The sequence below is a fragment of the Monodelphis domestica genome, chromosome 1, assembly GCF_027887165.1.
Source record: "Monodelphis domestica isolate mMonDom1 chromosome 1, mMonDom1.pri, whole genome shotgun sequence".
Taxonomy (NCBI): Eukaryota; Metazoa; Chordata; class Mammalia; order Didelphimorphia; family Didelphidae; genus Monodelphis; species Monodelphis domestica.
In genome coordinates, this window is record NC_077227.1 from 43,856,599 (window position 1) to 43,928,687 (window position 72,089).

Genomic DNA, 72,089 nt, shown 5'->3' on the forward strand with positions numbered 1-72,089 from the left:
TTGGTGTGTCACATGCTTGACCCTCCTGAATTGTTCAGAGAGGAAGTTTTCACTTTAGAGGGATCTTTCCCTACCAAAAAAAAAAAGGGAGAAGAATCTTACAGAGATCAGTATTTTTACATAGATATCAGTATTTCTATTTTAGAGGACACTTTTTGAGTAACTTTTGATTAATCAATCTTGATTTTTCTTTTGCACAATTATTGCCAGAATTTTAAGTACAAGGAAAGTATTGTTGATGCTCTGATCCAGAATCACAAAGGTGCAAGTATTTTTGCAGTTACAGCCACCCGAAAGTCTGCAACCATGAGAACATGACAGCATCTGTTAATTTTCAGATGACTATTCTGGAGAGTGATGTCTGATTGCATGAAAAGGGAATCATAATGAATCTTTCATTTTGGACCAGACAGCCTCAGTCACACTTATGCATTTTCCATATGAAATGGATGTTTGAGTTTGGGGATACAGAGACATGGCGCACTGAAGCTCTCAGTCACTGGATGTCCTGGCATTGAACTACCAACCAGTTTCCTATGTGGCGGGCATCTGGCAGTGAGCACGAATAGATCCCTAAGATGCAGAATCAGTACAAGAGAAGGAAAGCATTTATCCTTCATGTCCAGAGATGGTCAGTTCTGCTAATGATAATGAGATCTGATAGCTTCTCATGGTTCTGACTGGTGAGGGGTGACATGTTTAACTTTGGCACCTATCTTGTGAGCCAGAGAACTTCTACCTCATTAAACCAGGATCAGTAGCATGGAAATTATTTTCTTAGCATTTTTACATTTTATAAGACTGTTACATTTATTTTGATAAGCAGATAGGTAGAAAGGAAGTTCAATTTTAAATTTGTCACTGAATCAGTTTATGCTGATGATCACACTTGATTTTTATATTTGGGTTTTATAATCTGTTTTGGTTTTTCACCTTTGGATCATGTTATGATTATGCACCAGTGTGTTTGTATTTGTTAAGGTGTGTTTTGTTACATTTTGATATTGCACTACTCATTAAAAAGGGGGAGATGTAGCAGTCCAGCCCATATGTATAATTAAGAGGCAAGGATTGTGTGTGGGCACATGGCCATTCTGCACATGGCAATAAACTCTGTTCCCAGCATGGCTAAGGTTAGGGTGCAAAACCTTGCTTCCCTTTGTCTTACTCACCTGAGGATAAAATCTCCACCTTCACCTTGTAGTAATTTGCAATTATCCAATGGCAATACACTATGTAACTCATCAATATGTATTGAGACACTATGTAACTCATCAATATGTATTGAGTACATTTGTGTATCAAAGAAATTAAATAGGGAGCCGTGGCCATCTCTCTCTCTCTTGGACGATCTCACAGGATTACTGAGCACTGTCTTTCCACCTTTCTCTCTCCTCTCTATCTCTACCTGAAACCTGGCCTTTGGCCAGGTGTCTCTTTCTTTTCCAATGCTAATACCTAGCATTCTCTAATTCTTCCTATCATTCTCTATTCATTTTCTTAGCTGAGCTATATCATCCTCTGACCAGTGCAGTGTTAAACTGGGGTCTTTGGATGGGAAATAGCCTTCTAGTGACATCCATTGATTGGAGCTTGGCTGCAGCTCCTAGATATTATTCATAACTGATCTCTGACTCATTTTTGACATCTCGAACTTGGCTCCCTCACACCCTTTGCGGCATCCAGAACTTCTATCCTTTTCCTATCTTCCTACCTTGGGGCTTCCCGCCACTTCAGAAAGACTCATGACCTGTCTGCCCATCAGGGAAAGCAGTCACTGGACACCCTTCACATCTCCAAGCAGATTCCCAGCTACCTAGGACCCAGGCATTCACTGAAGACATGCCCACAGCCTTTCCTTCCCTGTTATCTTCAACCCCTTTTACTTTAGCTCTTAACTACCTGACCATAACTATTTCTTTCCTTAAATCTTGGGTCTTCTATGTTTTAAATCATGCACACCCAGCCAGCTGGACATATAATTCTCTGACTCAGCTTGGTAAGCAGTAAGCCAAAGTGTGTCCCTCTAACTGTTGGGTTTGTATGAAACATCCCCAAAGGAGAGAGAACCCCAGGCCTCTAGCCCAAGATCTCAGTGTCTCTGAGGTGTATCCAAGACCTGAGGTTGTACTTGTAACCTTGTCATCTCTCTAGTTGCTTCTAGGGTAAAAGCACTCATGGGAGTCACCCAGATGCCAGATTCCACCATAACCTCAGAAACCATCCCAGCCTGATGCTAATTCATGTTCTGTTGCTAAACAAATAGGTAGTTTATGTGAATTCATGTAGTTACTCTAGGCTTAATTTTCTCCTAGGTAAAATGAAGGATGGGGAGTCGTTTTAATTCCATTGAAAATATTTTAACCAAACACTATCGGTGTAAAAAAGCCTACATTAAAACACAATAGAGATAACTCATCACTGCATGGTGGTGATCCTGGTTTCTTGAAAGTGATACCAGTAGAAGGGAAGAATGAAGGAAATAGGCATTTATATAGTGGCTACTATATGAAAGGCACTCAGTGCTTTTTTATAAATGTTTTCTCATTAAATACACACAACATTATTAGGCATATTATTACAATTATTTTACATGTGATAAAACTGTAACAAACTGAGATTCAGTGACTTAATCAGGATCATATATCTAGTAAATAGCTAAGGCTGAATTTGAACTCTGTTCATTGAATCATAGCTGTGATTGCTTCAATAAAATTTTCTCAGGTGTAATCCTGCTTAAGTTCTGGTTTGGACATTTTTGAAGCAACTCCCTCTTCAGAACACATTCTCCTCTTTTGGCTTCCTTGGCACTGCTCTCCTTGAGTTAGCCTGATTTTTCTCACTATTCTGGGCCATCCTCTACCAGTCATCTATGAAGTGTGTTTCTCAAGTCCTTTCTCCTGGGCTTTCTTCTCTTCTCTCTATATGCTTTCCCTGAACAATTTTAACAGTTTCCAAAGAGTCAGTTATTGTTATTTCTATGTATAGGACTTAAAAATAGATACATATTCATCATTAGTTTTCTCCTAAACTCTAATCTCATATTTCTAGCTCCTTGGCGAATGCTTATTCCATGATATCCTGTAGTCATCTCAAATTCAACATGTTCTAAAATAAAATTCACATTTGCCCAAAGAATCATGGAATTTGAGAGTTGGAAGGAACTCACGTCCACCCAATTCACCCTCTACTCTAAAGGTTTTTCCACTATAACATACCCTATATGTAGCTATCTAATCCTAATTGTAGCCCTCTTCCAACTTTTTTTCCTGTTGGTTACAGAATTCTCCCAGGCCTCAGTTCACAACCTTGGAACCATCCTTGACTTTTTCTTCCATTATTCTCATTACTTCTCACCTGTATTATTGCAAAAACCTCCTTGTTAGTCTAATTAATTCAAAAATCTTTCCTTTCTAATCCATCTTCCTCACAAGAGCTATGATAATATTTTTGAATTTTATTCTCTCTCATTAATTAATTTTATTAATTATCTAAAATAGTACCTTACACAGAGTAGATGCTTACTAATTGTAAACTGAACTGAAATATTAACTCATTGGAACCAGGCCTTCATTTTACTTTTGAAACTATGCCACATGAACTTTGATCATCCTCCTGGAATTCATCAGCAACACTTCCAAACAAAAAACTTCCCCCCAAACATAAAGTCACGGTCTAATATCATTGTGTCTTCAACAAGGTCCTTTGCAGAAATTTTGTATTACTAGGCTCTAGAAATAGTCATATTGTACTTAAAATTATAAACATTTTAGGTGAAGGTAACTTTTAGCAAAGAAGCTGAAATTCCCACTAACATTGATGCTGATTGTTGGTGTTGGTGAAAAGATAATATCACGTTCATATAGCAGTTTAAGAGTTATAAACCAAATTATTTATTTATTTTTATCTTTAAATAATATTTTATTTTCCTCAATTACATGTCAAAACAGTTTTTTACATTCATTTTTAAAGTTTTGAGTGCCAAATTCTCTCTCTCTTTCCCACCCTTCTCTCCCTTCTCTCCCTAAAACAGTAAGTAATCTGATTTATATTTTACATGTAGAATCATGTAAAACATTTTCACCTTAATTATTTTGTGGAAAAGATCTCAAACAAAAAAATTGAAAGTGAAATATAGTATTTTTCATTCTGCATTGTTATATTTATTGGGAAAGGAAATGGGGAATTGGAAAACAGGGGATAAAGGGAAGGTTTGTATGGGGGTATGAAGGAGTTGAAGAGAGAGTGGGAATATTGCTCGGTGAGGCAAAGGAGAGAGATGCCCCCTGCTGAGAGGAAGCAGCAGGGGTTGATAAAGACTGTTTGTTGTTGAATGACTGAACTGGAGTTCAACTCCCTCTATGCCCAGAAAAGATAGTCCACTTATCTGACTGTGGATTCAAATAATATAAAGTTTAATATACTAATTGGGAAGCTGAGTTTTTCTCAGCTTCAGAGTTGAGGCCAGGCCCCAAAGGCTGGCAGAGGGTTTCTCCCACTCCCATCTACTCTATATCAGTCCTTCTTTGTCTAATTCAGAATCTTAGCAGTACACAGAAAGCAACAAGAACATTTCTGACTTTCAGAAGTGATTGGGCCTAAATCTTCGGGCTGGACCAAAAAGAGGCACACCACACCAGACTGGGCTGAATGATCTCCTCTCTCCTCCAACACCAGGAAGGAACCCCCACACGGTCGGAAGGAAGTACAAGACCCAACTGCCACTCCCAGATGTCCCTTCCCCCGCCAACTATCAGTCTAGTTTCCTTTCCACAGCATTCAAGCTCTATCAGTTCCTTCTCAGTGGGCAGAGGGCATTTTTTCATCATGAGTCTCTGGGATTGTCTTAGATCACTGCATTGCAGAGAATAACTGTGTCATTCACAGTTGTTCATCAAAAAATATTGCTATAACCATATACCATTTTCTTCTGGTTCTGCTCATTTCATTTCGCATCAGTTCATGTAAGTTAAAGCAGATTATTTAAACAAAACTATGTTGTAGGCAATGTAAGTATAACTACACATCAAACACCTGGGATCCCCATCTATCCCATTTGAGAAATTCCTCTATCCCCTTCACCCCCCAAAAAAAACTCTGCTAGGGTAAGACGATATTCCCTGCTTTTGCATCTACTTTAATGTCCTAGCATATGAGTCACCAACAACATATTGAAATTGACTGTTTCTCCTGAGAACATAATTAATTCAAAACAAATTTTATAACATAGTTTGGTCATACAGCCAGTAGTGGAACATTCTTTGAATAAACCCAAGGCATACTCATGTACAAAAACACATATCAGTGGAAAGAGTGCATGAATAGCAAATGTGCCTTGGGCACAATTTTAGAGGGTTCATATATATGGAACACAGACAATCAGGAAACATGTAGATAACAAGTTTTTCATACTTCAGAACCATTTATGTTTGCTGGCAGTTATCTAAGTGTTTTTAGTGGTCATATTACTCAATGGATGCACATTTGATTGAATCTGGGTACATAGTCCAATACAAAACATACATCTACTGAATGATTTTATTGTGTAATATTTGCTTTTATTAAATTTGCTAAATTGACTAGAAAAATCTCTCTTTGGATTAACAATATATACCTCTTTTATTACATAATCAAGGAAAAGAAACATTACAGCCAAATAGGGACTTAAAAAATTCAAATCAGAGAACTTCCCACCTCAATTTTGTATTTTTCTCTGCCTAGACCAGGAATTAGAGCCTGATGTTGACTTATAACACCTAAGGTTAACAGTTCCCTAGACCTTTGAATTTGAGCTATAAGAAAAGTAAAAGAAAAAGCCATTGTTTTCCAGCCGTGTCTTTCCTTTATTATGTTTGTTGAATTTTGTGTTTGGTTTGCTTGTGTGTGCATGTGTGTATGTGTTTATACAGCTGGGAAAACTTTGGCATCTCCCTATATACACATTTTCCTGATAAGGAATTTGAAACTGAGAGGTTAAGTGATTTACCAAAGGTTACCCATATAAGAGTTGACTAGAGGGTTCCAGATTTCTAGCTTAGTGATTTTCCATTATACCATACTTCATCAAAATGTCCCATTGTATTTATCACTTTGGTAAATTTTTCTCAAAGTAGAGCACTGCTCCCAGCATATTCTAGGGTACAATTGGGCAGCTGCTAACGGGAAACAAATATTTATTTTGTTTTCAAATTGTCCAGTACATGAAGAAGGTGAAGAAAAAGCTACTTCAAAGGGACACACCTTCCCTTCCCCAAAAGATAAAACTCATCCTCTTTATGTAGTACGAAATTGTCAGGACTAGAACTTGCTTTTAAGGTAAGATGAGCTGAGAGTGAATCTTGCCACTCAGTGTCTCTGTGACCTTGAACAAAACAGAACAGCTCATGGCTTAACTGTGGATCATAAGAGCAGTCCTTTTCAAAGAAGGTATAAGACCATTATGTTAGACTAGATCAAAGCCTATCTGATCAGAGCCTAGACAAGAATACTTCTGGACATGACACTAAATCTATTCTTCCAGATAAGCCAGATCCACCAGGAAGGGGCTCCAGTGAGTTTCCTTCCAATTGTGTTCAAACCCTGGTAATCCCACCTGAAAGTACAATGTCAGGGATATAGCAGGATAAAAACAACCACAAAATCTATCCTTTCATTGGTATGGGCAGCTCCTAGATAAGGAAATAGCTTCCATCAAAGCTGTTGTTCCCTAAATTTGACAATGTCTATAATTCAGACTTGCAGCCATTAAAAACAATCTCAACCAAAGAGAAAATTTAGAGCAAAAGCAAAGGACAAGGACGAATTAAATTTTTATAAGACCTCTGCATTCTCCCATTCTCTACTCCATTAATTCCTGGCCCTTTTAAGTAGCATTCAGGGGATTACAGAGTGCAGGTTCAAGAATGGTTGTGAGAGCAGTGAAACTGGCTATTTCTTCATAAATTCCATCACTCAAGTCAAGCTGAGTTATTGAAAAGTGTGCCTAGTTTAGGACAAGAAACTCTATTGGCTGTTTAGCCCCACCTCCACTTTAGAAAAAAAAAATCAGATATTTTAAGCTTGGGTTTTTGAACTGACACTTGTTTCAGCTTTCCAGAGATTGCTGCAATGGATCCCTGGGGATTAACAACTCCCATTCTTGTATTTTTTGTTTCTTTTTTAGTCTTTTTGTCCTTATGGAAAAAAGACTACAAAGGAAGGAATCTGCCTCCTGGCCCAGTTCCTCTCCCTATTATTGGAAATATACTACAGATAGATCAAAAGAACTTCTTCATGTCTCTCAACAAGGTAAGGGGACTGAATCTTGTGACTGGACTCCATTGAGTAAAGTATTGTTTTTAAAAAAAGATAAATGAGAGGGAAGTTTATGGCCTAAGGGAAACTTGGACTTTTGGTATAGAGAGGGGGAAAGAGGGGATAACCCCCTTCTCAAAGCGGGATTCAGGGGAGACAGCAGATGTAACAGGTTTTATCTGAGAGAGGAGAGGGGGTTTGAAGATTTTACCCCTTCTGCCTTCCTTCCTTAGCTAAAGCTGCGCTCCCCAATTTGCTCTTGTCCCTCTTGTCCTCCCTCCACTACTTGAGACCAAAAGGTTTCCCCTTGATCTGTTCACTCACACTCAACTTGGGGAAGAGATAACTTTTAATGTTAACTCAATCAGGTAATACAAAAGGAATAACGGACAGGGAAGAATGGGAAAAGAAAAGTGGGGAAAGGGGTCCCTGTCTCTATCTAAACCATTTTCCTTCCCTCCTCGAGTTTGGGGTGAACTCGGGCTTTGGCAGCCTGAGTCCCTTGAGAGAAAGTCAGGTTGACTCACCCCTGGGCAACAGGAGCTGAGGTAAAATCTGCTCAGGTTTCTTTTCAGAAAGCTCCTTCAATTGGGAAGTATTGGAAGGAAAGATTTCCAATCACAAGCAGGAAAAAGTGGATAACCCTCAGGAGAGAGTCTTAATCCACCTTCTCTCTTCGGCTTCCTAAAACTAAGAGACCCTCACTGCTCTCCCAGCCAGAGTCTTCTCTTCATCTCGATTCCATTCCTGGGGCCCCTTCCCATGTCGAGGTGATCAATTTCACATACTCTTCAGTCTTGTACTTTTTCTCTAGTGCCAGCCTCTGTCACATTATCCATTACAAAGCCCATTAGTAATGTCATTACAAGATGATTCTGGAATGACTTGGTATTAGAAACAAGGACTCCATAAACATTTTTATGGCAAAATGAAAAATAGTGGTGTTGTGATGACTTGAACAACAGATCAAGAGTTAGAAATCAAGGTGGTGTTTCCTAAAGTATCAAATGAGACAGTTCTTAAAGATTATAAGTTGTAGACCAAACTGAATACTGATTCTGTGTATGTGCATGTCTCTGCCTCTCAGAAAATATATTTCTATTTATGTATATATATACATATGTGTTTATATGTATGATATATAATATGTATTCTACTCTGACTAGTCCCCAAATATAGAATACTCTCTTTCCTCCTTTCTAACTTTATGACTTTCCTGGCTTCCTTTAAGACCCACCTAAAACGTATCTTCTCTGAGAAGCCTTTCTTAAAACACTCCTTTAATACAAGTACCATCTATTTATTATCTCTGGTTTATGATATGTATGTCATATGTATATATGTGATATATATGCACATCCTTTGTGGGAGAGCTAGAGATTAACTTGGGCCAGGAAGAAAGGATGCTCCCTCAAGAATGACAGGCTCCAGTGATTATCTTTAAAATAGAGAAATTTATTAAGTTGAATGCAAGTTGAATGCCTATGAGGCAGGTGCAGGTAAAGATACTGCCTCCATGAAGAGATGGGGTTTAGGATTCTTATACCCTTTTGACAACAGGGACCATGTGATCATAGATGGGGTGCTGGGGTGATATGCTATGCCTCAAAGACAAAGGGGAGTAAACTGCACAGTTTAGGGGATGATTAGATATGTGAGGTACAAAGGGATGCTTGTCAGCAGAAAACTGGAGGTGCATATCTTTGCTTATCAAAAAGCTAGAAGAAAGGTCAAAGAGAGTGTTTCCCATAGAAATCCCTTCTTATCCTCTGGTTTCTGCTGTTCAAGGTCACCTTCCTTCAGCCTGTGCTGAAGGGGTGCAAAGAAAAGGAATTTTTATGTACTCTTTTTCCTGGAATACCTCTGGGGTTTTGGGGTGTCCAGGGGAAACCCATACCCCCATATCACATCTTGTTTTTATATCCTAGTTTTCATGTTGTCCTCCTCTTTATTAAAATGTGAGTTCCTTGATTGTCATTTGCCTTTCTTTTGAATTCACAGCATGTGTCGAATTGATTAGTAAACAGTAACAAAATATTTATTGCTTGATTTATGAGATATTATATTCTGGGTCCTTCTCCCTGTCCATGGGCAGAACTTCTCCAAGACATTTCTAGCAATGTAATAAATTTGTGGATTACACTTTGAACCACAAATCTTCATCTGGACAATAAGTATTGACCATTCATTTAAGTTTTCCTCTTTGAATCATTAGGTTGATCTCTTGAATAACCATGTGACATACAAAGGTGGTTTTCTAGGGTTCTAGTTTGATTAGAAATATTGTTGAACCTCCAATGAAGAGGAAATTAAGGCAATCATGAAAAACTACTTTGCCCAACTATATGGCAATAAATATACCAACCTAGGTGATATGGATGAATATTTACAAAAATATAAATTGCCTAGCCTAACAGAAGAAGAAATAGTTTTCTTAAATAATCCCATATCAGAAAAAGAAATCCAACAGGCCATCACAGAACTTCCTAAGAAAAAATCCCCAGGGCCTGATGGATTCACCAGCGAATTCTATCAAACATTCAGAGAACAGTTAATCCCAATACTATACAAACTATTTGACATAATAAGCAAAGAGGGAGTTCTACCAAACTCCTTTTATGACACAAACATGGTACTAATTCCAAAACCAGGCAGGCCAAAAACAGAGAAAGAAAATTATAGACCAATCTCCCTAATGAATATAGATGCAAAAATCTTAAATGGGATACTAGCAAAAAGACCCCAGCAAGTCATCACAAGGGTCATTCACTACGATCAAGTAGGATTTATACCAGGGATGCAGGGCTGGTTCAACATTAGGAAAACTATCCACATAATTGACCACATCAACAAGCAAACCAACAAGAACCACATGATTATCTCAATAGATGCAGAAAAAGCATTTGATAAAATACAACACCCATTCCTACTAAAAACACTAGAAAGCATAGGAATAGAAGGGTCATTCCTAAAAATAATAAACAGTATATATCTAAAACCATCAGCTAATATCATCTGCAATGGGGATAAACTAGATGCATTCCCATTAAGATCAGGAGACAATCACCTCTATTATTTGACATTGTATTAGAAACACTAGCAGTAGCAATTAGAGAAGAAAAAGAAATTGAAGGCATCAAAATAGGCAAGGAGGAGACCAAATTATCGCTCTTTGCAGATGACATGATGGTCTACTTAAAGAATCCGAGAGACTCAACCAAAAAGCTAATCGAAATAATCAACAACTTTAACAAAGTTGCAGGATACAAAATAAACCCACATAAGTCATCAGCATTTCTATATAATTCCAACACAGCTCAGCAGCAAGAACTAGAAAGAGAAATCCCATTCAAAATTACCCAAGACAAAATAAAATACTTAGGAATCTATTTCCCGAGACAAACACAGGATCTATATGAACACAACTACAAAACACTTTCCACACAACTAAAACTAGACTTGAACAATTGGAAGAACATTAACTGCTCATGGGTAGGACGAGCCAATATAATAAAAATGACCATCCTACCCAAATTCATCTATCTATTTAGTGCCATACCCATGGAACTTCCAAAAATTTTTTTTACTGATTTAGAAAAAAACATAACAAAGTTCATTTGGAAGAACAAAAGATCAAGGATATCCAGGGAAATAATGAAAAAAAATACAAAGGAAGGGGGTCTTGCAGTCCCAGATCTCAGACTATATTACAAAGCAGCGGTCATCAAAACAATTTGGTACTGGCTAAGAGACAGAAAGGAGGATCAGTGGAATAGACTGGGGGCAAGCAACCTCAGCAAGACAGCATATGACAAACCCAAAGATCCCAGCTTTTGGGACAAAAATCCACTATTTCATAAAAACTGCTGGGAAAATTGGAGGACAGTATGGGAAAGATTAGGCTTAGATCAACACCTCACACCCTACACCAAGATAAATTCAAAATGGATGAATGACTTGAACATAAAGAAGGAAACTATAAGAAAATTAGGCGAACACAGAATAGTATACATGTCAGACCTTTGGGAAGGGAAATACTTCAAAACCAAGCAAGAATTAGAAAGAGTTACAAAATGCAAAATAAATAATCTGGATTACATCAAATTAAAAAGTTTTTGTACAAACAAAACCAATGTAACCAAAATCAGAAGGGTAGCAACAAATTGGGAAACAATCTTCATAAAAATCTCTGACAAAGAATTAATTACTCAAATTTATAAAGAACTAAATCAATTGTACAAAAAATCAAGCCATTCTCCAATTGACAAATGGGCAAGGGACATGAACAGGCAATTCTCAGCCAAAGAAATCAAAACTATTAATAAGCACATGAAAAAGTGCTCTACATCTCTTATAATCAGAGAGATGCAAATCAAAACAACTCTGAGGTATCACCTCACACCTAGCAGACTGGCTAACATGACAGCTATGCAAAGTAATGAATGCTGGAGGGGATGTGGCAAAGTAGGGACATTAATTCATTGCTGGTGGAGTTGTGAATTGATCCAACCATTCTGGAGGGCAATTTGGAACTATGTCCAAAGGGCGATAAAAGACTGTCTGCCCTTTGATCCAGCCATAGCACTGCTGGGCTTGTACCCCAAAGAGATAATGGACAAAAAGACTTGTACAAGAATATTCATAGCTGCGCTCTTTGTGGTGGCCAAAAATTGGAAAATGAGGGGATGCCCTTCAATTGGGGAATGGCTGAGCAAATTGTGGTATATGTTGGTGATGGAATACTATTGTGCTAAAAGGAATAATAAAGTGGAGGAATTCCATGGAGACTGGAACAACCTCCAGGAAGTGATGCAGAGCGAGAGGAGCAGAACCAGGAAAACATTATACACAGAGACTGATACATTGTGGTACAATCGAAGGTGATGGACTTCTCCATTAGTATCAATGCAATTTCCCTGAACAATCTCCAGGGATCTAAAAAAAAAATACTACCCACAAGCAGAGGATAAACTGTGGGAGTAAAAACACCGCTGAAAAGCAACTGCTTGACTACAGGGTTGGAGGAGATAAGACTGAGGAGAGACTCTAAATGAACACTATAATGCAAATTCCAACAACAGGGAAATGGGTTCGAGTCAAGAACACATGTGATAACCAGTGGAATCATGCGTCGGCTATGGGAGAGGGAAAGGCGAGGAGGGGGAAGGGGAGGGGAGGAAAAAAAAACGATCTTTGTTTCCAGTGAATAATGTATGAAAACGACCAAATAAAATAATGTTAAAAAAAAAGAAATATTGTTGAGAAATAAGAGCATCTCAAAGATGTCACCATTTATAAAGAATCATTTTCATTTGAATTCAGCCTATGAGTTCTATGAAAGTGGCAAACGTCATTGGAGAACATGTCTCTCCTAGATTTATAAATCTTTTGACATGGATAATCAATGTGTTGAAAAGACAAATTGCTGTATTTGCATTTATGAAGAAATCTTCCTCTTAAAATGGTTTTAGAGTAACTTACCTTAATTAAACTTTGTGCAAAGTCTTCCTGAGATCTGTTCTTTGTCTTCATTGCTTTTATCTTTTTATACTTTAACTGATGATTTTTTTCACAACATTGTCATTTACAAATATATTGTTTCTCTTTCCTACAAAAGCTATCCCTTTTTTTAAAAAAAGTAATGAAAAGGAAAGGAGGGAGAAAGGGTAACTCAGCAAAGTTCACAAATAGAATATCCACATCTGATGATATATGCCATTTTCAACCCATATGATTTTTTTGATATTTGCAGTAAGGATTTTCTGTATCCTGTTTCCTTAAGAACCAAAGAAGACCATCATGTTTTCATGATTTTTTGTTTTGTATTTTGGCATTTTTGATGTTATCATTTTTCCTCATTTTTGCCCCAACCATCTAAATGGAACAGTGGATCAAGCCCTGAGCCTAGAGAGGGGAAGACTTGAATCCAAATCTATCTTTGGATATGTGTTAACCATTTAACCTTGATCAAATCACTTAAAACATTTGCCTGATTATCCTCAAATGTAAAATGAGGACAATAATAGCACTTCTTTCCTAGGGTTGGAACAAATTAGGAACAAATGAGATAATATTTTTAAGTGCTTAGCACAGTGTATGGTACATAATAAGTACTATATAAATGCTAGCTATTATTATTATCATTAACATTAGTTATCATTGGGTTTATTTTCGTGGTTCCACTCTTTTTGCTTTTTATCTGACATGTTTTCAAGATTTTAAATGTTAAAAATTTATTGAAATCAATACTAATATTTCCCTATCTCTCTATTTGGTTAAGACATTTGTTTACTAAACTAGTTTCTGGACTCTTTTGGTTTACTTTGGCAGATCTGCTTTAATTCAGTTAAACTTAAATGAAATGCTTATATTCAAGGATAATATCTTTGTATCTATCAGTTTCCCATTTTTAGAGCCTGGCTCCTATTAACTTTGATAAATTTGAAATTTAACCAGTTTTTTCATTACAAACTGCATTTATTTCTCATTATACTTACAGTTGATGTTGACCTGATTCTGAGATGATTTCATGGCTTTCTTGCACACATTTAGCTTATTCTAATATATTTCCAATTTTGGCAGCTGGACATTTTCTATCAATTAAGACATAGTAAACATTTTATGTAGTTAGGTAATTATAAAATCTAGTGATTTTTTACTATTTTTAAATAAAGTATTCAAAATATATTGGCATAAAGAAGTCTTAACACTTTTTTGCTTCAGCATCTCCTCCTGCCCTGACCATGGCACCGAAGTCTCTGAGTTTAAAAGAATATGTGGTCATTGTTTCAATGGCCTTTCAGCTTCTTCATGGTCTCCTCTACCTTTTCATTATTTTAAAATAGTATGCTGTTTTTTATAGAGCTTCTTTTCCTCATATTTGTCACTGGCATTATACAATAAAATAATCAAATGATTAAACTACATTTCTTATGGCCTTTGGAGATACAGTGAATGCCAATTTCTTTCTTTACTCCCTAAGGAGAACCTGTAAGCTATCCTTCATTCATCACTTCATTTTCTTGATTTGTTCACTTTAAGAAAGTTAATATCAATAGAGGGCAGATAGGTGGCAAAGGGAATAAAGAGCCAGACCTGGACCCAGAAATTCCTGAGTTCAAATATAATCTTAGACATTTCCTAGTTATATGACTCTAAGCAAGCCAATTATCTCCCATTGCCTAGCCTTTCCTACCCTTCTGCCTTAGAACCAATATACAATATTGATTCTAAGATGGAAGGTAAAGGGTTTTTATAAAAAGAAAGTTAATATCAATATGGCACAATTCTTCTAGATCTATTGGACTTATATTGAGGACCAACCAACCTTTAATATTTATAAGTGGTCAGTATTATTGTTATCATTCTTTTCCTCCTTTTTCATTACTACCTTCACCAGTATTAGTGAAGCAAATGTGGCCCACATGTGACTGAAGTCCATTTTTTGTTTTTCTTCTTATAGGTCATCAAAGCCCCAAAATTCATTTCCAAATCTCCAACTTACCAGTGATGAACCTCTCTGTGTTTAACTGACTTAATTCGTGAAAATCAAGTCAAATATGTTTCCAGAACCATAAACAGAACCTTTTCTACATATCAGAATCTTGATATTCTGCATTCTATTCAGTAGTCTGTGAGATTCCACAGTATTCTCATCTTCACCATGAGACACCAGAGTAAACTTAGGAAAACACCCACAATAGTCAAATAAGATCTTGTGAGATTTATTGTATAATACCTTATGTACATTTTTTTATTTTCCTAATTTTGTCCACGTCTTGACAAGGCAAGATTTTTGTGGAGTTAAGTCCAAGCAGAGGAAGTAATGGAAAATGAAGAATTTAGCTAGAAAGTTCTGTGGCATACAAGATAATAGCAATTTCCAAGAAACAAACTTAAAAGGAATCCTTGCATCAAATAACTCTAGTAGAGTTGTATAACAGAGCATAGCACTCAGAAACACTGAAAACCAGATTTATCTTTGCTCACCTTCTTGGACAAATTTAGCCATGTGCCCTGCATTTCTTAGTACACAGAATAGAAGCCCAGATACATCAATTTTCAAGTTGAGTTTCTTTTCCTTGAGTTGTTTCTTGTATCTCTTTTCCCAGCTGTATGAAAAGTATGGTCCTGTGTATACTATCTATTTGGGGTCTCAGCCAGTGGTGGTTCTACATGGCTACAAGGCACTGAAGGAAGCTCTGATTGATCAGGGAGACATTTTTGGTGGCAGAGGAAAGATACCAGTATTTGAAAACACTTTCAAAGGAAATGGTAAGTTTCAAATTCTTCAAGGAAGAGTAGTAGATCTAGGAAAGGGAAAAAAATAGAAAAACAAATTGACAATGATGTTTAAGTTAGCAAGAAAAAAATTGTGAAATCAAAATTCTGCTTTATGAAAAATGGAATTTTTATCTCCTGTTTGGTTCATTTTCCCCCTAGGAATTGTTTTCAGTCATGGAGAAAAGTGGAAACAAATCCGTCAATTTTCTCTGATGACTTTGAGGAAATTTGGAATGGGAAAAAGGAGCATTGAGGAGCGTATCCAGGAGGAAGCCCAATTCCTTATAAAGGAACTGAAGAAGACAAATAGCTAATTATCATTGATTTTTTTCCCTGGGTGTATGGGTCCTAAATAATAACACATCACCAGTACTAAATCTCCCTGGGTTGGGAGTCACTCTTTTTACTATAGTCCATTTTTTTGTGACAAGGTGTCCCTCCATTTTGGGGGGAACTGGAGCAGCTGAATCAGATTTCTCCCTATCCTTCTCATGTTTCATAAACTATCTTTATGTCCAAATTATAGAGATAGGAAACAGACTAACAGGATGTCCTAGACTAGCATTGAGGGACTGAACACCATGTCCAAATCAAACCTTTTCTTGCCATTCTAATGCTGGATGATTCAAAACATTATCATTAAACTTACTCTTTCCCTTTTGTGAATTTTTTTATTATTAGGTCAACCATTCAATCCACACGTAATACTTCAATATGCCCCTTTTAATGTCATTAGCTCCATACTCTTCCATCAGCGTTTCAACTATGACAATGAGGAATTTCTCTCTATGATGCATATATTAAATGAAAATGCGATTCTACTGAACTCTCCAATGATTCAGGTAAGGCTCAAGTCATCATCTGATTGTAATCACATTTTTGCAGTGTGATAGGGGGCAAGAATCATCAGTAATGCCTCTCACTAGAAAACTTCCACATAAACACAACATGTTTATGTGTGAAGTCTTTGTCTTCAATTAGGTCCTATGCAAGAATTTTGTCTTAATAGGTTATAAAATAATAGTCCTATTGTACATAAAATTGTATACATCTGAGGTGCAGGCAACTTTCAGCAGAGAAGCTGAAATTCCCAGTAGTTGTCATGGTGATGTAAGGAGAATCTTATGTTCATAGAGTCATTTAAGATTTATCAAACAAATTATTTAAGTAAAACAGTATTATATATAAATATAACTATACATCAAACACTTGGGGCCCCTACCCTTCTTTCATATGGGAGACTTCCCTCATTCAAAAAAGAGCTATACTGATTTTAAGATCCTTATATTCTCTGCTTTTGCACTTACTTAAAGCCCTAGCTGATGTCACCAATGGCATTTTCAATTATACTAGTTATTCTGAGAACACAGTTCATTGAAAACAAAATATTAAATGACATAACAGGGTGATAAATCCAATAGTAAAATATCCTTTGCATTAGCCTGAGACACATTCATCGACAGAAGCACCTGTCATCAGTGGAAAGAGTGAATAGCAATCATGCGTAAGTAGGACAAATGTAGGGAACATGTGTGGCCAGAGTATACTTGGCAGGGGTGGGGGAAGGAAGGAGTGGGGTTCACACATAGGACAGATGGGCAGCCAGGGGATATGTAGAAAAGTAAGACTTTGATATTTCAGGAAAATTGATGTTTTCTGGCAATGTCATCTCAGTGTTCTTTTGAGCATAGACATGGTGTATTGGACACATTTTGCCACTACTCTTGTAGTTGATACTGGGCTCATAATGCCTGCATCATAGCATATACTTCCTTATTGGTCTTATTGTATAATCTCTGCTAGGCACTTCTGATGGTCTTTTCAGGGTCATTTGTTGACCAGTTCAGTTTTATGTCTGCTAAGGTATACTTACTAAGACATGGTTAAGACCCACCATGACCAAATAAGACCTCAAAAAAATTCAAGGCAGATTGTCCCCAACCTAAAATTTGTATTCCCTCTGTCTGGGTCAGAATTGTAGCCCAGGGTTGCCCTATAGTTATCTCATTTAAGGTCATAATTTTTTTAAGACCCTTGAATTTGAGCCATAATAAAAGTTTTTAAAAATCATTGTTTTCCATGAACCCTTATTTTATTATGTGTGTGCTTATGTTTGTGTATGGGTGTGGCTGTGGGTGTTAAAAACTTCCCATTTCCCTACATAACCATTTTGTTGATAAGGAAGATGAGACTAAGAGGTCCAGTGATTTGCCAAAGGTCAAACTGACATTAAAGATAGGAGTTGACTAAAGGGCTCTAGATTTCTTATCTAGTGGTTTTTCCATTATACTAAACGTCACTAGAATATCCTATTATGTTTATTACTTTGACAGATTCTCAAAGTAGGGCACTACCTCCAGCCCTGTACCTCTAGGGTACAGAGGAGCAACTGATCATAGGAAACAAATATTAACTTAATTTTAAAATTGTGCAGTTCATGAAGGGGGTTGAGGAAAGGCTTATTCCAAAGGGGACACATTTTCTCTTCCACAAAAGATGAACCTATTATATATATAGGACTAGGCTGTGAGGGCCTTGATTTAAAATCATGATGAGCTCAGATTGAATCTTGTCACTCAATGTCTGTGCGACCCCAAACAAAAAACTTAATCTTGCTTTCTCAGTTTCCTCCGCTATAAAATCAGGATAATAATAGCACCCACTTCACAGATTTATTGTGAACATCAAATGAAACTAATTATAGAAACTACTTTGCAAACCTTGAAATGTTATAATGGTTATTATGAGGTTCTCTAATGCTGTTAATTAGGTTATTGCTAATAAGGTTATAATTTGGGCAGACCAGATCTGTAACTTCATTGGTTTAAGGAATTCTGAGTGAATAAATACTCAGATTAAAAACTACTCAATAATTTAATATTTTATCTAGAGTCACTATGGAGGTTGAGGGACATACCCAGTGTTATATCTCTAGTACAGTACTGTACAGGATGGAGGCAAGAATTCAACTCAGATGTTCCTTACTATGAGAATGGATCTCTACCAATTACTATTTTTATTTTGTTATGATTATTTTTTAATTATTTATTGCTTTAGAATATTTTTCCATGGTTACATGATTCATGTTCTTTCCCTCCCTCCTCTCAGAGTTGATGAGTGATTCCACTGGGTTTTACATTTGTGATTGTTCAAAACCTATTTTCATATTATTACTATTTGCAATAGTGATCATTTAAAGTCAACATCCCCATCTAACCGTGTGATCAATCATATCTTTTTCTTCTGCATTTCTACTCCCATAGTTCTTTCTTTGGATGTGAATAGTGTTCTTTCTCATAAATCCCTCTGGATTGTCCTGGATCATTGCATTTCTACTTTGTTATGATTATTATTGACTACTCTTATAATCTATTACTTGAATATGCCCTGCCATTTTTGCTTTGTTTTCTAGTTTAGCTGTCCTTTCAAAACCCAGCTGTCCTATCAACCCCTTCAAGTCCAGAATGCTATTTATTACCTTCTGTGCCCATATGCTCAGGGTCTTGAATAGTACTGACCAGACAGATTCAAAATACTGAATGATTTGATAGTTGTTAGAAGGGTTAGATAATGATGTTGACTTCAAAGCATGGTCCATGCATGGCTTATCTAACAATGGAGGTCAACAACTTTTCAACAAATTATAATGCTAAAGAGTTACCTAGAATGGTAGTGTCAAAAGTAAATAGAAATGGAGAGCCACTAATTCATAAATAAAGATCCCCATTGGTTGCAATACCAACTTGGAGAAACATTAGGTTTCATTGTATTTTTACTTATTTTGTTAGATATCTTCCAATTCTGTTTTAATCAGATTAGGTTGCTGGCCATTTGGGGCTCCTTGAAACTCTAAGAGACAAATGATTTACCAAGGGTCATTCTACTAGTATATGTCAAAGGTGTCACTTGAATTCAGGTTTCTGAATGGTGATATCAGCTATTCTTCATGCTACTTCAACATGTCATGTCTAACATCATTATGAAATTTTTTAGACACTTACTTTTTCTCTTGTAGGAGAATAGCTACTAAGCTAAGGATTTAATATTATTTGGCACATTTCTATACCACTAATGTTGTTGTCACTTCCTTCCCTAAGTCACATTAACTGCTTCCTTTTTCCTGATCACCACTAAAAGTGTTTCTCTTCAAAGATTTCTAGGTATATGACACTTTCTTTCTAGGTGATTATTATCCTAAACTACCATTTTGTATAAGTTCTTTTCCTTCTCAAATAAAGAAACATAATTTTAAGCAATTATAAAACTGTGACTAAGTAAGATATTTTCTCAACAATAGGAACCTCAAATGATACTGTCTTCTATTTTTATAGCTCTATAATTATTTCCCTTGGCTTTTCCACTATTTTATGTCACATCACAAAAAATTTTTTTCAAATACTGAGGCAACTAAAAAGATATTTTTGGATCAAGTAAAGAAACATCAAGACACCCTTGATCTTAACAATCCTCAGAATCTTGTTGATTGCTACTTCCACAAAATGCAGCAGGTAATGTATACATGGGAAATGGTTTGTGGGAAATTATTATTTCTGCCTTTAAAAATAGATTTTATTGAAAAAAATTTTTGTCACTACACTTAGTTCTAAAACATTTCTTTCCATAGTTAAGCTTTCAAATGGAGGGAAGAAAAGGAGTTAACCATATGAAATTATCCGATTTGACCAAGAACTCAATATTTTGTACTTTATCTAGAGAAGGAGTAGGAAAGTGTTTCATTAGCATTATTTAGGATTAGTGACTTTTCAATTGTGTGGAGTTCTGCTTCTTTATATTTGTCTTTTCATCATATTTGTTGTAATAATTGTCTTTTGTCATATTAGTTCTGCTTATTTTACTTTTTCAAATAATACAAATCTTCCCAACTTTCAGCATTTTTACTACCTAATAATATTCCATTATACTTATATAACAAAATTTATTAATTTATACCACAGTTTCTCAATTGATGGGATTCATAACTCTAATTCCCTACTTTTGTGACATAATCTTGTGGTGACTAGAGAGATCATATATAAATTGTATGCATACATGGATATATTATGCATATATCTACCTACTACTTATATATGTATATGAATACATGTGTATGCATGTATTCATATTTACAAATGTGATTTTATATCTTTGAAAGATATGTCTTGTATTATTCTAAATTGAATTTCAGAATGTTTGTAAAATTCCCAGGCTGCCATAAATATTGATGTTCATGTCTTTGAGGTGATGTGGAGGGATGACAAAGGGATGGCAGTGTGAGAGTTGAAAAATAGGAATCTTAGAGAAATTTTAGTAAGTTAAAATTGACAGACTATTTCAAAAGATCACATATAGGGAAGGCATGGGGAAGGGTAAGAAACCTAATTACAAAGCCTGGATAATTTTGAGGATAGTCATGCAATTGCCAGAAATCAAATGTTTATAAGGGAGAAGAATTGAGAAAGTGAAGAGGAATATCTTTCATTATATATGAATTCATCTTTGGGTATCAGTGGTTTAAGTTTGCATATAGTTCAATATGTCCATTAAGCAGTTGGAAATGAGAGAGAGAAACTGTGATTATATCTGATCACAAATATAGATATGATAACTGAATTGATGAGAAGTGATGAAATCCCAAAGTGAAATAATATACAGAGAGAACAGAAGAGAGTACAGGATAGAACTCTATGCTATATCCAAAGTTAGTCCATATAGTGTCGATCAAGATGCAGCAAAGGAACCTGAGAAGTCATCAGAGAATAGAAGGAGAAGACAAAGAATATAGTCATGAAAATCAAGAGACAGAAAACTATCAAAAAGATGAGGGCAAAGAAAAATATCAAAGGCATTAAAAAGAGAAAAAGTCATTAGACTCAGAAATGAAATGGTCATTAATAATTTTATGGTTGTTAGTAATTTTTGTAGGAATAGTTTAGACTAAATGATGAGGCCAGAACCCATAGAATTATTTGACCCATTATCCACATATGTTCCACACTCATATGAGTCATTATTAGTCATTTTTCAGTCATATCTGACTCTTTTCATGAGCTCTTTGTGAGTTGTCTGGTCAAAGACACTGGGGTGGTTTGTCTTTTCTCTCTCTAGTTTATTTTGCAGATGAAGAGATGAAGAAAAACAGGATGAAGTTATTTGACACATAGCTAGTAAGTGGCTGAGGCTAGATTTGGACTCAGGTTTTGCTGACAACAGGGCCAGCCCTCTATCCACTGTACCACATAGTTGTCTCTGTTCTTTACTCATGCCTTACCACCATTAAGTTGAAGTTCATTATCCCAAAGAGACCTTGTGTTTGCATGTATGTGACCATGTGTATGTGTTCATATAGGAGGTGTTTTCCTCAGTTGAGTGGGAGAGCAGAATGTTTTGTACCAATTGTTCTTACTATACTAAGTAATTTTTGCTGAAAACTAATCAAGCTCTCCTGGTACACTAATAATGGAAGTAAACTGATAGGGACTCGTGGCTACTTAAAGTGCAAGAAATCCCAACTCCTTGGGTTGATATCTAAAATCCTGGAAGAAACATCAGTAACTATACCCAGTTGTACCAACTCAGGACACAAACCCATAAATGTAAGGGAGAGTTAGTGGAGAGGAGCTGAAAAGGATGCAGTTCCAGTATTTGTAGGACTCTGTCAATAAGAATAGAAAGACAGACACATTTGCTTTATCCCTGTTTGTTTTAGAAAAGTTTTTACTATTTCCCTATTATAAATAATACTAACTCTGGCTTTTCTATAGATACTTCTAAACCATGAAGTTTCCCTTCATACCTCTATGAAGGTGCCCCTAAAAATTCTTCTGATTAGTGAAGGTCTCACTCATACCTGTACTTTTAGAGTTTTATCACAAATGAGTCTTGCATTTTGTCCAAGGCATGCTAATAATCATCATGTAGTTTTTATTTTTATATGGTGACTTATGATGACTCTTTTCCTAATGTTGAACTATGCTTGGACCAATGAGATTACTAAAATTCTTCTCTGGAGCTAGAAAAATATTAATGAAATTCATCTGGAAGAACAAAGGTTAAAGAGCATCAAGGGAATTCATGGCAAAAATGTGAAAGAATGTGGCCTACATCTCAAACTGTATTCCAAAGCAGTAATCATCAAAACAATCTGATACTGACTAGGAAATAAAGTGATGGATCAGAATTGGGTACACAATAGATTGGGTACACAATGAAGAATAGCAAATGACCACGGTAATCTAGTGTTTTGCAAAGATAGTTTTTGGGAAAAAAACTAATGGACAAAAATTACTGAGAAAAGTGGAAAGCAGATTGATGGAAACTAAGCATAAACCAATCCCTGACTTGCAATAAGTTCAAAATAGGTACACTATATAGACATTAAAGGTGATATCAAAAGGAAATGGGGAGGGATAAGCCATTTTACCTTACAGTTTTAAAGATAAGGGAAATTTTGTGATCAAACGAGATAGAGAGCATATCGAATGTAAAACGGATAATGATTACCTTAAATTACAAAATTTTGTACAAACAAAACAAATCTAGTTGTGATTAACAGGGAAGTGGAAAATTGGATGGAGGGGATTTATAACAATTTTATCTGATAAATTCCTCATCACTCAAATCACAAGTCATTCCACAACTGATAAGTGGTCAAAGGATATGAACAGGCAATATTAAGAAGAAATAAAATTGATGATTTGGTGATGAAAATATCTTCATGTGAAAATGCTCTATATCACTGCTGATTAGAGACACGCAATTTTAAACAACTCTTAAACCTATCAGATTATCTAACATGATAGAAAAGGAAAATGAAAAATGTTGGCAAGGATGTGAGAAAACTGAGATATTAATGAACTTCCAGTGGAATTTTGAATTGATCCTTACATTTTGGAGACTAATTTGGAATTATGTACAAAGGACTAAAAAACTACAATCCTTTGATGGAGCACTACCACTACTATGTCTATATCCCAGAGATTTTTAAAAAGGAAAAGAACCTATATGTTCAAAAATATTTACAGTAGCTCTTTTATGCTAGCAAAGAATTAGAAATTGAAGGAATGTCTATCAATTTGGGAATGGCTGAACAAGTTCTCCTATATGATTTAATGGAATACTGTGGTGCCATAAGAAATGATGAAAACTATTCTTTCACAAAAATGCTGAAAGATTTAATTAGCTCATGCTAAGTAAGCAGAACCACAAGAACATTGTACACAATAACAGCAATACTATGAGATGACCAATTGTGAGTGACTTAGCTAATCTTAGTAATACAGAAATTCAAGACAAGTCTGAAAGATATATGATGAAAAATGTTGTCCACCCCCAGAAAAAGAATTGATAATATGCATGCAGATTAAAAAATAGTTTTCTTTGTTTTTCTTTCTTTTGGTGGGGTGGGGAATGTGTGTTTTCTTTCACAACATGGCTAATACAGAAATACATTTTGCATCAATTAATATATATATATATATATGTATTTCAAATTACTTGCATTCTCGGGAAGGAAGAAGAAAAGGGGAGGGGGAATATTAGAACTCAAAATTTTACAAAAAATTATTGTTTTTACACATAATTTAGGAAAATATTTTTAAATTCACATAAAAAGAATGCTTTGCAATTATGCTCTTATAATTTTTGTGTTCATCAGGTAAACATTCAAGTATTCTATTGAAGTAGAATTTCCCTTTCTTTCTATCCCTATTACATTTTTGGTAATTTTTCTAGGGTAGTTGGAATGCAGATTATTTTTGTGGATTTCTTTAAATATCCTAAAAATATTTGAAAGTTATTTTTTATTTAATTCATTAGTTCACTTTTTAAGGATCTTTCAGTAAAATAGCATGTAATCTCTAAAAAATTGATAGTTATTTCCTCTTTGCCTATGCATATTCCTTAGATTTGTTTTCCATGTATTGCTGCTTTATTCATTCTTTCTATTACCATATCAAAAATTAATAGTGATAATAAACATTTCCAGTAACTGGAAAGGCCTCTGGTTTATCCTCATGTTAGATAATACTTGTTCTTGATTTTCATAGTGTCATGAGTGAAATTACATTAAAAAGGTAAACTGAGGCAATTCTATGAACAAGATAACATTTATTGGCAGGATTTTGCTGCCTACCAATAAAGATAATGGTTTGCTTCCATTTATGCCAAAGACCTAAAGCAAAAGATAATCCCATTTTTATAGGTTTATGGGAGTACATAGCAAAGAACAGAACAGGGTGGATGACATCATGTGTTTAAGAGCAACATGATTGATTACATAGCAGAAGCACAGGAAACTATGATTGATCAGAAGCTTGGTAATAGGTGCAAGCCAAAAACCCCATCTTTTGTCCACTGTAAAAAAAGTGCTCATTATTAGAGGCCAAGCACAAATTATAAGATAACAAACAGATCCTTTCAGGACGGCAAATCAGATATCTTTAAAGAAAGGTTCAGTGTTGTAAAGATACTAGCCCTAATTCCTTAGTATTCACACACATTCTCCCAAAGTCAGCAAAATTCTTGAGGTAAGAATAGATTGGTGATTAGCAGGAGAGTAGATTTGTAACCAATTACAGGAGTAGTCAAAATCTGAACCAAATTTGATATAAAAAGAGTGCATTTAATATTTTGGCTTTTCTGCATTTGATTGTCAGATTTCTATGCCTTGATGTATGGTAAATTTGGGGGTAGGTGCCACAAACTGTTGTAAAAAAAGATAGATTCTTTTCTATTCCAATTCTGAATTTTTCCAAAGACCTATTCATATCTAACTTTTCTAAGATTCTATTTACCTCCTTAACTTCTTTCTTGTTCATTTTTTTGGTTAGAAGAGGTCTCCTGCTAGTATTGTTTTACTATCTATTTCCACCTGTGAGTCATTTAACTTTTCCGTTAAAAATCTGGATGCTATGGCACTTGGTGCATATATATTTAATAACATAATATATTATATAAATAATATAACATATTATATAAATAATATAATATAAATATAATATAAATAAATAAAATAAAATTTATCTTGTGTAAAGGGACCATATACAATAGGATAAAGATAAAATTTATCTTGCGTAAAGGGACCATATACAATAGGATATGGTCCCTTTATGCAAGATAAATTTTATTTTATTTATTTATTTTAATTAAATCTGTTTTTACTTTAGCTTTGTCTGGGATCATAATTTCTACCCCTGCTTTTTTTTTTTTACTTCAGCTGAAGCATAATAGATTCTAATCCAGTTCTTTACCTTACCTTTATTCTCTGTATGTTTGTCTTCAAATGTGTTTCTTGTAAATAGCACATTGTAGGATTCTGGTTTTTAATCCATTCTGTTCCCTTTTTCCATTTTATGAGTGACTTTATCCAATTCACATTTATATTAATGATAATTGATTGTATTTCCCTTCATCCTACCCTCATTCTGTTTATTCTTCTCTTTTCTTCTCCCTTGTTCCACTTCTGACAACCATCTTCTCCATTTGTCTTCCTTTCTATAGGTTACCCCCATCCCTCTTCCCCTTCTTTCCTTAAGCCAAGTCTAATAAGAGTAACATTGAAGTGTTACCAGGGATCATTCCATCTTTTTTCTTTGCAAAAATGTTTAAGCCTTTTTTATGTGAAATAGTTCATACCATTTCATCTTTCCCCTACCTCTTCTCCCAATACATTCTTCTTTCTCCTCCCTTAATTTTGTTTTTTAATATCTTCCATTATAAACAATTCTACCCACAACCTCTATCTATGTATATTTCTCATACTTTCCTCAATATATGAAGTTCATAGGAGTTATAGATATGATATCATATAAAAATATATACAGTTAACCAATTTAACCTTATTGAATCCTTGAATCCTTACATTTTCTCTTTCCTGTTTACCTTCTTATGTTTCTTGAAGGCATATTTGACTATCAAAGCTCTGGTCTTTTAATTAGAAATTCTTGAAAGTTCCCATTTTGATAAAATATTCATTTTTCCCTTGAAGTATTATGCTGAATTTTGCTGGGTAGGAGATCCTTCTTCCTTTGCCTCATGATCCTTAGGGTAGAAGCTGCTAAATCCAATTTAATCCTGAGTGTGGCTCCATGATATTGTTTCTTTCTGGCTGTTGGAAGTGTTTTCCCTTTGGTCTGAGATGGCTATAATATTTCTGGGGTTTTACTTGGGAGATCTCTTTTAGGAAGAGATTGGTGAATTCTTTCAATTTCTTTTTTTTTCCTTCTGATTATAGGATGGCAGGGCAGTTTTCCTTGATAATTTCTCTTAATATATTATCTGGTTTCTTTTTGCTCTTGGTTTTCAGACAGTACAATCATTTTTTAAATTATCATTTTGAAATCTATTTTCCAGGTCATTTATTTTTCCATCAAAAAAAATCATTATTTTATTCTTTTTGCTTTTGTTTGTTTATTTCTTGAAGCCTGCTGGAGTCATTACTTTTCTACTTGTTGAATTTCTAATTTTTAAATAACTATTTTCTTGAGTGAGCCTGTGTTTTTCCTTTTCCATTTGGCTTCTTCTACTTTTTAAATATTTGTTTTCTTCAGGAACTTTTTGTACTTCCTTTCCCATTTGACCAACTCTTTTTTTTAAGAGTCATTTTCTTTGGAAAATGTTTTGATATTTTTTCCCATTTTTTTTCATTTCCTTTAAAAAGCCCTTGATCCTTTTATTAGGTTTTCTGCATTAGTCTCATTATTCCCTCAATTTTTCTTTATTTCCCGTGTTTTGTTTTGTTTTTTTGAAATCTTTTTTTGAGTTCTTCCTTTAGATCTTTTGGGACCTGCGACTAATGTATATGTTTTCCTTCATGTTTCATATGCAGCTGTTTTGTCAGTGCTGACTTCTTTCATGTTTGTATCTTAAATTTCCCTGTCATCAAAGTAATTATCTCAAATCACATTCATTTTTGTTTGTTTTTTGTTCATTATTTCCAGGTTTAGTTTGCAATTTCTTTATACTATTAATAAAGTTGATCCCTGTTTGTGAATTGAAGAGAATGGTATCCCATGCTTCTTGTTCTGAGGCTTGGGGCTTTACTTCTGGTTTGCCCCAATCCCTGGGATTTAGGTGCTGATAGAGGATCTTCCTGCTGGCTTGCATAAGTGAGAAGTCTCACTGCTCTCTTGCACTGGTGAGAAACTTCACTGCTGGCTTGTATGGAAGACAAAACCTTCCTGCTATATACTTGCAGGAGCAGAGAGTGCTGGACAGCTCTGGAGAAAGAATCTGACTGCTGGTCAGTCCCAAAGAGAGAAGCTTTGCTGTTGGCCAACCTCCAGAAACAGACTTAATTCTTGTTAGCTCTGGGAGTAGAGCTTCATGGCTGTTCAGCCCCAGTGTTAGAGCCTGAAGGAGGCTTGTGTCATGTTGAGGTCTCACTGCTGATGGGGGGGGGGAAGGGGAAGTAAGGTCTCATAGAGACCACAGAGGTGATTTGCTCCTCCTGGGTTCTGCTTTGCTCCCCTCTGACCCAAGTGATGCAGACCTCTTCTGCTGGTCCCTCAGGCTGCACTGGTCTGGGAAGCTGGTTCTTGCCTCCAAAATTGTGTGTAAAGCTTTTGTTTAGTCTTATTTGGAGGGAAATTTGGGAGGGCTGATGAGGGTGGCTTAATTACTTGTCCATGTTGGCACCAGAAGCCCAGTAGCATAAATTCTGGCAAAATAGTTCTAAACAATTTCTTTAATTTCTTATTAGTTGATTAAATTCACTCCATTTTTAGTACTGATGATTTGGTTTTCTTTTTTAATCAAGTAATAAGTTACTCATTTATCTATTTTATTAATAATCTAGCTGTCCCAATTTTGTTTATTAATTTAGTGTATTTTTTGTTTTTGCTTTTGCTAATTTCTCCTTTGATTTGTGGATTTTCTACTTTGATGTTTAATTATAGTTTTTAAACATGTTTGGTTTAATTTTTAAATAAATGAATGTTCAATTCATCTTTTGGTCTTTTTTCTCTTTTACTGTTGAAAATGTTTAGAAATATCAATTTTCCCCTAAAGACTTCAAAGATTTGAGATGTTTCTTATTATCATCATTATCTTTAATGAAATTATTGACTTCATGATTTTTTCTTTATTCCTTGCATTCTTCATTTTAAATCTTTGTTTTAAAGGTCTTGTCAATTAGAATTTTATTTTATTCAGGATTAAAAGAGATGCATTTATTATTTCTGATTTTATGGATTTTTGAGGCTTATATGCACTAATACATACATTTTCAGTTTTGTGGAATTATCATGAACAGCTAAATTACAAACGTTCAATTCCCATTCAGTATTTCCTTGAAATCTATCACATGTCTCCCTTCCTCAAGTCTCTCCCTCTTGACTTAGCTGTCAAAATGACTTCCCTAAAATGCAGGTCTGATCAAGTCACTCCACTACTCAGTAAACACCAATAACTCTGTATTATCTCTAAAAATCAATTATAAGGTACTTTGTTGAATTCTCAAAACCCTTCATAGCCTTTCCCTCCCTAGAACTGTTCTGTTGTTTTGAACCCTCCCCACATCCACACATTTTGCTTCCCTAGCCCCCTTCCTGCTCCTCAAACAAATAAAAACAGTTCCAGGTAGAGATTCAGCTCATTTTTGTTGGTTGTCTTCAGTGCATGAAATGTTTTGCCTCCTGGCTTTCTTCAAGTCTCAGCTAGAATTCCACTTTCTATAGGAATCTTTTTTAATGTCCTTTAATTTTATTGTCTTATTTCCATTGATTATTTCCAATCTGTAGTTAAGATAGTTGACTTACATATAGTTCTTTCATGTTATTTCTCCCATTAGACTATGAGCTTCTTGAAAGAAATATCTACTTTTTAGTCCCTTTTTTTGTTTCATTAGTGCTTAGCACAGTGGTTCACACAAAGTAGTCACTTAACAAATGTTTATTGGCTGATGAGCATAATATATGGAGAGTTCATGGAAAAGACATTATCTCCAAGGTAGAAAGTTAATAATTCAAGTCAAATAGTCTGTATTAAATGGTTCCTATGAACTCAAAATCAAGGTTCCAAGAGGAACTAACTAACTAATCAGAGGATGGAGCCCCAGGACCTTAGTTCAGAAGAATGTAGAAGTCAAAGTACATGCTGTACCAAAGAATAGGAAGGCTACTAGGGTGTGGAGTACAGTCAATAGTAGAGGTAGAGAGGATATTCTAAGACGGAAGGTAAGGATTTAAAAAGAGAGAGAATGTTAAGAATGGTCGGGCAAAGGGGGAAAGGAACTAAAGTCAAGCTTCTTTCCTCCTAGTTAGTGTCTATTATTGGCTTTATGGTGATTTCTTTTTAATTATTCCAATCCTATTTATATATTATTTATTCATTCATGGCTTTATTCATTTGTTTGTTTCTTTATTGCTCCCTAAACAATCTTTAGGAGCAAAAGAATCCAGATTCTGTATTTGACATGGAAAATCTGGCAGCAATAGGAGTAGATTTATTTGGTGCTGGAACTACAACAACCAGTACCACTTTGGCTTTTAGCCTGTTTCTCATCCTGAAGCACCCAGAGGTACAAGGTAAGATAAAATACACAATGCTTTAGTATTAAGACCAAAGGTTCCTATTTAAGATGTCTAACCCAGATTTAAGTAGAAACCAGCTTAACACTTTAGCACTACTCTCAAACAAAATTGCAATTAAAGAATGGGGTCCCTCTGTGAAGCAGAATAAGTAATGCGCTCAGTAAAGGAGAAAAGGATAAATAGGGAAGGACTGACCCAATACTCAGGGCACAGCTGCTGACTCTTGCACTTAGCACAATCACTATATTTTCCACAAAAGCAACTATTTTTTTGTAACATCTTCCATATATGCCTCTTCTTCTCCTCTAATACTGCCACTGATTTGGTTCAGGATCTTTTCCCTATAAGACCACCACTATTTCAATACCCTACTGGTTTGTCTTCCTGACTCAAGTCCCCATACCAATTCACCTATTCTTTGGTGGCAAATTGATCTTTCTAAAGCACAGGTCTGACCATGTTACTCCCCTATTCAACAAATTCTGGTGGCTCCCTATTTCCTCCAAAATCAAATATAAAAATCATTTGTTTGGCTTTTTAAAATCCTTCATAACCTGGAACCCTACCAGTCTTCTTACACCTTACTTCCCTCCATGAATTCAATTATCCAGTGACATGGGTCTCTTTGCTTTTCCATGAAAAAACCCAACCCTCCATTCATGGGCTCAAGGCATTTTCATTGGCTATCTCTCCATCCTGGAAGACCTTTCCCTGCTCATTTCTGCCATCTAGTTTTCTTGGCTTCCTACAAATATCAGCTAAAGTATTGCCTTCTGCAAGAAGCCTTTCTCATTTGTCTTTAATCATAGTTATTTCCCTCTGAGGTTATCCCTAAATTATCTCTTACATATTTTGCTTATATAAAATACCTGAGACATGTTTTTATTTAATAAATTCTAGTTGACTGAATTCTTACATGTGAATACAGAGCAACAATTGGGAGGTTGAGGAAAAGTATCAAGTAAAATGTGATACTTAAACTTATCTTGAAAGATGTAAAGATCAAAATTAATATGCAATAACTATTATATTTTAAAAGTTTTATTAATAATGACTAAAGTAAAAGAACTACTTAAAACCTAGCCCAATCTAGAGAGAAGAGTTTGAGGGAGGAGTTACAGCAAACTTAAAATACAATATGTAAACTAATACAGAAAGGAGTTTTGGGTAATATAGTTTTTAGGGGTTCAAGAATTTCCAACTATACAAAAAAAGAGAGGTTCTATCCAGTAGAGGAAAAAGAATATATTTCAAATATGAGACTGCTCAAAAAAGGTAAATCAATGGAAGATAGATTGCCATTAGAGAGGAAGAGTGAGCGTAGCAGTTTAGCTATATTGTAGACTTAAGCAATGAGACTGAAAAGATAAGTTGTGAAGGGCTTAAAGACTGAGCAGAGGAATTTCTGTTCAATCCTGAAGGAACTCAGGAGTCACTACAGTTTACTGAACGGAGGAGTAATATGGCCACATTTTTTGGCCATTTTTACCAATTTTTGGATCATTGAAGGGCATTTCAATAGAAAAAATAGCAAGGACTATAGGTTAGTCTCATTTTCCCAGGAAATGGACATTTTTACATACTGTCAGTTTACAATATGGCATGCAAATGGCAGAAATGATGGAGGCTTTAACTCATGTAACCACAAAAATGTGGGTTTCAAGACTGTAAATTGCCAAAACCATAAAGATAATTTTTAGTGTCTTGATTTAAATCAAAAATAAGTAGTCGCCATGGGAAAATTCCCAAATATGAAAATACCCAAGTCAGCTGGGTTTATGGAGATTTTAATTAATACAAATGAAGGAAATTATGGAAAGGAAGAGAGAGAGAATAAGAGAAAATAGTAGGAAGGGCCTAGGCCTAATGGCCTAGGCCTGAGCCTTAAGAGACTAGTTAGTCTTTCATCACTCACCACAATATTTGTCCCAAGCAAAATTCCAGTCCTTCACTGAAATCCTCAATTCCTGAACTGAGTTCAGAGACCCAGCTCCTCCAAACTAACTCCAAACTCCAACTAAGTTCAGAGAGCCAGCTCCTTTTAAAGAGAAATTTCTCTTATGTCACCTCCCCTAAATTTTCACATCTACCAATCACAGTAGACGTTTTCCCCAGGACTGACCATTCTTAGTTCACATCTTTTGTTATCACCTTCTCTGAGTAGACTAAAACTTCATACCTCTTGCCTTTTGTAAGTTGCTTGACCTTTTTTAGTGATTAATTTAGCCTTTATAGGTACTTAGCACCCTTTTGTATTAGATCTAAAAATAGACCAGCTCAAGGTTCTAGCTTTACTATAAGTATGAGTTGGGGACTTTTCCTTGTTCAGTAAGGAGTTTACAACTTTATCTTCCACTAAGGCACTGTCTGAGCAGGGTGGAGTAATTTTAAAAGTGCCCAATACATTCCTGATCAAATATCTCCATTGTTTAAAATGGGGAATAGCTTAACCAAATCTTCTAAGGTATAGTCTGAGCAATTTTAAGATCCACACTCACTTAGGTATATAGTATGATATATTTGTAAGACAGCAAAGCACTTAAGAACTTCACAGTCAAAGTACCAAGAAATATAATTGGCCTACTTTAGATATGTATTACTAAATTTAATCAGTTTGATTAACCATAGGTTAACATTGCCATTGATGTGATCATTGTCAAATTAGTCTTCCTTGAAAAATCAGTCTATTACCCATCTATGGGAGAAGGAGTAAGAGTGTCCATTATGTTGTAGTGAAATGATCTTGGATTTAGAGTCAGGGGGTCTAATTTCCCTATTTTGCAAGTGAAAAATTTGCACTGATATCTAAGATTTTCTCTAGCTCTAAATTATATAATCCAATGAATACGATCAAGATCTTTCTCCCAATCTCCTAGGAATTTTGTTAGTCTACTTCCTGTTAATTGTATCTCTTTTATCTAACTCAATGTTCTCTGCTTTTCAGACAGCACAAAATTAATCATTTTTTTATGTCTACACAGATAAAATTCATGAAGAAATTGATCAGGTGATTGGACCACATAGAATTCCTTCCATTAAAGACAAATTGGAGATGCCCTACACAGATGCTGTGCTGCATGAGATACAGAGATACATTAATATTGCCCCTATTAGTATGCCCCATGAAGTAACACATGACACCCAATTCAGACAATACTTCATACCTAAGGTAAAAATGAGGAATATAATTAAAATATCCTACTCAAGTTAAAATGCATATTCCCTCTTGACTAGATGACTACATGTACATATTTCAGCAATTGTCATAAAGTGAGAACCCAGCATGGATACCCTACTGCAGTGATGGTGAACCTTTTAGAGACCTTAGAGACCAAATGCCTAAACTGCAACACTTATGTCTCATGTGAGCCATCCACCTTACCCTAAACAGAGGAGGGAGGAATCACTCCCATTGGGCTGCTGGACAGAGGGACAGGTCATGTCAAATATCCTCAGGTACATGTGGAGAGGGGGGAAGGGTGCAGACCTCTCTGGCATGCTCAGGCATGTATGCCATAGGTTTGCCAGTATGGCATGAGTCTGAGATCTTTATTTTACCATTTGGGAGCACTTGGTGGTTGACTTATCCAAGTTTATGTAGCTAATATATGCCAGACTAATTAATAATGGAAATTTAAGGTAAACATATGTGCATTTTTCCTGCCCAGGTGCTTGCAGAAATATAGTCATAAATGTTTGTTACTAGGGAAAGTATCCAAATGTAAAAACCCCCACTTTTTAAATTCTCATAGTTAGTAAACAAAACTAACTAGTAAATACTGGAACACATCACTGTTGTTTTCTGACTCTGAACCAGTTTGTGGAGCCCATGGGCTTCAGATTTGGAAGATATCAATCAAGGCTTATTCCAGATCAGATGTCTCTAGCTCAGCCTACCTTGCTGCAGCTTGCTAGCTGGAGCCTTCTTCTGACAACAATGAATGTACAAACAAACATCAGGCATTTATATAGCACCCTTATGTTTGCAAAGGATTTTACAAATGTGACTTCATTTTCTCCTCACAACTAGTAAGGATTTGATGCAGGATTGAAACCCTAGTGTTCTTGTCTCCAGGTCCAGCATTATATCTATCCATTGCTCCACCTGGCTACTTCACGCAGAAGAGAGAACTCATTAGTCAGACCTTAGATAATACATATCAAGATGAAAAAAGAATTCTTTATTATTTCCTTAAGGATTCATAAGCTTTGTTTTCTGATGCAAAGTTCAGACTTATGAAGGCAGGAAACACAAGTACATATGTCATATCATATGCCATCATAAGATACAAATGGCTACTTGATAGATTTAAGAGGTCACATTATAGACAAAGGAGAGGAATAAGGTAAAAAAGAACTTATGCAACTATAGAGAGAAGAATATATTATCAGAAAAGAGATGGAGAGAATCATATAAGATAAAATTGAAAAGATTTTTACAAACAAAAGTAATACAGTTTAATTCAAAGGGAACAGTTAGCCAGGAAACCATCTTTGCAGGAAGTTTCTCTGATCAAGGCTTTATTTCCAAGATAAATTTAAAAACTAATTCAAGTATATAAGAATAAAAGCATTCCCCTCCATATGTATGGCAAAAAGATATTTTAAAAAACAATTGTCAAAAAAGAAAGTCAAACTATTATATGCTGTATTAAAATGAAAGAGATCATTAACAATAAGTGAAATTAGAAATAAAATAGCTCTAAGGTTCCATTTAACATCAATCAGACATTCACATATGAAATAAAAGGGAAATAACTAACGTTAGAGGAACTGCAGAAAATAGGCACATCATCCTCTATTAGGGAAGTTAATCCACCCAGGAAGGATAGGTTATAGGGGACTATGTGACTTTGCAAAAGGCTTTCACCATGTAAGTGTTATACTAGACATAAGAGAAAAAAATGTAACTGGAGTTAGCCCAAAAAAGAATGTGAATGACTACATAAAAAAGAGGAGTGATGATACAACTATGAGTATTGTCACATGGAGAAACAAAGATATGACTAGATTTCTGTAGAGAGAAGCATATGTAGTCTTGAACTCAGATGAGATGATCTTCAGGCCTGAAAGGAGGAAGAAGGAAATCAGTGATGTTGGTAAGAGGTACGTGGTAAGAGTATCATTGAATTTATGTAATTGGTTTTATAGGCAAGGGAACTGGAAACCTGGAAGATTCTAGCTTGTAATTAGGTAGTTTGAGAGAGACTTGGGCAACAACAGTCTATTGAAGGAAGTTCTGGCCTCCCAAATAGTGTTGCTTCAGTAACAGGCTATATGATCAGTATCAGAATCAGAACTGACTACTGATTCATTTTGGTGAATCAGTGGATAGATTGCTGAGCCTAAATTCAGGAAGACTTGAGTTCAAAGCCTCATTCAATCATTTACTAGCTTTGTGATGCCATGTTCACCTCTGTTTGCCTCCATTTTCTCAAATGTAAAATGAAGATTAAATAATAGAACCTACCTTTCAGGGTTGTTGTGAGGATCAAATGAGATAATACATGTAAAGTACTTAGCCTAGCTCATAGTAGGCACTATGTAAATGCTAGCTATCATCATCAGAGCATCCATGTCTGCACAAACATTTCTCAGGCTTCTGTGGGGCCTCAGGTGCCTTTTGAAAGGGGCTGAATTATATCACCTTTCTTTCAAAATGGAAACTAAAATAACCCTATGACTAAAAACAGAGGATGGGAAACTGACTAAAGGAATGAGAGCAAAAAAATAAATAAATAAGAAAAATTGCTTACAGAAGCCAAGACATCAGAAGGCAGAGTACAGAAGACTAGAGCTGAGAATCTGACCTAGCCAAGAGTCTAACAGAAGCTAAGACCAGATGCCTAGAGGTTCTTCTGTCTCTGTAGGAAGCTATTTGATTGGAGGAAAATCTTGTAGTTTAAAAGAGCTGATTGGAGAAAGGAACATCAGCTTTAGTTGGAAGAAAGTCGTCTTTGCTCTCCAATACCATCTACAACTTGTCATAAGTGAAGTTTCTCAAAGGCTTTCAAAAATTGGTCACTATTCCTTTCTACGACTCAAGAGAGAAAAACTCAAAGCTTATAGAGAGCAAAACTTGAACAGCTTTGAATGTTCTAGGATTAAAAGAAATTATTATCACTGAAAAATATCATATTGCTTTAGTATTAAGCTAAAAGAACAGGCCTGGGAAGATCTGTAGAATTAAGTCTTAAGACTGATGTTAAAAAGAACTTAAATATCATTCAGCAACTGAAGACTTGCAGAGAAATAGTTTATCTAGCAAGAAAGCAAAGAGTACTACTCTCACTTTGCAAGTGGGGTATACAATAGATTGTTTCCCTAAAGAGATTGCAGAGAGTCAGTAAACATCCTAGAGCTTCAGGCACATAGGTTTTCATACTCATGTTTCACATAGCTATGTTCATATGCATTTGTTAACTTTCGGGTCACATTAATTATGAGGAGCACTTGGAAATGTTGGTTCAGGTTTCTGGATGAATTGTTAAATTTTGATTATTTCTGCTTTCAACCTATACTTAGACTTTATTGTATTTCTTTATTTTGCCTTATTGTTTAAATATGTTACAGTTTAGAATAAATGGTATTGTAAAGGATGAGGGCCTAGCAGTATCATATTTTAAACTGTACTATAAAGCAATAATCATCAAAATAATATAGTACTGGCTAAGAGATGGATGGATGGATCAATGAAATAGACTAGGGGTAAATGACCTCAGCAAGCTAGTGTTTGATAAACCCAATGTTACAGACAAAAGAGTGGTTGCCATAAACTGTGAGCGCAAAAATATGGGTTTCAAGACTGTGAATTGCCCAAACTGTAAAGATAATTTTTAGTGTCTTGATTTTATATCAAAAATAAATGGTCGCCATGGGAAAAAATCCCAAATATAAAATACCCAAGTCAGCTGGGTTTTATGGAGATTTTAATTAATATAAATGAAGGAATTAAGGAAAGGGAAAGAGACAGAGTAAGAGGAAATAGGAAAAGGCTAGGGCCTAGGCCAATGGCCTAGGCCTTTTTCTTTAAGAGAGAAACTAAGTCAGTCTTTAATCACTCACCACAAGATCTTTCCCAGGCAAAACTCTAATGTTCAGAGAGACCCTCCAGTTCAGCTTCCTAAACTGAACTATTCTAAACTCCCTTCAACTGGTTCAGACAGTTCCTATTAAAGAGAAATTTCTCTTGTGACGCCTCCCCTAAATTTTCATGTCCACCAATCATAGTAGACGTTTTCCACAAGACTGACCATTCTTAATTCACATCTTCTTTTGTTAATTACCTTCTCTGGGTAGACTAAAACCTCACACCTCTTTTATTAAACGTGTTTGCTTGACCTTTTAGTGATTAATTTGACCTTCATAGGTCCTTAGCACCTTTTTGTATTAGATCTAAAAATAGACCTAGCTTAAGGGCTTGGCCTCACTATAAGTATGGGTTGGGGACTTTTTCATTGTTCAGTAAGTAGTTTTACAACTTTATCTTCCCCTAAAGTATGCCTAAGTATAGATGGAGTAATGTAAAGTTCTCAATACATTCCTGACCAAGTACCTCCATTGTTTAAAATGGGGAATAACCTTAACCAAATGTTCTAAGGTGGAGTCTGAGCAGTTTTAAGATTCACACCAAAGATCCCAGCTTTTGGAGCAAGAACTCACTAGTTGACAAAAGCTGCTGGAAAAATTGGAAAACAGTATGGAAAATTAGATTTAGATCAACATATTGCACCCTATACCAAGATAAAATGAGTAAATGACTTAAATATAGAGTGAAATCATAAATAAATTAGTTGAATATAGAATAGATTACCTGTCAGATTTATGGGAATGGAAGGAATTTAAAGTCAAGAGAAGGATAGGGAACATTACAAGATATAAAATTAATCATTTTGATTACATTAAATTTAAAGGGTTTGTACAAACAAAACCAATGCAACCAAAATTAGAAGGGAAGCAACAAACTAGGGGAAAATTTTATAACAAAATTCCTGACAAAGATCTAACTTCCAAAATATATAAGTTAAATTTACAAGAAATCAAGCCATTCCCCAATTGACATATGATCAAGGGATATGAATAGGCAGTTTTCAGATGAAGAAATCAAAACTATCATTAATCACATAACCCCTTCTAATTAGAGAAATGCAAATCAAAACAACTCTGAGATACTACCTCAAAACTAGTGGATTGGCCAATATGATATCAAAGGACAATAAAAAATTATGGTGGATATATGACAAAATTGGGACACTAAAGCATTATTAGTGGAGTTATGAATTGAACTAACCATTCTGGAAGGCAATTTGGAATCATGCCCAAAGGGCTTTAAAATATTCCATGCCTTTTGATTCAGCTATTGCACTACTGGGTTTGTATACCAAAGAGATTAAAAACAATGCCTGTACAGAAATATTTATAGCTTCACTTTTGTGGAGGCAAAAAATTTGGAAAATGAGGACATGTCCCTCAATTGAGGAATGGCTAAACAAATTGTGGTATGTGATGGTGATGGAATCCTATTGTGCTATAAGGAGTGATGAACTGGAGGGATTCCATGTGAACTGGAAAGACCTCCATGCAGAGTGAAATGAGCAGAACCAGGAGAACATTGTACACAGTAACTGAAACATTGTGGGATGATCAAATGTAATGGACTTTGCTACTAATAGCAATGCAATGATCCAGAACAATCCCATGGAACTTATGAAAAAGATTGCTATCCACATCTAGATAAAGAACTTTGAGAATAGAAACACAGAAGAAAAACATGATTTATCACTTGTTTATATGGGTATATGATTTGGGGTTGTGGTTTTAAAAAGATGACTCTATTTACAAATATGAATAATATGGAAATGGGTTTTGAATAATAAGACATGTATAATCCAGTGAACTTGTCAGCTCTGGGAGGGGAGGAGGAAAGAGGGAAGGGAGAGAACATGAATCATGTAACCATAAAAAAATTCTAAAAATATAAATAAAATAATGTGATAAAAGAAAATTGGGGGGGCAGAATAAATGGTACTAGGGGCAGCCCAATTGAGAATTGAGAGTCAGGTCTGGAATTAGGAGGACCTGGGTTCAAATGTGACCACAGACACTTCTTAGCTGTGTGACCCAGGGCAATTCATCTAACCCCAACTGCCTAGCCCTTATCACTATTTCACCTTAAAACTGATACTTGTATCTATTCTAAGTCAGAAGGTAAGGGTTTTTTAAAGAATAAATACTGTTATTGTGAATGATCTGTGTAATGGAAGATAGACTCCAAGATTTATCATGTCCCTTTTCTTGCATATTGGCTGATCTTATAGATGTGAGGAGGTTGCTCAGAATTTAAACAGTTCAGCATTAAAATTTGTGATGCTATCAAAATGTTCACTCTTCATTGAATACTTAAGGAATTTGTTCAAATAATAGTAATCACTTATTAAGCAATGAATATGTGTACTGTGCTTAGCGTTGGACCAAGATATTCATCAACTTACTCTTTTCTCTGTTCCAGGGCACAATGGTGTTCCCTTTTCTCTCGTCTGTTTTGTTTGACCCAATAGAATTCCCCAACCCATACCAGTTTGACCCAGGGCACTTCCTGCATCAAGATGGAAGATTTAAGAATAGTGACTACTTTATGCCCTTTTCTATAGGTAAATGTTCTTTCTGAACTTTACTATCTCATCTAAAGGCGAAATGAAGTTTGCTCTACCACACCTCCTCCATTTGGATTGCTCCTCCTTAATGCAGTCTGAGGAGAAATTGCTAATGTCTTTCTACATCTGTCACTCCTGGTCACATGACTCCATTTTGTTTCTAGAACCACCATGCCTGGCTATTGCCTCAGAACACTTCAGCAAGCTAGCCTGGCCTCTCAGAGTACTTCCTGGTCCTTCTTTGTATGCCTGACTCTTAGAACAGGGACGGCACAGAGGAGGTGCTGAATAAATGCTTATTAGGTGACAAGCTAACTAATGCCACACTGTGGAAATTAGAGTGTATGAGGGAGAAGTATGAAGAGTTGTGTACCAAGATGTATTAATTTCTATGTCTAATGATCATATTTGACATGACTTTAACTGAGACAGGTTTCCTTCCATTTTTTCTCTCATTACACTCATCTTAAACTGTTTATCCGGGGGGCAGACGGGTAGCTCAGTGGATGAAGAGCCAGTCCCAGAGACGGGATGTCCTGGGTTCAAATCTGACCTCAGACACTTCCTAGCTGTGTGGCCCTGGGCAAGTCACTGGACCCCCATTCCCTAGCCTTTACCAATCTTCTGCCTTGGAACCAATACACAGTATTGATTCTAAGACTGAAGGTAAAGGTTTAAAAAAAAATGTTTATCTGATAGTCATCTTGGATTAATCAACTGCTCATTCATTCATTCAAATAAGAACATATTAAACAGCACTTAATATAGTATACATAATACATATGTGGAAAGGTAGTATGGTGTAGTAGAAAGAGCCAGTCTTAATGTCAATTTAGAATAAAGTCCTGCTTCTGATACATCCTGGACATGTAACTCTAAGCAAGTCATTTTATCTTTTATTCCACTTATTGGAAACCATGAGGTGCAAGAGTTACTTATTTATGGTAGTAGCAGAAATTTTCTTATTTAGGAAATTCATATAATGATAAAATCATGGATGTGAACTAAAAAGAGAAGGCATTGTGCTTGGCAAAAGATGATACTAAAAAGTAAATGAGGGGCAGCTTAAGAAAGCACAGTGGATAGAGAGCCACGTGTAGGGTTGGGAGGATCTGAGTTCAAATATGAGCTCACATGCTTCCTATGTAGTCCCAAGCAAAACTGCCAAGCCCTTGCCACTCTTCTAAATTTAGAATTGATATTGGTAGAGAAGGGAAATGTTTTTTAAAAAACATAAAAGAAACAAAGTCTATGATTTCTAGGAAGTCATAATTGATTGGGGGAAGAAAACATTAACATCAATGATCAAGATTAAAAAGAGAATATCATGAAAGCAAGAAGTTGTACTAATAATAATCCAATAGTTGGCTATTATGTACCCTTTTCAAGTTCCACTTATCTTATCTGATCTTCACAGCAACCCTAGGAAATGGGTGCTATAATTATCTCCATTTTACAGATGGGAAAAATGGGTCTTAAAGAAGTTAATTGACATGTGCAGGTACATAGCTATAAAGTGCCTGAAGTCATTTCCTAAATCAGTTTTTCCAGGTTCGAAGTCCAACACTCAAGTTCACTGTGCCACCTCACTTTCTGATTCAGTATTAACTAGGTACTCTTAGGGGTGCATCAGAGAAGATTTTCTAGGAATGGTGGTATCCTACTGAATTTTTACATGAAGTCCACTGAAAAGAATCTTGTCTTCTTTCAGGAAAACGGGCTTGTTTAGGAGAAGGCCTGGCCAAGATGGAATTGTTTTTATTACTGGTCACCATTCTGCAGAACTTTACCATCAAGAGCGTCATTGATCCAAAGGAAATTATAATCAAACCAATGTCTACTCGAGGTGTCTCTTGTCCTCCAAAATATCAACTCTGCTTTTTTCCCCGCTAAAGAAGAGCAAGTCACACATCCAATCCACCATATTGCTTTCTCACCAAGATTCTAATTCTCCCATGTCTTAAAACTAATCAACATTATTGAAGAGAAAGGCAATGATTATCATCATTTATCAACAGAATCTAATTCTTATACATATGTAAAAGCAAAGGCAATAGATTAAATAACTATGGTATATCTATGGTTAAAAGAAAATCTTGGGTGTCTTCAGGCTTTTAAACTATGCCACATGTTTGGGAAATTTTAGTTCATTAAAGGCTGATCTATTTGTTCACATTGGATTTCACTATGTGCCAAGATTCTTAATTTTTCTTTAAGAATGGTCTGTTGCTAAACAAAGAGAATATAGTTTGAGGTCTAAAGAGATGTCATGAAAAATTCTTAGATAAATATCAGAGATGCTACCAATAACTAGTAATCACTTGAGTCAATACCAAAACTTTGCAAAGTGGGGTTATCATGTCAAAAATAACCCAACAAATGGTCCTGAGGGTGGGCATATCAAATTGAATTCTTACAAGAAAATTACTGAGCAAAATTATGTCTCCTTTAGGGAAAGCAGGTCTTTCTAGCAGAGGGCATGGCTATAAGATGGAATTGTTTTTATCCCTGGTTATCATCCTGCACATTTCCCCCCTCAAGTTTATATTTGACTTAAGTAACTCAATACCATGCTCTACCAAGGTTATCAATGCTCCCAGACTACTAGGGAACTTAAAAAGTAATGCAAAGGATTCCACTGAGACCACAACATATCAAGAATCAGGCAGTGACTGACTTTGTTGTGAAATCCAACTCTGATATTCTTCTCTTGGGAGTAAATGTAGTCTCTAGATGACTTTTTTATAAGATAATGGTCAATCATAAGCATTTATGATGAGAATTATTCTATACTGATGATGGAGAATAGGGCTGGAATTAAAGAGAAAAATAAAGATATCAACTTGCAACTCTTTGTCATGGAGCAGGTGGAACTTCAGGAACATCAGAACTAGTAAACAAAAGGGGGGAAATGTTTTTTGGGGTTGACAGCTATGTGATCCTGGGTAAATCACTATCCTCCATTAGCCACAGTGTACCTTGAAGTGTAGACTGGAGGAGAGAGAATGCAGGTGGAAATAAGCACACAGAGTTTTAGGAGGTTCTAAGCAGTCTGTTTTGGTTAAAGCATAACCTTTGTGTAGAGAAGTAATAGGAGATAAAATATATGAGATAATAAAGTCAACTTACAAGGTACAGAAATAAGTGCTTAGTATATGTCAAAGTCAAGAAAGCAATGATGAAGCTCTCTGGCATCTCTAAGAAGTTATTAATTAGCAGGAGATAAGTGCACTCCTTTGTATTATTTTGGCGATGAAAGGACTGAATCAGGCCTGGACTTCAGATGACACAACTTATGGCAAAGAAACCATCCCCATCAAAGAAATCATTTCATATAATTACTCCTTTAGGGGCCACTTATATTATGAAGCATTGGGCAGTTTTCCCAAGTGTTTACCATGGAGGATGGAGAATATTTTCACAAATAATTACAAATTCAGGGTGAAACATGCTTAAATGTGAGTCAGTAGCTCTTATTGTGCCCTACCTACTTACAGGATAAGCTCAAAGTAGAGACTCTGTGACATTTCTTTGGATTCACACCTATATATATGCTCTGGTGTTTAACTGAGGAAGGGCTCAAACATGGAGAAGAGCTATTCAAAGGTAAATAAAAATTATCCTTTCAAAATTACTACTGTGGAGAAATAAAATTTTATATAGAGTAAAATATAACTTAAAATTATAAATATAAATATGATAAATAAAAATTATAGATATAGCATTCTAAATGTGTACACTAACTATGTTATTTACATCAAACAGCTAGCATTTAACTCAATTACATTATTTTTATTGAATTCTAAATGTCTCATCAATAAACACAACTAAATCAACTCAAATAGAAAAGCCAAAATCAATTTATATCATTGGGTTTCACTTCAAATATCAAAGTAACAGTCAGTTATGAAGCCATTGTTTTCTTTTTGGTTTGTTTCTCTTTCCCTAACTTTGTCCTTGGGCTCAGTGAGCTATATAGATTCGTTTTATTGTTTTAGGAGATGCTCTGGCTTGGGAGTCAGGCCATCTGGAATCTATATTAAGTTCCTCTCAAATTCCTCTACATAAATCACTATCTTTGGGGGGACTCAGTTCCTTCATAAGTAAAATGAGATAATTGAACTAGATGTTTTCCCAAGTTCCCTCCACTTCCAGATTTGTGATCCTATGAACATACACATCCCTTCTTCTCAATGGCCATCCAGCTGCCAGTTAAACACTGATAGTTATAGGGAAATCACTGCATAGCTCTTTCTATTTTCAGAATGCTTAGTAGGGACTTTTTTGCTCATATTAGTAATGGACAGTAATATTTTTATAAGCATGTAGTTTATGAAATACCATTTAGAATTCAATCCACTTATTTCTTAAAAGTAGAAAAAGCTTACAGGAAATTTTCAAAGGACTAGCCCAATAGAATATTCTCATTTGAGAATTTTGAGGGTTTTAGCTTATTTTTTAGCATAAAGAAATGAGGGATGGGGGGCGGGAGAGAGAAAGAGTTTTGCATTGAAACTCATGTATAAAATTGCCCAAGGTTATGTGGGAGAAAAAACATGGCTTCTCTGTACTTCTGCCTTCATTACATCCTTTGTTTGTTGCTGCTCATGTGTATTTGTATGTTTTCAGCATTTTTGTTTATAATATCATTGTAATCTGGCAAAGTATGCGAATGGAAATTGCCACATTCTCTGTCACAATAAGTCACTACTAGTGTTTATTTCAGGGAAGGTACCTTGGAGGTTATACAGGTTGGATAAAATTGATTTAGAAAACTGAAAAATGTTTTTGTGTGTTTGAATCAGTCATATATTATTATTGTTTTTACTTTTAAAGTTAGAAGCTACCAATAAAAATAAGTATCCAAATATGCAAAATTTAAAATTCTTATACATAATATTGAAAAGAAGCAAGGTGGAAAGTTAGTCTTTTAAATTTTTTTTAATATTTAAAAACCCTTACCTTCCATCTTGGAGTCAATACTGTGTATTGGCTCCAAAGCAGAAGAGTGGTAAAGGCTAGGCAATGGGGGTCAAGTGACTTGCCCAGGGTCACACAGCTGGGAAGTGTCTGAGGCCAGATTGGAACCCAGGACCTCCCATCTCTAGGAATTACTCTCAATCCACTGAGCAACCCAGCTGTTCCCTGAAAATTAGTCTTACAGGAAGAATGACCTGGGTTCAAGTTCTAGCACACTTGACCTTAGTCAAGAACTTTATGTTCTAGAAAATGATACATATTTCCTACTGTTCAATGCATATACATTTGATTGTTTTCTGTGTACTTGTTTATATATAGCTATTAAATTAAGTTTCTTCAGCATTCTCTTCAAATTCACAACTTTGTTTTTCAGTATCTTTTGTTTAATTAACTTAAGTTCCTTAGCTGAAATGTTCTAATCATTGCTCTCTATCCAGATTTTTGAAAAATAAGTAATTATTTTCTCATAAATTTAATTGCTACATAATTGGAAGCAAAAATGAGTACCACTGATATGATCTCATTAGTAACTGAAATGTTGATCCTAATGTTTTATTTTTCTTAACTTTAAGCTAAGCTTTGTCCTCTATAATCACTGCAATTGTGATTTTATATATTTACCTGAAGTATAGTTAATTTTAGTCTATTCTCATTATTCGTTAAGAAATATTAGGTATATACTTTATCCTCAACATTATGTTGACTTGTAGTTTTGTTAATATTCCAATTTTACCAGAGTTGAATTCAATCTAATTATATTCAATGCTTTATGTTCCTATCATCACTCTACTAATTGAAATCCCAAATATTTATCATATTTTCTTCATTAAAGAGAATCAGACAACTATAATTCTGTGCCTTCCAATTAAATCATGTTATTTCTATAGAAGATTAAAATTGATTAATTTCATTTTTGTTGCACAATTCTTTTTAACCATTTATTTTTGTCAGAAAAGATAGAAAATTTTATTTTAAATCACATTTTCTTTTCAAAGTTTCACACACATGAAACCATACAAAAATAAACAAATTTCTTAAAATCCATAATCTACTTCTATATGTTTTGAAAAACTATATTTCAATCTTTCTTTCAAGTATTTGCCTGGAATTTTTCACCACTATTTTGCCCTCATTTTCCAATCTTTAATACTTTTAATTTATTAGCAATAGCTTTGATCAACTGATTCATTTAAATATATCTTATTATTTCCTGTTCTTATTTTTCCTCAAATAAAACTGTATAATTCCATAGTTAATAAAATAAATTCTAGGAGCAGCTAGGTGGCTCAGTAAATTTAGAGCCAAGCCTAAGATAGGAGGTCCTAGGTTCAAATATGCCTTCAGATATTTCCTATCTATGTGTCCTTAGGCAAATCATTTAACCCCCACTGCCAAGCCCTTACCACTCTTCTGCCTTAAAACCAATACACAGTATTGATTCCAAGATGGAAAATAAAGGTTTTGAAATAAATAAATAAAATAATTCTCCTGTTTTATAACTTCTTCCTTAGTTATTAATCTAAAGTAACAACTCAAAATCATAGTCATAAAGGACAATTGACTTAAGCACCTAATTTTATGGTTTTCCATTTTCCCCAAGACCAACATATCATTGATACCCATGTCAAAAGCTACTTCTATTTTGGCCAACTATTCAATGAAATTCTGAAAGATATTCTGGATTTTTAGTGTTTAGCTGGGCAGAGGGACAGATGATATGAGAAATGTCCTCAGGTGCATACAGAGAGTGGGAAGGGAGCAGCCCCCTCTGGCATGCATTCCATACGTTTGCCAACATATATGAGAGCAAAGGATGGCATCAAAGAAATGTATGCTCCTAAAAGGAAATGATCTGGTATCTTGAGAGTGAGAAATAATTGATAGCCTGTGCACTGCACCACAATGCTTATGATAGAGAAGCTAGGTAAAGAGATCCCTATGACAAACTTCATGTGAATGAATGAAGAAAGATTTTAAGCACTCTCAGTTTGCCAACACTGGACTATGTATTCAAAACATAAATAGACAAGTGATATAGTCCCAAATTTAATGGAACTATATTTTAATTGGGGAAGGTAAAGGCCCAGTTGAGGGACAAATGGAAGGGCAAAGTGGTCCTAAGAGCTCAACTTCAGTGAAACTGATAAGAGCCAGGTGTCCTTCAGAGTACATTGTCAAAGGGGCACTTATGGATAGAGCACTTGGCTTGGAGTCAGGAGGACCTGGATTCAAATCTGACCTTAGACACGTCCTAACTCTGGGACTGGGCAATTCACTTAACTCTCATTGACTAGCTCTTACTGCTCTTCTGGCTTGTAACAAATGCACAGTATTGACTCTAAGACAAAAAGATAAGAGTTTTTAAAAGAGTACTTTAGCAAAGAGGCAGTTAGGTGGCTTTGTAGTTAGAGTGCCAGTCAGGAGGATTTGGGTTCAAATATGGCCTCAGATACTTCCTAACTTTGTGATCCTGGGTTAGTCACTTAACCTAGTCTTTATTGCTCTTCTCTCTTAGAACCAATACTTATATAAATTCTAATACAGAAGGTAAGAGGTTTTTTAAAGAGTCCACTGGCAAGTCAGTGAACATTGCCTAGGGAGTCTGGGCAACAAGGTGGAAAATGTCTGGACAATGTACAAGATTCAACAAAAAGACAGAGATGTTTAGGATATATTTAACAGGCAATGATGAGATATAGATCCATATGAGCATCTCCAATGCCTTGATACCACACCATTTATATAATGATGTTTCAATGTTTATTGAATTTAAATTACTACATATATGGAAAAGAGGGGTTTGCTTAAAGTTAGAGAGAAGGAATTCCATTTTGCCCATACTACTCCCATTCTTAGGAAGCTTGAAGATGTAGAGGACACACTTTTAAAGACTGGAGTCCAAAATGAGTAGAAGGAAGCTCTGGAAAGAACTGTTTACAGCTCTGTCCAATGTCACAGAAACATGACTTGATAAATTAGTTTTCTATTCCTGTTTTGTTCATAAAATGTCTGAGAGGGAAGCTAGCTAACACAAAGGATAGAGATCCAAGCCTTGAGTTGGGAGGGCATCATTTCAAATCTGACCTCTGATACTTCCTAGCTGTTTGAAAACTGAGCAAACCACTTAACCATAACTGCCTAGTCCCTACCAATTTTCTGTCTTAGAATGGACATTAAGACAGAAGGTAAGAGTTTAAACAAATAAAGAGCTTATAAACAAAAGGAAAAAATAGTGGTAGTAAATATAAGAATTTAAGAGGAATTGAGACTATAGTGGCCATGAAATGGAAATTGAAGGGATGTTCATTAATTGGAGAATGGATAAACAATTTGTGGTACATAATTGTAATGGAATACTACTGGACCATAAGAAATGACTAACTAGATGGTCACACAAAAACTGGAAAGGCTTATATGAAGTGATGCAAAGTCAAGTGAGCCGAATAAGAATAACAATGTACACAGTAAAAGCAATAATCTACAATGATCAAATGTGAATTATTTAACTATTATCAAAAAGGCAAGGATGTAGGACAACTCCAAGAGACTCATGATCAAAAAGGCTATCCATTGCCACAAAAGGAATTGATGGAAGTCTGAATGCAGATTTAAATACACCATTCTTTAGGATAAGAGATATCGAGCTAAGTGATTTGTTCAGTTACAAAACTGGAAATATCTAAGATAGGATTTAAAGCCAGATATTCCTGCTTTCAGGACTAAGCATCCTTCCACCTCTAACATTCCTTCATGAATTTTTCTCTGGTATAAACAATAAGTATCTTTTTCCCAATGTGATGAACATGGAAATATGTTCTTACAATGATAACATATGTACATCATCTGTCATACTACCTGCCATCATGGGAAGGATAGAAAGGAGGGAGAAAACAAACATGGAAAAATGTAAGAAAAAAATTATTTAAAATTGTATCAACGTTAAAAAGGAATGAGATGAAAACAAAATAAAAAAGAGGTTTTAAAATTTGATTTTGATGCAATAATAACTAACATTTATATAGTATTTTAAAGCATGCAAGGCCCTTTTCATGAATTAAATTCTGTAGCCCCCAGAGCACTCCAGTAAGTGCTGTTGTTATTATCCTCGTTTTTACAAATGAGGATGAGAGATGTCAAATTAAGTGATTTGTTTAGTTACAAAACTGCAGATATCTGAGATAGGATTTAAAACCAGATATTCCTGCTTCCAAGACTAAGCATCCTTCCAACTCTAACATGCAGTCTCTCAAGAGAAATTAGTGATTTTGTTAAGCATGAAGGAAAACTAGGTTATGCTTAACAACCACATTGCGAAGTTAGTTTAGTAGGAAAATAAAATCTGCTCCTTTGTATAAGACCTTATCTGTTTTATTGCTCCTAAAATTATGTCAATTGTTAAGCAAAGCTATATTAGACCTTAATCAAAATCTTTCACTTCTTTTTCAAGGTCAAGTAGCACATGCAACTGCCCATAATCTGAGAGTCTTCTGTATGACCCAGAAAACCCTCTCAGACCAATGGCCAAAAGAAACCAGACTCAGGTGACTGAGTTCATCCTCCAAGGCTTCTCTGAGCATCCTGAGCTCCAGATCCCCTTATTCAGCTGTTTTCTCTCGTTGTATGTGGTGGCCCTGACAGGTAATGTCCTGATCATCATAGCCATTGTGCTTAATACAAACCTTCACAGCCCCATGTACTTTTTCTTATTCAATTTGGCTATTATGGACATCATCTGCACCTCCTCCATTCTTCCCAAAGTTTTGGACGGGCTACTCTCAGAGAAGAACATTATCTCCTATGTGAGTTGCTTGGCCCAGCTCTACTTTCTCACTTGGGCTTTATCATCTGAGTTGCTTCTTTTTACAGCAATGGCATATGACCGATACGTAGCCATCTGCCATCCCCTACATTACAGTACCATGATGAGCAAGACACTTTGTAGTATGTTGGCAGCTGGAGTTTGGGGCATCTGTGCCTTCAATTCCTCTATACATACAGGTCTAATGACACGATTGTCCTTCTGTGGACCCAATGTGATTACTCATTTCTTCTGTGAAATCCCCCCTCTCTTGTTGCTTTCCTGTACCTCAACCTACATAAACAGTGTCATGACTGTCTTGGCAGATGCTTTTTATGGAGTATTTAACTTCCTTCTGACGCTGGTGTCCTATGGCTTTATTATTTCTAGCATCCTTAAAATCAGATCTGTAGAAGGGAAGAAGAAAGCCTTCTCCACCTGCTCTTCCCATCTCATTGTGGCATCCATGTATTATACTGCTGTGTTCTATGCCTACATAAGCCCAGTTGCAAGCTATAACCCAGAGAAGAGTAAGTTGGCTGGTGTGCTTTATTCTGTGTTGAGTCCCACCTTGAATCCCCTGATCTACACTCTGAGGAACAAGGAGGTTAAACAGGCCCTCAGGAAGCTCTTTCCTTTCTATAGAAATTAAATGATATAGAACTTGAAAAGAATAGACTTGTAAAAATTGGCCTTTCCATGCTGTACCAGATAACTAAATCTTGTCTCTATTATTCTGCCAAAAAGATATAGTTATATAAAAATAGAATTTAGAAATGGTGAGTAGTGAGGTAAAAATAAAGTATTGTCAGAGAAAAGAGCAGGAAGAGGCCACATTCAGGAGGTGGTAATCAGGGAAATCTGTTCTCCAGGTTGTCAGAGAGAATGAAGTACTCCTTGAAAGAAAATGAGCAGGACTTGAAAGATAAAAACATGGCGGGGGGGGGGAATAATCAAAAAACATAGATGGAAGCAAAACCTGTGTAAAAAGTTTGGAGGGTAGAAGAAAATGACAACTCAAAAAGCAAGGTAAAATGACTATCTGAGGGAATGTTACTAGTATAATAATATAGAAAAATATTATGAAAAAAATAAAAGAAAGGCATATAAGGAAAGTAGGTCTTTGTTAGTATGCTGAATGGTCTAAAAATGTCACTGAAAGAAGAAAGAAAAGGAAAAGGACAATTGTACAGTTAGATATAAAAATGAATTTATTTCTGAAGAATGGTGAGTTAACTCCTCTGGGGAAAAGAAGATCTGCTTGCCTTTTTGAAATAATAAAGGATAAGTATAAACTCTGGCAATTGAAATATCATTTAGGAGGGATCAGAAAGGAATAGTGATTCCTAGTGACTCAGCTAAGGAGTAATGAATAGGGTATCTTTCAAACAGATAGCAATAAGGTAATGTTATCAGAGACCTGTGGCTCCATGACTAAAACAAAACAGAAAATCCCCCAATGTTTTTATAAGTTAATTACTATTGAACAAATTTAGTGGTTTTCATTATATAAGTGAGATCATTTGAAGGAACAGACAAAGCATAACCAAAAATTATAAAGTACTTAATGAAAAACTGAAGAACATGGGGCACAACTGTTTTCTTTTTTGATATCGTTTTGACACATTGAAAGCTGTATTACTGCAGAAGAAAAAAAATTATTTGGAAATGAATTAATGAATTGAATTGCCTGAAGTTAGCATAATTAGTAATTGGCCAGACAAACATTTCAACTCGAAATCTTTGACTCTATTCTTCTGAATTCTTTCTCCTCTCTTTGCTCACTCTTGATTCTCCTATGACCTGTTTGACTTTTCTGTCTCAAGTACCTATTTCTGAATCATGGCCTCGATCATGATTACTAACTGTGTGTACCAAATGCTATCTTCTGAACCCTATTTCATCTCTGTCCATACTTACTGTGTAAGCAAACCCATCAGCTCTCATGAATTTATTATCTCTATATACATAACACCTAAGTTCTATATTTTTTGTCCTATTTTCCCTCTTCAAATCTTATCTTTTCTTAGCCTACCTTTTGAACATTTCAAAAATTGATGACCTATAGGCATCACAAATTCAGTATGCCTCAAAATAGAATTCATTATCTTTCCTCAAAAATATATTCCTATTCCAATTATCTCCATTTTTCTTGAAGAAATAAAATTCTATCCTTCTAAGCACTGAGGATCACAGTATATAATCATTCTTTCCTCCACATACTCCCTCACCCCACAAATCCCATCAGTTTCCAAATGTTATTAGCTCTATCATGAAATTTCTTTTTTACTCACAAGACAGTTAGGACACTCATCATGCTTTACTTGAACTATCACAATGGCATCATATCAATCTCCCTCCCTTAAGACCCTACTAGCCCTAATACATCCTTCATACAGTTGCAAAAAAAGAATTTTTCTAAAATAAAATCTTAACATCATTTTCTATTTAAAAACTCCAGTGGTACTCTAGAACCTCTGAAATCATCTGTGAATTCCTCTCTTTGACAGGAAAATCTCATCATAACATGGTTCCAACTTATTTTCCAGCCTTATTTCATATTACTCATCCCTCCAAACTGGACAATTCATGAAATATCATCATCAGTTTCCATTATTTTGTGCTATTATGCTTTGTCCCATTCATAGTGTAAACATTGCTAATCATTACCTGTTGGATTCACTAGTTTCCTAGCTCTGAACAAGTATCATCTTCTAAATAAAGATTTTTGGTATCCTCTCCACTGTTCCATACTGCACAATTACATACATTTTAATTGGAATCGATTAATATGTCGTTTACAGGAAATATAGTTGAAACAAAAAAAAGACAAAGTTTTAAAAAAAAGAAGCTGAAGAAGAATCTCTTCTCTTCAGCTAAAGTAAAAATGGCAGTGGTAGCAATCCTGATCTCAGACAAAAAAAAAATAAAAAGACAAGATAAACAGGGAAACTCATTGATAAAACTTGCCATAGGCAATTAGCTAATATCAATAATAAACATACCTGTACAAAATGACATAGTATCCAAATTTCTAAATGAAAAGTTAAATAAATTACAGACAAAATGGATAGTAAATCTTTAATAGCACAAATTTTTAAATTAGTCAGGAGAGGCAGACTTGAAGAGAATTTTAGAAAAGCTGGAAATGACAGTTCTCCAGTAACTATTGAATCAGCATTGAAAGAATTACACCTATCTCCAACTATTCATGACACCTTTACAAAAACTGGTGATATGTAAGAAGATAAAAAACTCACAAATGTATAAAAACAGAAATGTTACTTTTATCAGACAAAAAAATAAAATTATTTTTTAAAAAAGAGCCTTTGAATCAAGGGACAAAAATTAAGTGAAACTAAAAATCTTAATTCTAAAGAATAGATGGATCAAAGAACACATTGAAAATAATAAATAATTTCACTAAGGATAATGCCAATGATATGACAATAAATCAAAATTTGTGGGATGCATTAAAGGGGAAAACATATCTCTAAATGTGTTTATGAATAAAAGAGGGAAAGAGCAGATTAATGAATTAGGATTGACATTACAAATAAAACACCAAAAAATCATCAAATTAAAAAGCATCAATTATATACCAAAACAAAAATCCTCAAAATCAAATGGGATGGTAACAAAATTAAAAGTTAAAAAACATTAAACTAATAAATAAACAAATATCACATCTGGTGTGGGGATAGATAAACCACTGACTATTTTAATTTTACAAAAAGAAATAAAAAAGAATTATGAGCTACTTTACCCAATTGCATGTTAGTAATAAGTCTGACTAAATTAAATGGATGAATATTTACAAAAATATAAATTCTCTATATTGGTGGTACAGGAAAGAGAGGACTCAAATCAATCTATCTTAGAAAAAGAAATAGGACAAACTATGAACAAACTGTCAACTCCCTTCCAAAAAACAACAGCACCAGGATCAGATGGATTTACAAGTGAATTGTATCAAACATTTAAAAAAAATAATTAATTACAATACTCCAGAAACTGTTTGAAAGAATAGATAATGGGGTCCTATTATACTCATCTGACACACATATGGTCTTGACATTTAAATCAAGGAGAGTCAAAATGAGGAAAGAAAATGATGGGCATTTTCCTAATGAATATTAATGCAAAAAGTAAAAGTAAACAATTAGCAAAGAGGTTCCAGAAATATATTAAAAATATCATAAACTATGATCAGGCTGGATTTATACCAGAAATACAGGGCTAGTTCAATATTATGATCATTATAAACATAATTGATCAACTTAAAAAAATGTGTTTATTTGCATAGGTGCAGAAATTTTTTTTAACAAAATAGAATATCTATTCCTGTTTAAAAACTAGAACAAAAATTAAGTGAAACTAAAAAACATAATTCTAAAGAATAGATGTGTCAAAGAACAAATTGAAAACAATAAATAATTTCACTAAGGATAATAACACTAGAAAGCAGAGGAAGAAATAGATCTTTCTATAAAATAATAGGTAGTATCTATCTAAAAACCAAGAACTATTATTCTATGTAGTGGGAGTTAATTAGGAGATTTTCCCCATAAAATGAAGGGTAAGAGGCATGTACATTTTCATTTTAATCACTATTTAGTATTGTACTAGAAATCCAACCTATGGCAATAAGTCAAGAAAAATAAATGGAACGAGTAAGTACCATCAAAGCTATCACTTTTTGCAAATGATAGTGTACTTAGAGAACCCTTGAGAGGTAAATAAAAAATTAATAAAATATAAAAATCCCATATAAATCAGTAGCATTTCTGTATATCACCCTCCAAAAAATAGCAGGAAAAGATAGAATTAGAAATTCTATTTGAAATTACTATATACAGTATAAAATGCTTGACAGTATACCTGCTATGAAACACACAAGAATTATATGAATACAATTAGACAGCACTCTTTACATAAATAATTGTAGAAAAGATTATTGTTCAAGGGTGAGTTGAGTTAATATAATGAAAATGACAATATTACCTAAAGTAATTTACTTGTCCAGTGTCATGCCCATCAAACTACCAAAATGTTACTGTATTGAGGTAGAAAAAAATAATAATTCATCTGGAGGAACAAAAGATAAAGCATATGAAAGGAAGTAAGAAAAAATGGGAAGGAAGGGATCTCAGAACCACCAGATCTCAAACTATAGTATACTTTAAAGTTGTAATCATCAAAAACAGATTGGTCCTGAATAAGAAAAATAGATTCATTAATGCCACAGATTAAGTGTGTAATATGCAGAAGCAAATGAGCACAGTAACTTTGTTTGATAATCTCAAAGTTCCCAGCTATTAGAAGAAAAGCTATTTAATAAAAAAAAAAACTATTGAGAAAACTGGAAGGTATGTGTAAAAACTAAGTATTTGAACTCAAAATCAACATTACAGGAAAAAACTAAGTAATATTTTGAAAAATAATAAGTGAATGACTGCATAACTTATATAAAACTGCAGGAAATCCAACAAATCTCTGGGTTATCAAACAAAATGCTTTAGTCAATGAAAAAAATTACTAATGTGCCTAACTGGTAGTGATTTCTTTACAATCACCAAAGAAAAGTAGCACATCAAGAACCAAAAACATATTTTTAATTACTAAAATGCAATCAGATTTGAGAACAAAAGGAGAAAGCAGACCAGTGAATGGGTTATTATTGGTATGAAAATAGGAAAATAATACAAAGGAATAAGAGTACTAAGCACTACACTATTTGGTAATGTGCTTGCTCTCTTGTGATATTGAATCTATCTGTTACTTATTAACATCTCAGCATTAATCTCTGATCATCTGATTGAAGCATCTAAATAGAGGACAGGGCCATGGGTTCTAGGATCTCTTTTTAAGGAAGGGACTCAGCCCAATCTTCTTCCCATTCCTCACCAGCTACACTGCTTTTGGAATTCTTTGGAGCTCTCCAACTTCCCTCTCTTTTCAGCTCTCTTGTAAATGTTGCCTTCCTCATTACATTATAAACTCTTTAGAGCCAAATATTTGTATTTGTAGCCACCACCCTTCCTTCCAATGCTGAGCAGGGTTCCTGGCACATAGTAGGTGCTTAATAAATGTTTATTAACTAATGACTATAGAGGTGCAGGGCATACTATCCTCATAGTAAAATGCCTTTGCAGTCCTTACCACGGTGTCTGGCACATAGTGAGCACTTCAATGCTTATTTGTTGATGGTCTGGTTTAATTATATTTAAGGAAAGATTGGGAGTTATACATTTCATAAAATAAAGTTAAAATGTATTTATGTCATATGCATATATATGTATTCTTCTGTGTTAGGTTAAGGAAATCATTTGTACTCATAAAATGAAGAAGATTATGTTCCTCTTTGACAAAATGATTAACAACAATAAATAATCAAAGCATAGATTCTGTCAACTTTGGTTATGGAACCCCCAAGTTTGCCCCTGGCCCTGGGGAACTTGCCTTAAGGGAAGTCCCAGACTGACCTTGTCTTAGACTGAACAGTAAACCTTAAAGTACCCAATCAATGATCTCAACTTAGATAGATTTAATAGATATAATCAAATCTTGGGTGCCCTTTTGTCTTAGAAGTTATCCCATTGTATCCTAGGCCATTCCCTAGTATCCCAGCCTTAGGCTATAGTCTCTTCCCCAAGACTTCTTATAACCAGTTAGTGTATGTTTCCTGTCCTTCATCCTCCAAAAGGCATATAAGACCCCTAGTTCTTCAGCTCATTGGAAAATCTCCTTCAGCAGGCTTTTTCCCAGAGACATTGTTCCCAGAGTCCCAGAGCTTTGGTTCTGGGTATTTTCTAGCAGTTGATACTAGTGTGGCCAAATCTGAGCATTGTCTCCCTTGTCCTGTTTAAAGACTTGGTCTTTTGAACTACTTTAGTGGTTCTATATTTTTCAAGCTTGACAATTCAAAGCTCAAAGTTTTCACTATTCAGAAAATTAAAACCTTAAATAATCTGACCAAAAAAGAACAGAAGGAAAGAGGAAACAAGCATTTATAAGTTCCTTTTTTAGCAAGTTAGAAAATAGTTTAATGATCAAAAAAAAAAAACAACACAAGTTTAGTTGTTTACAGGGGCATAAAAGAAATCTATCATTTAGTCATTTGCTAACATTCTAAAAAGAACTGTCAGATTTTACAAGTTCCACATTTGTAATCAACTTCAGACAAGACATGAAATCCTATCAGTAGCAGTTTAGGGTTCCAGTGTGAACCTTGGAAAATACTCATGATTAATCAAGAAGATTGATCCTTAGAAAAGCTTTATCCATTTGAAAATAGTCCTCTTTTGCTTTGTACAAGTGCTTTTATATATATAAGGACTCTTCTCTCTTTCAATTAACCAAGTAAGAGTGAGGAAAATTACTGTTGATTTTAATTAGTAATAATATTTCTGTTGGAAATGATTCATTTTCCCCAAGAACCTTTGCTTTCCAAGGTCAGGTTGAAATAGTCCAGTCCTAAAGGCATCTTAATTGAGCTGGAACCTTTTGTCTTCAGTTCAAAGCATTTATCTTCAAAAAAAGACCACCTTCCCTAAGGCATTATAAAGTAGGGGGATCTGACATTTCCCTTATTTGGGTAAAGATCCACCTCCCCTGTGATGAAGTAATGAGGAAAGAATTGAGATCTCTAAGTCCACCTCCTCTTTTGAAATATCCACTAATTGGGATTGCCAGGGGAAAACCAAAGGATGAACTGTAAGGTCAATCAGAAAGAAGATACACCTTCCTATAAAAGAGGATGTCGGAGCTCATGGAGCCTTTTTCATAGAAGAGGCAAGTGAAAGATCCATCCTTTTTCAACAAAGCATATGCTGTTATTCTTTGGGAAATGGCTTCATTATTTATTGGTTTAAAATTCCAGATGCTATAAAAGCTGTCAACAGTCACAACCTGAATGAAATGGTTCCACACTTATAAGAGGTAAAACTAAAAGTGGCTGGGCTTCCCTGCTGGGTAACTTTCATCTTGAAGATTTGGGAGTGGAAGTTCTAGCATGGAAGTCATTCCTTCCATTTTTAGTAAGATAGCTTCAGAGGCTCCCTAAGGAAAAGATGATTTTTTTTGCTTTGGGTAAGAAATCTGCCCTCTAAACTTCAGTCTTTGAATAGCCTATAATGAGTTAAAGTCATGGCATCTCTCTGCATTTCTCACACACAACTTAAAAGCTTCTTCTACCACTTCATTAACAAATATTTCAGAAATGCCTAATATAGTAATGACAATGTTGAGAGACATCAAGGTGCCAGTAACAGACCAAATCAGACCTTCTAATATTAGCTTTGGGGAATGATGATTGATTGAACATTTCATAATGGTTACTGTGTTCTGCAGAAAAGGAAAAAAAAACAAGATTTACATCTTATGAATTTCATTTTCATCTATTTTATGCTTTTTCTCTTTCCTCTCTAGTTTCTGTCTTCATCTTCTTGGCCACAGAAGGATGTAATGGATGAGTTCTCCCTTCCAATTCCAGTTAAATATGGTGCTTCCTGGCCACAGCCTCCTTGAAGTTCCTGTTCCCTTCCCTGTTTGTTTACCCTGGGGCTGCTGGGAAGTTCCTGGAACTGACTCAGGGATGAAGGCAACCACAATGACCAGCATCTTGTTGGACACATAACCCACTCTGGACTTTTATCATCTGGCTCATCCATTGAAGCCTAGAGGCAGAGGAAAGTGTGGAGCCTTTCCACCAGTCCCTGGGGAAAGCCAGCAGAGACTGGCAGCACAGGAGAATAGACTTCCTGAGATCATACCTTGAAGACTACACCCTGTGTAACCTATAAGTACTTTCTATGTGCTAGGCACTGTGCTACATTTTGGGAATACAAATATAAGCAAGAAGAAAGATAGTCCCTGACCTCAGGGAGCTTATATGCAAATAAGGGAAGAGGGTGACACAAAAGGGAGCTAAAAAAGCATGAAGGAGGATGCCTAGCCAGCAATGTAGATAGAAAGGGAATGAGAGTAAGTGAGCCTGGGCCCCTTCACAAAACGATTATTCTTGGTCATACAGATAATACACAGCCAAACTGAGATTCAATCCCATTCCTCTGATTTTGGATTTATCATACAACAGTGAATTTCTCCTACTGACCAAATTTCTGGTGATGCATCAAATTTAGCAATTATAGCATTGAACATAAATTCACTGAATTTCTCTGTGTGGTACAGTAGAAATGATGCTGTACTTGGAACTAGAGAACCTAGAGCCAAACCCCAAGGCAGCTGATTACCATGTGTGTGATTTTTTCAAAGTCATTTAACAGCTATGATCCTCATTTTTCTTATATACAAAATAAGGAGGTTGATATTGATGACTTAGAAGGTCTCTGTAGTTTCGAAAGGTACTATAATGTCCATGTTCTCCAAATCCCACCCACAGTCCAATTAAAATGGTAGTCTTTCCTATAGATTGATATATATATAGATATAAAGATAGATAGATAGATAGATAGATAGATAGATAGATAGATAGATAGATAGATAGATAGATAGATAGATAGATAGATGGATGGATGGATGGATGGATGGATGAATGGATGGATGGATGGATGGATGGATAGATAGATAGATAGATAGATAGATAGATAGATAGATAGATAGATAGATGGATGGATGACTACCAATTCATGAAGTGGTTACTTATTATTCCCTGAGCTCCAAAACATGGTATATCACTCTCTGGTGGCCATGCTATTTTGGATGTTATCTTTCCCTCCATCTTTTGTTTTCATGTCCCATTATGCTATCTATACATCTCTCCATTTTGATTCCTCAAAGAATATAAGATATGCCATAACTTTCAGATACATAGCATCACTGGATGAATATTGGTTTTACTTTTGTTCCCCGCCCACCCAGGGAGAGTCATTGAAAGTGTTCTACAATTTTTTAATGCAATCCAATCAAATTTGTTCCCTAATTAAATTCTATACCTTGTTCATTTTGTCTATCAGCATTCTTTCCAAATAGTTATAGAATGGTTCAAGGAGGAAGTAAAATATTAGTATGACCATGGATTTCAGTACACAAGTGAAGAGTCATAGGGGAACATGATATTATTGACAAAACAAATGTACAACATGCAGCAAAGGCATAGAGATGTGAATGACCACAGTGTGTTTGAGAGACCATGGGTAAAATAAGCTGGCCAAAACATGGATTTTATATAGGAAAAAGGGGGAGGGGGAATGATGTACAATTTATATACTAAAGAACAACTCTGAAAGTACAAAAAAATTCATTTCTCATTGAAAATTGTCAAGAAAGAAATGGAGTGACTGTCAGGCAACTCCAACAGTGTTGAGACAAAGCAGCAATTGGCAGACAGAGATTACAACTGTGTATCTCACTCCTTCTCAAGGGTCATTTAGGAACATTTGGCATGGAAGGCCTTGAGGAGAGCACAGTTTATGGCACAGGGCCCAGCACCATTTCCATTTCATTTAATTACTCCTTTAGGGCCCACTTAGAGTAAGAAACATTGGACAGTTTTCCCAAGTGTCTTTCCTGAAGGTGGAGAAATGTGTCACAGATGAATCACAGAGTCAGGGAGAGAGATGTTTAAATGCGAGTTGGCAGCTTCTTTTGTGTCCTATTATTGGACTATCTTCAAAATAGAGATGTCATGACAGTGACTTCCACTTACAGCTATATCTACTTTACTGGTTAACTAAGAAAGGTACTCAAGGATCCAGAAATATAGAGGAGAGTTATTCAAAGGCACATGTGAGTTTACCTGCCTAAATTCATTTTATTGGAAGTATATTTGAGGAATAAAATTTACCACCCCAGCACATTTAATTTCTATCAATGTCTTCTGTCACCTTTGTGTGTCAGGAAGCATTTAGTTCTACTGCTGTGACCAATATGCACACATTTTAAAGGATTTAGCAATCATATTGAAATGAAAGAAAAATATTTATATTTAAATGATAAATATCTATGTTTAAATCCAAATAATGTTTAAATGCTAATCAGGAAAACCCAAGAGAGTTTAGAGTTCTGGGTTTTCATTTCAATCCTCAATGGCAACAAATATTTGGCAAGCCACATTTTTGCTATTTTCTTGTTTTTTTCTTGGGCTGTCTTTCCCCCTGGGCTCAGTGTAATCCATGAATTCATTTATCATTGAAAAGAAGAGCCCTGACCTTGGAATCAGAGCACCTCAGATCTAGTTAGCTCTCAGAATAATTTACTTGTAACCTTGGACAAGACATTACCTCTCCTTGGACCTCAGTTTCTCCATCAGTAAAGCCATTAAGTTTATCTAAAGTTCCTTCCAGCTCTGAAGATATATTGGTAAGTCATGAAATATTCTGATCCTATTTCCCATTTCTGAAATAACTCATAAAAATAATAACAATATCCTTCTCATGCCAATAATAAATAGGTTTACAGATTGATCAGAAGGTATCTGTGGATGAACTCCAAACTCCTTAAAGACAAAGGTAAGCATTTGTCATTATCAAAGAATCAGAGAATTTAGCAAAGATAAAAAAGAGGTCAGCAGAGATCAGTAGGTCCCATCATCGCTGAATCCCTGAGAGATTCTGACCATCCATCTTCCATTTGAAGATATGGGAGAGCTCCACTCTCTTCAAGGTAGTCCATGCCATTGTTGGCCATATCTAATTACTAACAAGTTTTACTTTAAATTATTAATGGTACAAAGACATTTCTGATGATTAATGGGTGAAAATGAATTGTTGGGGCAATACGCTATCATTAAAATTAATCCATTCTTTAAAGATATTAAAAAATAAACCATCCAGAAAAACTCCCTTCCCAAATAGATTCCTCATTTGGGAACATTGGAGGGGGAGGCAGGTAGGTGACTCAGTAGATAGAGAGCCAGACCTAGAGACAAGAGGTCTTCAATTCAAACCTGGCCCTAGACACATCCTAGCTGCCCCAAGGCAATACCCTTAACCCCCATGCCTACCCTTTACAGCTCTTCTGCCTTGGAACCAATACACAGTATTGATTCTAAGATGGAAGGTAAAAGTTTAAAAAAGAATTGGGAATACAGTTTTTGTGTCAGGAAAGTTGAAACAAGAAAAGATGGATTTTTTTGCATTTAAAATGTGTATTTTGAATGGCTGGCCCCCTGCGCCATGCCTGAAACTTTCACAGTCCTCATCTCTATCTCATAGCTTCCCACAGAGTAGAATTGTCTCATATAAAGTCCTACTTTCTACAAAAAGCCTTTCCAGTCCTGCTTAATCTTAGTGTTTTCCCTGTACAAACCATCCTCTGATTTACACTGCTTATATCTTGTTGGTACATAGTGATCTGCATGCTATCTTTCCCAATAGACTGTGAGCTAGTTTAGAGCAGAGGTTTTTTGCCTTTCTCCCCAGCACTTAGTTCAGTGTCTGGCATGTTAGTAGATAGTTATCCAATGCTAGGCCACTGGTCTAAAGAAATGGGAAAAACAATTTTGGGTAGCTGTTTGGGGGAAATATAGAGTGAAAAAAGACATTAATTTGATATTGCCTTGGAAATTTTTTGAGTCAAAACAAAATTTATCAACTTGTTCAAATCCTTAGTTTTTAGATAGTACCTTTCAAAAGGAAAAATACAATTGTCATTTAAAATGTCCTTTTCTACTAGTAGCATTGCTATTGGTACCTGGCAGAAGCTAATGTCGATATCCTTCAAATATCTGGGGAGACAGAGCTGCTATTTTCTGAAGAAAAAAATGGTTGGCCAAAAGCCAACAAAGTGTCTGTGGTCCTTCCAAGAGAAAGAATATTGGACTATTCTTTGATCCCTTTCTGGATCAGGATGAACCTTTGAACCTATCTGTGTTATCACAGTAAATCGGCAGTTCTCCTCCAAACTAATTGTTCACTGGATAGATCGCAACCAATTTGTTCATTAATGGTTTCTTTTTCCTTACTTTTAGGTCCTTTTTGATAAGAATCCTTATATTTAAATCATAGCTGTGAGATTCATATCTGTAACTGAGCTTAAAGAAAGGTTTCTTTGAAGGATTTTCCATGACAAAGAAGTATTATACTGAATTCATGTTGAATATAATATATGCATACACAAATATTTGTGTGTAAATATATTTATTCCATATAAATATATGTATAATACATACATATATATGACACAGAGAGGAAGAGGGAGAGAGGGGAAGGAAAGAGACATTGACAGAGGAGAGACTAAGAGAGAGAGGAGGAATGAGAGATACAGAGGAAGGGAGAGAGAAATGAGGCAGAGACAGAATCAAAAGAAGATGACAGAGACAGAGGCAAAGAGGTATGTGGGAAACTCCCTAATGGGAAAACTCCCCCCCACAGGTACAGATTTGCTACTCTGTTGTTGTTTACACTTCAGAATTACACTGAGAGGTTGAGCGATATTAACACAACTATCTCTCCATTACAGTGCACTACCTTCCCAATGTCCTATTTTACCTCTGAAACAAGTATATGACAATAAATGAATATATTATGTAATGTATCTATTAGGCATTCACAGATACATTACTGATTTTTTTTCTAGGACAGGAAACAATGTCATAACTGGTGGATTACAGTTTAAGGAAACTGGAGGATCTCAAACAGAATCTAAGGTGACTCCAATTTAAATAACTGAATCAATGTGTACATGAAGGGAGATCAGTGAATTCATGATTTATGCAAATTATGCATATTATGCATTTAATTCTTATCTTCACTTCCATCAGTAGAGAAAGAAAATTGGGGGGGGGGTGAAAGAGAAGGGTGGAGAGAGAGAGATGGGGAGAAGGAAGACAGAGAGAGAGGCAGGGAGAGAGGAAGACAGAAAGAGAAAAAAACGATTTTCTTGCTTTTTTATTTAATATGAAGTAATTGACAAAGGAAACAAGAATAAGCAGAAAATGTTCTTCATGTAAATCTTACCACATTTCTTTGTATGATTCATGCTTCTTATTTCTCGTGATGTAATTATTTTTATTACATTTGTATGTCACAGTTCCTTCAAACATTTTACAATCATTGAACATATAGAAGAGTCATAGAACTTTTCGTGTTTTAAAAGCATCTTAAAATTTACAAACTGCTTGACTTGACTTGTATTTTTTGATCCGCAGTTTATTCCCCCATTTTTCTTACCACTCTGAATAAGCCTCGTATAATTATTTCTGTACAAAGCAGTCTTTCCCTGTGCCCTGTGCCATGTCTAGTTAACTATTGTATGGGATATGAGTCTAAGAAATAAATGGGTCAAAGAATACAAAGAGTATTATGAATCTTGTTCAACATTTTGCTTTGCAAAATGACCAAACCAATTCAGAGACTCAAAAGGACAATGGAAGACCTGTTTATCCAAAGATATTTATCAGTTTGGAATTTTATCCATTTTACTATCTTTACCAATTCCCTGTGCAGAATATAATATCACAAAGTGATTTTAATTCATACAGCTGTGATTGTGAGAGTATGAGATCTGCTGGTTGTTGATGATTTCTATTTCTTCTTCCTGGAACCTCCTCATTTTAGAACTGAGGAACTGAGACCCAAGAAGATTATATGTTTTGGCCAAGGTCACAGAGCTGGTAAGTAGGAGGGTCAGGATTCAAATCCATATTCCCTAATTCAAATCTTACATAAGGCTGCTGCTCCAAGAAGTTCCCCTTTTTCCTTTCCACCCATCCTAATAATTACCTTTGATATACTTATCCATTTCCTCATCTATATAAAATTTGTAATGTTTTATCTAATCCTATGTGATTACTCATCAGAATTTCAATTTTTTATCACTTTTTATGCCTATGTTGTCTTTATTTAAAGTACAAAAGTTGACATGGCCCATACATTTGCACATAGAGAAGAAAAAAATATATCTCAGAAAAGGAGAGTAGGGAGTTGTCACTCAATCATTGTCACTATTACTAGGTACTTATGAGGCCAGAAGCAAATGAGGCAAACAGCATTAGACATAGGGATCCTGCTCATAAAGTATAAACTGGTCTCCACTTGATTTTATAAAAACCATCAATCTCACTGGGTACCCCTCACTGACCCCTAACTCAGGCTTAAAAGCACAGTTTTATTTGTTTTCAATTAACAAACTTCAATGAGGTTAGTATTGGTGTCTGTATCCATGACTCAGCCTTGCCACATACAATGCGAATATCTCCAGTTATTTTGTTCTTTATTATTTCTGTCAAAACTGTTTTATTGTAGTCATCATATAGTTTGGGGTGAGGCGCAAATATTCAAGTACTAACTATCATTTCATCACTATTACAAATGATATTTTCTACCATTTTTCCTTGCTTATTCTTTGGTTTCTTTATATCTAAGTGGGTAGAAAATTGTTAGTTAAATTCCTTTATGCCTACTGTAGCTTGGGGATTCCAGTGGCTTCTTGAGGTAATGCCATGGGAGCACCTATTTAACAGGGCTTGCAGTAATAGAGAAGACTAATTATACTCCAGGATGTAGACAGGATTTCCACCATCCAACATCAAGCCTTGCTAAATTCAGGGGATAATCACCAGGTTGATCGCTGAGGAATGATTGTTTGGTCACAAAACTCATGTAGACTTTCTACTCGTATGTAAGGGACTTTTGATCCCTGTATCAGTGAAGGAAGAAACCACATGCACAAAACAACAGAAACATTAAGTCTCTAGATATCTGGTTAGTGATCTGTAGTACTAAAAATTTTTGTAGTCTAGCCAATATCTTGTATTTTGCAGTTATTGCTTTAAAATTTGCATTGTCTCTTGTATTTTATAGTTATGCCATTCTGTCATCTACAAATAGGAATCTTTAATCTCTTCTCTGCTCATGACTGTTTCCTTAAAATACATTTATTTATTTTTTATTTTTGCCATCTTGACATGCCTTATTTCTAAGACTGCAACAGAAAATATAGTTGATGCTGGATAACTCTACGACTCTATTGTTTTTACATTGTGTATCATCCTAGTTTTTCATTTCATTTGAAAGTGTTTTGTCACACTGAGGAAAAAAATCATCCATTTCTTATATTGTAAAGTGTTGTTTGGGGCAGGTAGATGGAACAATAGACTACTAGGCCTGGAATTAGGAAGACCTGAGTTTAAATATGACCTTAGACACTTAGTAGCTCTGTGACATGAGGCAAGTCATTTAATCTTATTTGCCTCAGTTTCTTCATCTATAAAATGAACTGGTGAAAGACATAGCAAACTACTTCAGTGTCTTTGACAAGAAAAAACCCTAAATGGGCTCATGAAGAGCCAGTAATGACTGCAACAAAAAACAAAACTGCTTTATTTTATTAAAACTGTTATCTTCTTGTGGTTTTCCTTGATTTGATTATTCAGACTGATTTTCCCTGCTGATGAATCTTTCTCTTTAACTTGGTTGTTCACAATGAACAATTAAAGCTTTTTATTTGCTTTTATTTCCTTTCTATTTGGGAGACTATTTGCTGCTTTTGTCCTGTGGCTTCCCCCTTACTATGTTTTCTTGGGGAGCAGGACTATCTTGAATACTGAAATCATTATGACTTTTCTTTTTTTTTAATTTTTTGGAAATATTTTATATACATGGTTTATCAGTTCTTTGAATGTTTGTGCATTCAGTTTTCAATCCTTTCAATCCCCTGCATCTCTTTTTATATGAAATCTTATTAGTGGTTCATTTAATTTCTTCTTCTGAAAGTTTCATTAAAAGTATCTATTTCTAGCTTTCACTGTTAGGATATTTTTTAATTCTATGGTATGGCTAAAGTTAGGTGACACAATGGATAAAGAGCAAGGCCTTTGTTCAAGAAGATTCATATTCCTGAGTTGTATGATCCTAGGCAAATCTCTTAACCATGTTTGCCTCAGTTTCCTCATCTATAAAATGAGCTAGAGAAAGAAATGACAAATCATTCCAGTAACCGTGCCCAGAAAAACCCAAATGGGGTCGCAAAGAGTTGATCATAATTGAAATAACTCAACAGAACAGAAATGGTACTACAGTGAAAAGAATACTTGCTTTGGAATGAAAGGACCTGAGTTTGTAACTTGCCTAAGACACATAATATCAACATGACACTGAGTGAGTCTGTGGTTACATGGAAATAGTTATTGGTCATAGATATAAAGGATAATTGATAAAGTCATTGAATCTGATAACTGACTTGTTTTCTTGGACACTTGATTTGTATGGGAATAAAAAATGGGTTTCAATGCCTATTTCCACCTTTACTTGTTATTTGACAATAGGCAAGTTCATCTCTCTTTGGCTTGTAATTTTCTTATCTGGAAAATACAAATGAAAACAATATATGTAGTGCCAAACTCTGGCAGAAAAAAAATATTTTTCTTGTAGAAATTGCCTTTTTCCTTCCTTTATATGGCTATTTCAATTATAGAAGTGTTTACACCATTTTTTCCATCCTGAATGAATTTCCTCAAAATGGCTATAGCTATCAGAAGAACAAGTCCTTATTCTCATTAAGTACAAAAAAGCCCAGCATAAGAAGTTATGGATTTTCACAAATTAAAATAACCATTAGAATGTCACTTTCCTCATTAGATTATGAACATAATCAAGGAAGTAATTAGATCTCATTTGGCCTTTGTATCTCCCCTGCTTGCTCAAAGTGGGAACAAAATATAGAATTAGAGAAATTGAAGAGGTATAAATATTACATGATTAAAACCTAGTCCCAAAAAATTAGAGTTCATAATTATCCGCAGATCTATAACTGCTTTTCAGTTATTTAATTATACTTCTGCAAAACAGAGGACAACTGGGGGTAAGAAGAGAGAGAAAAAAAGGTAGGTATAGTGAGTATAGCCAGAGTTGAACAATACTACAAAATATTATTGGATGGATTCTCCAGCTATCTAGTAACAATGTTGTTATTCATTCATGTCTGACTCTTTATGACCCCTTTCAGGGTTTTCTTGGCAAAGATACTAGAGTGGTTTGCTATTTCCTTCTCTGACTCATTTTATAGGTGAGGAAACTGAGGCAAAAAGGTTAAATGAGTCCAAGATCACATAGTATCTGAGGCCAGATTTGAACTCAAGATCAGTCTATCCCAAAAATCTATCCACTGTGCCACTTATCTGACCAGTAACAAAATAACTATGAACAAACGAGGAAATTAGTAAATACAGTAAGAATTAAAAGGAAAATGCAAAAGAGACTTAAAAATCTTAGAATTGTTGTGGGTTTTGATTCTAAAATGATAGCACACATTTATAGAGTGTTTTAAGGTTTGAAAGTCCTTTTCATACAGCATCACATTTGATCCTTACAATAACCTAGTAAAGTATAAATTATTCCCCACCTTATAGTTGGAGAAATCAAGTTCTGAAGTTAAGTAACTGATTCAGGCTAATAAAGAAAATGTGTCTGAAATGAGATAAGATGTTAGGTCTTTCTGATTCTAAGCTTTGTACTCTACCATGCAATTTTTCAAGGATAGCAACTTTAATAATATCTGAAAATCATGGTAAAATTACCCATTACATTATGAAGTTAGAAGAATTTGAAGAGAAGAGATGTACAACTAAAATACTTGAGTACATGCCATTTTAGGGTGTTCCTAAAACATTGCATATAAAAGAAAAACTACATCAGTCCTAAATCAACATATTTAATTTTTTTTCAAAATTGAATATCAAATCTTTGTGATTCAAAGGCATTTTGTGACATAATGAATAGAATCCAGCCACGGAGGAAAGATCTGAATTCATATCCAGGCTGAGACATTTACTAGCTGCATTAACCTGGGCAAGTAGCTTAACTTCTATTTGCCTCAGTTTCCTCATATGTAAAATAGAAAAGTAAAAGTACATATTTCCCAAGTTTGTTGTCAGGACCAAATGGTATAATAATTGTAAAATGTTTAGCACAGTATAAATGTTAGGGTTTTTTTTATCATGATCATGATCTTCCATTTTTTGTAATCATCATTCTTATTATCATTACATAGCTCATGAAGCCACCCAGAGTGCAAGGATCTCCTGTCTCCTTCTGAAAACTCTCCAACTATGATTAATGAGACACAGACATTTCAGTTCATCCTTCAGGGATTTTCTGAACACCCAGAACTCCGAATCCTCTTGTTTATCTGTTTTTTCTTTTTATATATGGTGGCACTTGCTGGTAATGTCCTGATCATCACAGCCATTGTATTCAACTCGAGCCTCCACAGTCCCATGTATTTTTTCCTATTTAATTTGGCTACAATGGATATCATCTGTACCTCCTCCATTCTGCCCAAAGTGCTAGAGGGACTGGTCTCTGAGGAGAATGCCATCTCTTTTGGGGGTTGCATGGCCCAGCTCTACTTTCTCACTTGGTCTGCATCATCTGAGTTGCTTCTGCTCACTGTCATGGGTTATGACCGGTATGTGGCCATCTGCCACCCTTTACATTATAACACCATGATGAGCAAGACACTCTGTAGTGTGTTGGCATCTGGAGTGTGGGGTCTCTGTGCCTTTAATACTGCAATACACACAGGTTTGATGATTCGATTGGATTTTTGTGGGCCCAATGTTGTTACTCATTTCTTTTGTGAGGTTCCTCCCCTGCTGCTGCTCTCTTGCAGTCCTACCTATGTGAATACCATAATGATAGTCCTGGCGGACGCCTTTTATGGAATATTGAACTTTGCAATGACATTGGTTTCCTATAGTTTAATCATCTCCAGCATTCTGAAAATAAGGACCACGGAAGGAAAGAAGAAAGCCTTCTCCACCTGTTCATCCCATCTTATTGTGGTATCTATGTATTACACTGCTGTGTTCTATGCCTACATAAGCCCAGTCTCAAGCTACAGTCCAGAAAAGAGTAAACTGGCTGGTGTCCTTTACACCATGTTGAGCCCCACCTTGAATCCTCTGATCTATACTCTGAGAAACAAGGAAGTCAAACAGGCCCTCAGAAAAATCCTCCCTTTCACCAAAAAGTAAAGGATGTCATAAGAAATGCAAAAAGGATGGTTTCAGAGAAACTTGGGAAAGGCTGGCACCAACTGATGCAAAGTGAAGTAAATAGAACCAGAATACTTTGTATAATAACAGCATTGTAAGGACAGATAACTTTAACTGATTTAAGAATTCTGACCAATGCCAGGACCAACCATGACCCTAAAACTTTAATAAAGAAGCATTCAACCCGCCTGCTGACAATGAGTTGATAGATTCAAGATGCAGAACGAGACATACATTTTTTTACATAGACAATGAAGAAATTTATTTTTCTTGATTCTGAATACTTACTATTATCATTTGGGGTTTTTCCCTTTAAATTGAGAAGTGAGTAGCCATGATGCAATGACCCAGGACAATTCAGAGGAACTTGTGAGAAAGAATGCTGTCCACATCTACAGAGAGAGAACTCCAAAAACAGAAATGCATTAGAAAAATACGTGATCAATCACATAATGTGATAGGGGTTTGATTGGGGTTTTGATGTTAAAGGATTGATGTATTGCAGATCTGAATAACACAGAAATAGGTTTTGAACAATGATACATACATAACCCAGTGGAACTGCTTGTTGGATTCGGGAGGAGGGAGGAAAGAGAAGGGGGAAGGGTTGAGGGGATCATGAATCATGTAACCATGGGAAAATATTCTAAATAAAAAGGGAAAAATAAAAATAAATTGAAAAGTGAATGAAATGAAGAGAAAACAATTTCCTTTTCATGTAAGACTTTTAAAAAGAAATCACATAACCACTTATAAAACTCTTCTACTTTGCTAAATATGAGCTCCTTGAGGGAATAATATTTTCATTCTTGTCTTTGTGTACTTAGTGCATAGCATTGAGCATAATATCTAATAGGTGCTTAATAAAATGTCCATGGAATTGAATTAAAAAATAGATTACTATAAAAGTTGATATTCCCATGCAGATCCTTATATGGATAAAACTGTCTCCAACTTCTTGACAAAAAAAATGCACAAATATAAATGGAATTCTGGAATAGGAAATATGAAAGGTGCAAGCAAATATTTCTAGAAAACTGGAGCCAGGAAAGATACATTAAATTTACAGGAATTGGGAGAGATTAATCTCCAGAGAAAACAAAGATTTACTTGAAATAAAGGTTATTCCCTTATTATTCCTTCAGAGTTGGAAGCAAACTAAGGATATATAATCTGGAAAGATCAAAAGTAAATCACAAACTATATCAAAACATTGTAAGGTGGCAGAATTTGATAAAGTTAAGGAATAGAAGGGCCACTGGATCTTCAAAGTCTTTCTGTAAATTTGTAACCTCTGAAAAATAAGTCAAATAACATTTACCAATTGCCTACTATATAGTTAGGCACAATACTAAAGGATAAGGAGAAGTCACTTGTGCTCTAAATAATAATTGTGTTTCATTAACCAAAGATCATGTTGGAAATGAAACCTTGAATAAGTCAGACCTTCATTCAATAGGCTTACAGCTTTTATCCAAAGTCCTAAAACCTAGAAATCATAAGATCAGAGACCCCTGGATTACTTCCTCAAATAAGGATCAAAAGTCTACTTGGATGGGGGCAGCTGGGTAGCTCAGTGGATTGAGAGCCAGGCCTAGAGATGGGAGGTCCTAGGTTCAAATGTGGCCTCAGACACTTCCCAGATGTGTGACCCTGGGCAATTCACTTGACCCCCATTGCCTAGCCCTTACCACTCTTCTTCCTCGGGGCCAATACACAGTATTGATTCCAAGATGGAAAATAAGGGTGTTTAAAAAAAATTTTTTAAGTCTACTTGGAGGGGAAATTTTGTTGTATTCAGTCATCCATTCAGCATCCTTCTACCTTATCTTTATTTCATGCCCAGAAGCCAAGAAAAAATGAGTTCTGTCCCTCCAAGGAGTCAATAGCCTTATAGAGTCAACAGAATCCAAATCATCAAAGTTCTAGATTGCAGCTTAAACTCAGAAAAGGAATAATGGAATTTGCTACTAATTTATGGCCTAGAGATGTAACATGCCATAGGAATATGCCTCCTGTTATATTGTCTCTCCAAGTCTAGTCAATGACTATTTTTGCCTACAGGGCAAATAGGTCATTGACTAGACTTGGGGAGACAATTCCCTCTCCCCAAACTTTTGATCCTAGTCTTTGCAAATTTTCCCCTACTCAGTAAAACTCTAAACACTAATTCTACATAACCCAACCTATTCAACTATGATTATACTGATCTATTATTTATAAATTTATATATTTATTATATTATATGTATATTAAATATATATATATATATTTATAAATTCCTATATATTTTTTAGCTTTTCCGCCAATAGTCCACATTCCAACCTTGACAGGAATGTGACTCCACTACTGAAAACACTGCATCTTTTTCAACCTACAACACAAGTTACTCCCTCCCCCTTTCCTCTAGTTTGACAAAGTTGAGAGGAACATAATGACATGTGTAGACCTGGAAGGGAAACTGGATGTCATATATTCCATTTACTCATTTTAAAGGCAAGGGACAAATACGTGACTTGACACAAAGTCAAAAAACTAATAAGAAGCAGAGATGGGACATTAATATTCAACTTTTTCCACTGCAGAGAGGCACACCT

At 35.2% G+C, this 72,089-nt stretch overlaps 3 protein-coding genes across 4 annotated transcripts; all 3 read left to right on the plus strand.

Moving 5' to 3' along the window:
- Positions 1-7,107: 7,107 nt before the first annotated feature.
- Positions 7,108-41,937, plus strand: LOC100028620 (cytochrome P450 2C44-like). Its single transcript, XM_007478100.3, has 9 exons — positions 7,108-7,287; positions 15,405-15,567; positions 15,736-15,885; positions 16,258-16,418; positions 19,908-20,084; positions 29,957-30,098; positions 33,086-33,273; positions 39,613-39,754; positions 41,469-41,937. Exons 1-9 carry the CDS (start codon positions 7,108-7,110, stop codon positions 41,648-41,650), a joined length of 1,485 nt encoding a protein of 494 aa, XP_007478162.2. The 3' UTR covers positions 41,651-41,937.
- Positions 41,938-45,251: 3,314 nt separating this feature from the next.
- LOC100028642 (olfactory receptor 13A1-like) lies at positions 45,252-50,187 on the plus strand. 2 transcript variants are annotated; one of them, XM_016428552.2, is made up of 2 exons: positions 45,252-45,286; positions 49,266-50,187. In XM_016428552.2, exons 1-2 carry the CDS (start codon positions 45,252-45,254, stop codon positions 50,185-50,187), a joined length of 957 nt encoding a protein of 318 aa, XP_016284038.2. The 2 variants fall into 2 exon arrangements, with proteins under 2 accessions (XP_016284038.2, XP_001378623.2); XM_001378586.3 differs by lacking the exon at positions 45,252-45,286 and having other exon boundaries at positions 49,255-50,187.
- Positions 50,188-68,383: 18,196 nt separating this feature from the next.
- On the plus strand, positions 68,384-69,635 carry LOC100028659 (olfactory receptor 13A1-like). Its single transcript, XM_016428553.2, has one exon. The coding sequence runs from the start codon at positions 68,545-68,547 to the stop codon at positions 69,469-69,471; it is 927 nt and encodes a 308-aa protein (XP_016284039.1). The 5' UTR covers positions 68,384-68,544; the 3' UTR covers positions 69,472-69,635.
- The last annotated feature ends 2,454 nt before the right edge of the window (positions 69,636-72,089 follow it).

Coding starts and splice junctions, on each gene's coding strand:
- LOC100028642 (XM_016428552.2), top strand. CDS start 45,252: ATGATCTCATTAGTAACTGAAATGTTGATCCTAAT. Junction 45,287..49,265: donor ACTGAAATGTTGATCCTAAT/GTTTTATTTTTC, acceptor AATGGCCAAAAG/AAACCAGACTCAGGTGACTG.
- LOC100028659 (XM_016428553.2), top strand. CDS start 68,545: ATGATTAATGAGACACAGACATTTCAGTTCATCCTTCAGGGATTTTCT.
- LOC100028620 (XM_007478100.3), top strand. CDS start 7,108: ATGGATCCCTGGGGATTAACAACTCCCATTCTTGTATTTTTTGTTTCT. Junction 7,288..15,404: donor TCTTCATGTCTCTCAACAAG/GTAAGGGGACTG, acceptor CTCTTTTCCCAG/CTGTATGAAAAGTATGGTCC. Junction 20,085..29,956: donor ACTTCCACAAAATGCAGCAG/GTAATGTATACA, acceptor AACAATCTTTAG/GAGCAAAAGAATCCAGATTC.